The 69,939-nt window shown below is 40.1% G+C and overlaps 5 protein-coding genes across 16 annotated transcripts; all 5 read left to right on the top strand.

Moving 5' to 3' along the window:
* The first annotated feature begins 613 nt into the window (after window positions 1-613).
* LOC120574434 (hemicentin-1-like) lies at window positions 614-24,285 on the top strand. The gene is made up of 18 exons (XM_039824693.1): window positions 614-744; window positions 1,408-1,636; window positions 1,732-1,995; window positions 3,844-4,095; window positions 4,194-4,355; window positions 5,032-5,250; window positions 5,400-5,642; window positions 14,871-15,071; window positions 17,229-17,240; window positions 17,903-18,181; window positions 18,301-18,627; window positions 18,793-19,056; window positions 19,157-19,313; window positions 21,955-22,112; window positions 22,706-22,972; window positions 23,063-23,395; window positions 23,487-23,741; window positions 23,820-24,285. The coding sequence occupies exons 2-18, from the start codon at window positions 1,408-1,410 to the stop codon at window positions 23,825-23,827; spliced, it is 3,630 nt and encodes a 1,209-aa protein (XP_039680627.1). The 5' UTR covers window positions 614-744; the 3' UTR covers window positions 23,828-24,285.
* A 319-nt stretch (window positions 24,286-24,604) lies between these two features.
* Window positions 24,605-25,493, top strand: cmc4 (C-x(9)-C motif containing 4 homolog (S. cerevisiae)). The gene is made up of 3 exons (XM_039825312.1): window positions 24,605-24,700; window positions 24,783-24,842; window positions 24,932-25,493. The coding sequence occupies exons 2-3, from the start codon at window positions 24,785-24,787 to the stop codon at window positions 25,066-25,068; spliced, it is 195 nt and encodes a 64-aa protein (XP_039681246.1). The 5' UTR covers window positions 24,605-24,700; window positions 24,783-24,784; the 3' UTR covers window positions 25,069-25,493.
* A 2,766-nt stretch (window positions 25,494-28,259) lies between these two features.
* LOC120575185 (hsp90 co-chaperone Cdc37) lies at window positions 28,260-33,816 on the top strand. Its single transcript, XM_039825842.1, has 8 exons — window positions 28,260-28,671; window positions 29,179-29,460; window positions 30,438-30,543; window positions 30,639-30,754; window positions 30,927-31,049; window positions 32,244-32,426; window positions 32,516-32,587; window positions 32,784-33,816. The coding sequence occupies exons 1-8, from the start codon at window positions 28,564-28,566 to the stop codon at window positions 32,922-32,924; spliced, it is 1,131 nt and encodes a 376-aa protein (XP_039681776.1). The 5' UTR covers window positions 28,260-28,563; the 3' UTR covers window positions 32,925-33,816.
* Window positions 33,817-35,353: 1,537 nt separating this feature from the next.
* tyk2 (tyrosine kinase 2) lies at window positions 35,354-47,192 on the top strand. 2 transcript variants are annotated; one of them, XM_039825181.1, is made up of 24 exons: window positions 35,355-35,507; window positions 36,677-36,879; window positions 36,962-37,082; window positions 37,169-37,301; window positions 37,408-37,571; window positions 38,119-38,497; window positions 38,599-38,784; window positions 39,110-39,267; window positions 39,361-39,478; window positions 39,564-39,747; window positions 39,869-39,975; window positions 40,078-40,248; window positions 40,359-40,446; window positions 40,706-40,833; window positions 41,229-41,364; window positions 42,441-42,592; window positions 42,692-42,842; window positions 42,933-43,024; window positions 43,107-43,296; window positions 43,629-43,747; window positions 45,868-46,040; window positions 46,127-46,244; window positions 46,364-46,474; window positions 46,558-47,192. In XM_039825181.1, exons 2-24 carry the CDS (start codon window positions 36,696-36,698, stop codon window positions 46,699-46,701), a joined length of 3,507 nt encoding a protein of 1,168 aa, XP_039681115.1. In that variant the 5' UTR covers window positions 35,355-35,507; window positions 36,677-36,695; the 3' UTR covers window positions 46,702-47,192. The 2 variants fall into 2 exon arrangements, with proteins under 2 accessions (XP_039681114.1, XP_039681115.1); XM_039825180.1 differs by having other exon boundaries at window positions 35,354-35,507; window positions 42,692-43,024.
* A 1,601-nt stretch (window positions 47,193-48,793) lies between these two features.
* raver1 (ribonucleoprotein, PTB-binding 1) lies at window positions 48,794-60,390 on the top strand. 11 transcript variants are annotated; one of them, XM_039824349.1, is made up of 15 exons: window positions 48,794-49,193; window positions 50,195-50,261; window positions 52,019-52,488; window positions 53,774-53,965; window positions 54,058-54,178; window positions 54,262-54,362; window positions 54,491-54,562; window positions 55,416-55,497; window positions 55,779-55,987; window positions 56,092-56,173; window positions 56,986-57,128; window positions 57,342-57,419; window positions 57,506-57,643; window positions 57,829-57,894; window positions 58,574-60,390. In XM_039824349.1, the coding sequence occupies exons 1-15, from the start codon at window positions 48,867-48,869 to the stop codon at window positions 58,718-58,720; spliced, it is 2,295 nt and encodes a 764-aa protein (XP_039680283.1). In that variant the 5' UTR covers window positions 48,794-48,866; the 3' UTR covers window positions 58,721-60,390. The 11 variants fall into 11 exon arrangements, 10 of the variants coding, with proteins under 10 accessions (XP_039680283.1, XP_039680287.1, XP_039680285.1 ...); XM_039824353.1 differs by having other exon boundaries at window positions 55,785-55,987; XM_039824351.1 differs by having other exon boundaries at window positions 55,419-55,497.
* The last annotated feature ends 9,549 nt before the right edge of the window (window positions 60,391-69,939 follow it).

Consider the following 69,939-nt stretch of genomic DNA (forward strand, 5'->3'; position numbering starts at 1 on the left):
TCGACAGAAAACTTATCAGCAACAATTTTGATAATCAACTAAAAATGTAAGTCATTTGTCAAGACGAAATGCCAAAACATTTGAAAGTTTGAGCTATTAAATTGTGATGATTTGCTGCTTTTTCTTCTCTTACTAAATAAACTGAATATGTTTGGGTGTTGGACAGTTTGTGGACAAAACAAGATATTTGATGATGTCACCTTGAGCTCTAGAAAATTGTGACATGCATTTTTGTTTACGGTTAAAAAAAAGTATTATAGACAAAACGAATAATTGATGAGGAAAATAATCGTTAGTTGCAGCTCTAATTTTCACTATACTATAATGAATTCTACAAATGTTTCAGGTGCAGCTGTAAATTAAGTTGGCATAACAAGACCATACATGTGTTAAAGAAGAAAGCACCAATATTTCAGTCCGTTCTCGTGCCTCATTTGTGTCTCAGCTGCTTTGCATCTGCTAAATAACAGTAAAATATAAATGGTTGCTGTGTTTGCTTCTGTTTAGTTGGACCAGATGTACATTGTTCTTCTATTTTACTGGACAAACTGGAGTTACTGGAAGGAGAAACATTGGAGAGGCAATGCAATGTGACAGGACATCCCACCCCCAATGTCACTTGGCTGAAAGATGGACAGCCCACGGACCCGACCGTTCCTCTGAGCAGAAAGGATACAGGCCTGTACACCATTGTAGCTGAAGGCGCTAGGTCAAGCCAAAAGGAACTCCGGGTTCTTGTATTGTGTAAGTGTCACATATTTTACACAGAGACTTTCACTTTTGTCATATCGTCAGGATTTCTGTTCTGCAAATTGCTTGATGCACAAATAAAGCTTGAGTCTAGCTGCTGAGGATGCTCCAGTAGACGTTCTGGTGAAAGAAGTTCTCATCTTTTACTTAAGTAAAAAAAACAATACTTAAAAATAAAATTACTTCATTAAGAGTAAACATCCTGGGTTTGGAATGTCACTTAATTAACAGCACAGAAGTATTGTCAGCAAAATATACTTAAAGTAAAGCTCCTTGTGTACAACGCCCAAAGTGGATTATTATTACTTATCCATTATATATGTTAGCAGAATTTTGCTGTTGTAGTTGGTTGAGGTGGAGCTAATTTTAGCAATTTTATATAATGTTAGGTGGTTTAATCTATACATCATTTTATATAAATTGATCATATGTTTTATATGTAAAATCTTAAAGTAACAGCTGCCTGATGAATCTAGTAAAGTAAACAAATTACAATATTTGCCTCTAAAATGCACAGGAGTTGAAATTTAAAATAGAAATATTCAAGTAAAGTATAAATATCTCAATATTGTACTTAAGTACAGTAGTTGAGTTATTCTACTTTGTTACAATCCACCACTGGCTAGTGGATGAACTGTCAAGTGTTTCTGCTTTCAGATGGACCGCGAGTTAATGTGTCCAAACAATTACACTGCAGTGGAGGGAGCTCCTTACAACCTAACCTGCATTGTTGAGGGCTATCCTAAACCTGAGATCATCTGGTCCAAAGATGGAGAGGAGGTGGAACTTCCAGAGAACCTAACAAGAAGTGATTCAGGGCAGTACTTGATCACAGCTTCAAGCAATCTGTCAAGTGTCAACCACACAGTCGAGATTAATGTCATATGTAAGTTAATCTTAATATCTACTATTAGCATGAGTCATGATTCAAGATGTCACCTGCTTTTTCCCTTACTTATATTGTTTTGATTTTGTCTCTAGACCCACCATCACAGATAGTTGAGCTCGAAGACTCTGAAGTTGACGTTGGTTCCGCTGTGTGGCTGAAGTGCGTCTCCGTGGGCAACCCACGACCAAAATATTTCTGGAATTATTACCGGACTGCCAATGTGATAGAGGAAAATGAAGATGGAGTGTCCCGTCTGCACATCCACAATGCTACTATATACAACATGGGCTCCTACACATGTCATGCCTCGAATGACAGAGGAAATGTCTCTAAAACAGCCAGAGTTACTGTAAAAGGTAAGGTCAACAAATGTATTTACCACTTTAAAGTAATCAGTGGCATAATGCAATCATTTAAAGAAAATGTCTATCATTGGTAATCTCTCTCTAATCTAATCAGACAGATACAGTGCTGTGGTTTGTTATGTGCAATATAGTATGTGTGATGTAAGTACTCACTCCTGATACTCACTTGTATTACTTTTATGATAAAATGTATGCTGTTAAATAGGCAAATATTTCAATAGTTTGCACACAGCACCAGGAATTTTGTAAATCAAGACATGCTTCCCTTTTATCCTCCTATTCCCATTACTTGGCAATTGCAAGAATGATCTGTTGCCTATCCTGCTGCTCAAGGGGCTGTGTGGCGCTCAGCATGCTGCGTGTTAAAAACTCAAAAACATTGACAATCAAGGGAAATAGTGTTGCACTTCTCCCCTTATTTACAGAGGAACAACAAGAACCAAAAATCCATTCCCTGAATTATCCAGAGCACTGCAAGCTAAAAGAGAGTAGCATCCTCCTGTGAACATCCTCACAGAGCCACTATAGACTCTTATTTTGTCATATTTACAGTCGTTTTGAAAGCTACGGTTATTAATCTTTGTGCTACAATTACCAAAGTACTATTCTCTTTTTCTCTGAAGTGTGCATTTAGAGACATAGCCTAACTATCTGTATGTCTGTCTGTCTGTCTGTCTGTCTGTCTGTCTGTCTGTCAACGTCAGGCAAACAATTTAAATTAATCAAAATACCAAATTTCTATAACCGTCTCTGCCGCAACCAAGTCATTAGTGCCATGGATAACGTCATAACGTCTGTAGCCAACTGGCTCAGCTAGATAGTTACATTAATAGACACAGTGGGTGTGAGGGCTTGCAGTGCCTGTGCCCATGTGTTGGGGGGAGGGCTGTTTCCCAGGCAGTTTCCTCTCCGGGTGATGTAGAGTCAGAGCTGGGAGCTGTGCAGTGCATGCAGACATAGCTTAGCTTAGCTTTCTCCAAAAAAAGTCAACAAGTAGCTAAGGGGAAGTAGGAGAAAGAAACCTCAGAGGCGCTCAGTCAGTGTAACAGAAGAAGGTCGATAAGTTGGAGACACTTCATTCCAATGGATGATTTAAATTATCTTCGTATCCTTTCAGTCCTTTTGACTTTAGAGCTGCTGTTGCTTTCAAACGGGACAGGACCGAGTAAGTTGAGAGCGAAGTTATAGGTCTCATGTTTTCTTTTGTGTCGATTGAAATGGCTTGTTTTTAAGCTAATAATAGACGTATATGGAACAAAACGCAGGGATTGTTTTGGTCTATTTATGTAGCGTGCTGAGTGATGAGGAGCTAACTTAAAACACTGAAATTTAAAAAAAACAAGTTAAGAGACTGTGAATAACTCTTTGAATGGCGACAAATGATAATTGTGTGTTGGAGACTGAGTAAAACTTTGGTGGTTGATTGTGTGTCTGATTATTAGTAACGTTAGGCATTATGACATTTTGTCTATCTAATCTAATGTTTTACGCATCCGCTCACATCATGCAGTCTATTATAGTTTTCTGTTAAAATATTATATTTCTAAATAAGGATTACTGTTATAATAGTTGAAAATGGGCTGGGTGGAATGTGACGCATTTAACTGGGATATTGATATTTGGTTAAGTCCAGCACAAAGAATGTTGGGCAGCAAGTGCAGACTTTCCTAAGGGAGGGGTATATCCTTCCTGAGCCTTTTCCTGTTGCCTCCCAAGACACAGCTTTTGTTCTACAGACTTGTCCATACCATTTCAAATGGAAAGGTTGCGTTAATATAACGTATTTGTATAGATTTGGACTTGGAATAACATTCCTTGCCCCCACTCTATGTTCCACAGGTGCCGGGCAAGAATGCCCCATCGAAATAACTCCAGAAAGGATGGTGGTACAATACCAAAGCAGAGGCCAGAACGCGACATGCAAATCAACCAACAGTCATGTCAAAGAAATATACTGGCAGGGTGTCCAAAATAAGGGCACAAGTTGGTGGTCTGTTGACACCTATGAAGACTGGGACCTAAGGCCCGTTTGTAACGCAATGCTTAAATCAACAGAATCATGCCAGAAACATTTAAACTTCACCCTCTACAGTATGTATTTCTAACTTTTGTACTCTCACTGTCATCAACTTTAAACTTGTTTCTCAAATTTTGGAACTATCCTGAATATTTTGTATTGATATCTACAGAAACACCAGACAGCGTTTCCATCGGACCTGTAAATAACTTGAGCTCAGTGGTGGAGGAGAGAGAGTTGCGGCTGCAGTGTGACATTACCAACGTTGCTCCTGCAGGAAACCTCGTCGTGCGGTGGTATCGAGGGAATGAAACCTTCGAACCACTTATCAAAGGTGGGGAGTCTTTCTTAACACTAAATTCCCCTCCTTTTCTGCGAGGCCAAGTAAATCTATCAGTGCTAGTGTAGCTCAAAGCAATACAGCAGCATCAACCGACTTGTGCCAACATTAAATAATGATTCATTCAGCATTCATTCATTATTCAGCATTCATTAGGAGGAAAAATTATGCACAGCCCCAAAGTGCATTAATTGAGATGATAAACTGTAGGTTAAGATGAAGGGCAAACATTTGAAGTCAGCATTTATATTCATTCATTAGTTATCGTAATGTTGCAGCGCTTAATTTCCTTTTGAATCAGGTATTGCTCACCAAACAAGCAGCATGATTACTAGACAATGGTTTTCATAAGTCCTGTGTACTGTGAGGGAAGTTTGTTGAAGTGATAATGTTTTCGTCACAGACATGATGCGACATCCAAAAGATTGACCGTACTGAGTTCTCGCCAGCGTATCTCTTGTTTTTATCACCGTGTTTGACTCATTTCAAGATACTCTAAAAATCAGCAAATCAGTTTTTGTAAATTATTAAGGACAATAAATGCATTGCGTGATGTAAACAGGTTTTTAGTGTTTAGTCCACCAGTGTGTAGTTGTAAAATCAAACATCAGGCATTATGAATTAAACAAAATCTCCATTTGTCTTTTTCCTACTTATATTTTTCCCTCAGGCTCAATGCGAGTGACTGGCTGCCTGCCTCAGAGCAACACAAACTGTGACATCAGTGTTGTCCGATCCCCGCTGAACGTGTCGTCTACCATCAGCATCATTCTGACCAGAAACCACAACGGAGCAGAGTTCAGATGTGACGCTCAGTTGGATCTTGGACCTGAGGGACCGCAGCCTCCTCCAAACATGATGTCCAGTCCTCTTAACATCACTGTCTACTGTGAGATCACACTTACATTTGCTGCTCAGTTATCATTAAAACAACACTCTATTGATGGACATTTTATGCAGAGCTTGTGGTTTTCCTTACAGTAAGAAATTGTAAACGTGCATATTCTTACTGTTTTATTGGCCTTTATTTCTCAACAGATAAGCCCAGCATTAATACCACAAAGCTTCCAAAGACGATCCCAGTGTTCAGAGGTTATCCTGAGGAGCTTGTTTGTGAAGCTGACGGCCACCCACCTCCGGAAATCCAGTGGCTCTACAGCTCAGACTTAGTGCCCCATGTGTCTGGAAACACACTCACTGTGTTTGAAGCAGGCATCTACAATTGCAGCGCCACCAATGAAGTTGATTCCATCTCTCATGAGGTCAAAGTGATTTTAAAAGGTAACCACACTCTTAATCTAAACGACATTGTATAATTTTTAGAAGAAAATATGTATGTCTTTCTGTAAAGTGTAGTAAGTAAAAACAAATCTCTTGCAAGGGGATTTAAGCCAGTAAGCCATAAGCCATAAACAAACTATACAATCATTTTTCATGGGTTTCTGTTGTTCAATACTGTAATTGGCTTTGCATCAGCAAATTATAGATATAAGCATGCTTTGGAGAGCCTAAATATATGCAATGTATATTGTGTAACTAGAAATAACCTTAAAGGGATATTTCACCATTGGAAAGACGAATATATCTTTAAATTGGGTCACTTATGTAGTAGAAATGTGAATTTTTTTTTTTGAAATTGGTGCCTTCTAGGCTGAGATAAGCCAGAAAATGTGTATTTGGCTCAAATGGATGAAAGACACCAAATCCCAGAATGCACTTGCTTCGATGCTTTATGGTGCATTCTTTTTGTCCACCGAAGTCGATTTACGAGTCGTTTTGCGGAGTTACGAACCGGAAGTTGCAAAAAGAACGCCTCCGAGGTCGTATTTACGACTCGTCAAGTTGTCTGAACTCAGAGGACCCCGAGTTCACTTTCAAAGATGGCTACGTCGTGCATCACACGTAGTAAACATTGTGGTTTTCTACAATTTTAAGCACTTTTGTCGTTGTTGTAACCAAATGAAGAAGTCATACACATAGCGCTGTATACTGCTACCTATAGGCATGTTGCTACAGTCTTATTATTAATTAGTTAAATACTGCCTAATTAGTTATTTTGTAGCTTGTGCAGCTGAAATTGGCTAGAGACGCTCGGCTGCTATATGACAACAATGGCTTTAAGCTGAGTCTTGAGCAGAAAGCAGAGCAGTAGCCTAACGTTAACGTTAATCAAAACGTAATTTTCATGTATCAAACTGTGAAATATATTTGTGTAATATGTCAATAACTGGGTGAATAGAATCCTAAATGTTTACTAAAAATGTTACAAAAATCCATCTTTTCTCCGACTCGTAGTATTGTGTGACAAAAAGAATGCAACAACCCGCGGTTATTCGTTTTTCGACACGGATGTGACGTCACGCTCAAGCTACTAGTCGCGATTACAAGACAAAAAGAACGCACCATTAGATTCCACTCCCAAGCCACGCCTACTGTTTACAGACAGACAAAGAGGCAGCATTCACACTCAAGTGTGTTTTTATTGTCATTTCAACCATATACACAAAATGTTTCACCGTGGCTCAAGTGGTGTTATACATTTAAAATGTATAAAAACGACATTATATAAAAACGACATACAAAATGGGCTACATTTAGTGCATACACATTATATGCTCCGTAAAGTTAAGCTAACGCATACTAGCATTAGCGCTCGGTGGGCTGTAAACGCAGAGTATAAGCACAGCCGTAAATTTGCGTGGAATGTAGAATGGTCGGCATTTAACAGTCACAAACTCCACTATCAGTTAGTTGGATTCAAATCACCCCATTTCCGCACCAGTCCGTGTTAACACAGCCCACCTCCACTAGTCTTATCCGGCGACAGAGCAGCAGGCCTGGTAGTTGGATAGTCCGGTACACTGTTGTTCAGCCATGTTTCCACATCAACAAAAACACAGCAGTCTCTGAACTCGCGTTGGGAGTTTCGTTGAAGTTGGATGTAGTCCAGTTTGTTGTCTAATGAGCAGACACTTGCAAGCAGGATTGATGGAACAGGTGGGCGGCTAGCGTTAGCTTTCCACCTAGCTAGGTTATACTCCAGCCCTCGTTCGCGTTTCACCGGTGAGGATGTCCCCTTACCGGCTAGTGGCATCGGGCGACACCGCAGGCTGAGGTGCTGGTCTCCGTAGCAGGCGAAGCTCGCGTAGTGTGTCGAGTATTCCGTCTGTAATAAAGTTTCCTGCATATTCTCCGATCTGTACAAACGTATCCCAGTGGTACACATGTGCGGTAATGTGAATGCACATAATTGTTGTAAAAGTTTGCTGATGAAAAGAGAGCCTGTTTAGTGAAGCTTCAAGATGGCTGACACTCTGTTTTCTTCGGTAAGCTTTGTGTAAAGACCAGTCCAAACCCCTATGGGCGGGTTGAAAACATGCGGAAGTAGCTCCTGCTACTCATAGATAGTATATAAAATGGACCAACAGATCCCGTTGCTCTGGATGGAGACCAGTGAAGGATATTAGAAGTACTTTTCCGGTGATGGCTGAGCGTTACTGCGCAGCCTCCAACTGAGAGAGACGACGTAAATGTGACGAGAGCAACCTGTCTGAAAGTTGGAAGTCTTCTGGTAGCTGTGCCAAGAGAAATCTCAATCATTCCCAATCTTGCAGAGACGGAGAGCGTAGGTATATGTAAGGAGATAACATGGGCACAGGCTAATTATTGCTAACTAAAATGCTAGTTAACATTAGTAATTAAACTTAAACAGCTAATGTAAGTCGAAACTGCCTGCAAGCTTCTCCTGTACTATATGGTAATTCCTCTACTATGTGACAGCATGGTTATGACACAATCGTTAGCCTATTTTTACAAAAATGTCTGCTACGGAGCCATAACGTGAGACACAAGGTAATGGAGCCTTTTATACATTGTCGTGTTTCTTTAGAAATAAACAATGGACAAATAGTCTTTAAATGCTTCAGATGTAAAGTTATTCGTTGTCAAAGTGACATCAAAATGAATGACAGTCAATGGAATGCTAACGGCGGGTGGGCATTTGGTAGTATCAAAATGGTGCCATCGGAGGTTCGAGTTCTGAAGAGAGGCTTACCCCCGTGACTGTAGTCCATTGCCTCTGGGCAAAAAATCTTCCGATGACGCAAAAATCGTTGTTTTCTGTCATGGGAAGATTTTTTTTCCAGACCCACAATACAGAGATCACCAGAGGTGTCAAACGTATTCACATTCATAACTCAAGTAGAAGTATAGATACTAGGGTTTGAAAAGACTTCTGTAGAAGTTGAAGTATCAACTCAAGCTTTTTACTCAAGTAAAAGTGTAAAAGTACTGGTTTCAAAACTACTTAAACTATAAAAGTAAAAGTAATGTAAGGGGGAAAAAATGCCATTATGGACAAAAGCTTAGTCCCCACAGAGGCCTATAGTGCACTAACCCACCTCCACAAAAAAGGAAGCACCTTGTTCAATTGTATGTTCAAAAATATAAAAAAATAAAAAGTTGATCTTAGAAAAAAAAAAAAGGAGCACAGGGCGACATTAAATAACTGCTTGTGTATTGCTAAGGCCACAGGGTCAAATTTAAATGATTTATTAAAAATGTAATAACTAACTTAGAACAATAACTTATTTCAGGCTGAGTCTGTTTTTCAGACAACGGCAGCTACAGCCTGGTGTTACAATCCTCTCCAGTGAAATACAGACACACTTTTACACCGTTTAGCTGTCAGCATTTTAACCGTGTTTAATCCAGCTACTAGCTAACGGTAGGCTAACGTTACCTGTTGCCTAGTTGTGGGGGGGGTAAAAAAGCAGGGGGGGGGGGGGTTTTGGTTTTTCCCACGGGTTTTTTTTGAGACATCAAAGAGAAGCGCTGGCATTTAAGTGGCACCTAATTAGGCACCAAAATCTGCGTTGCTATTTGGTCCGGTAGATAACGGTCGTTGGTGATATCGGGTGATGACTCAGAAATGACGTAGGGAGACCTCAGAGATGACGACCAGTCCGAAGAGTACAAATCAAGTGCCGCTTTATTCACACAGTAAACAAACTTTCATGACACTGGAACAACCATGAGCATACAGACACGTCTGCCCAAGGATGACCCACATGTACATCATAGTGAATACCTTTTAAACTCTTTTTGTGCTTACACAGCATGAGACATCTATTTCAGCACACAAGTTTTACCCTTAAACTACACCTTTTATGGCCGATGCTCCTAATAGATTCCCACATTCCTGGCTCCGATTCCTCTGTGTGAAAGTTGTACCCAAACTCATAATAGATTCTACACATTCTTGTGTGTGAAGGTTGTCCCCAGACTAACCTTCTTGTGTGGTAAACTACATACAAGATATAAAATACATTTGAAACATGTAGGCTGAAATATCCAACCTATCAATCCTCCCTTTTTTATCCTAGTTGAGGTACAGTACTACAATGTGATATGCAACAATATGAACCTCTGGAATACATTTTGAATGATGATTATAGCAAATACATCACTTACATGAAACATTAACAATGCTAATCATGGCAGAGGCGAAAACCTGGTGGCTGTTTCTTTACCAGGACAAAATTCCTCTGCGATCCCCTCATCGAATTGCTGCCAGCCGAATCTTTGGGGCGACCACATTATTCTTTGTCATGATAGCATGGTTCCTCCATCTTTTCCTACATGTTCTTAACCTTGTTACATTTAATTTTATTCACATCATTTAATGCACTTGTCCCATGTGACCTTCATCATCACTTGATGTGGAAGTATCATACAATGAAGTGTAAGTTGTTTTACCTTCTAACAGTTACAGTAACACCACTTTTCAGCTTATGCAGAATAGTGACCTTCACGTCAGATTTCTAAACCTCAATGTATGTTACAAAATATACTAATTTTGATACTCAATGGGCTGAGATGAACTGATTTCCATTTAACATATGTAGCACTAATCCTGGACGAAGCTATCACCGGAAAATTCAATACAAATTTGACAGAATGTATATCACCAGGTACAGACAAAATGTCATTTTTCTTCTACCAAGTTGCTTGATATCGAGACATCTCTTAACCCTTCATATAGGTGAGTTTACCTATGTAATAACCTTATTTCAAAATAATTACTTCTTTAGAGTATGTGTGTTTCCAAAATATGTACTTGTCAGTGCAGTACCTCCTCAGCGTCGCTGGGTCAGAGCAAAATCCAGTCTCTCACTCCCCCCCTCCTTTTCTCAGTCCGTCTGCAGGCTGGTCATCTGTTCTTCCTTTAGACAGAGTCTATTGATACGTAATGGAGACCTCAGAGTCATCTCCACCCTGGCCTCTTGCATTGTCACATTCTTGCTTTTCAGTCTCGGCACTGAACTGCAACTCCAGTTCATCTGTTGAATATTTCACCAAAGTACTTTTCGAACATGAGTGACATTATTTCCTTAATGTCAGTCGCTGATCATACCTCGAAAACCATCTGGGTGTCCATTTCCACCATGGGCAGTTGAAAATCTGCGGCCTCTCCCTCTCAGCTCGTTTTGTAACACCAGATGTGTTTCTGGTGCAGGTGTCTAATGGAGGGGGCCCATGTTGCCCACAGAATGGAATAGAATACTGAGCCCAGGATTCGTGGTCCCGGTTCAGCTTTTTACTGGTCCTGCAGCTTGGGGAAGTGAGACGGCCCGCTCTGACACATCGAGGCCCTGAATAAACACAAAACACAACTCCTCCAGAAGCATTATTTGTACTTTACTCATCTTAGTTCTCTTGATTCTCTTTCTACGTTGTAACCTATGACATTGATTCAAAATGTTGCAACAAAAATATCACCTACGTAAAAAAAAAAAAAAACATAATAAAAAAATATGTACTTAAAGTATCAAAAGTAACAATGCAGAAAAGTCAACCAACTAAGTAATTAAGCAGCTAATCATTTCAACTGGACTTGTAAGCCTATATACTAACTAAAACCCAATTTTTATTATTTGTTTTACACAATCCTTAATTTGTCTTAACGATGATATGTCAGATCACAATAACCTCGGAAAGCATTTGACAAAACTCTGATACTGTCTTTTTTAGTTTTTTGCGTATACTTCAAAAGCAAGTATAGTGAAGGCTTCCAAATTGGAAGGAAATTTTGAATTTTTATGCCATTTCTCTAGGTGTTTTATGACATTTTTCTCTTTTTTTTTTTTTTTATTTGTCAACATAACTTTAATTTATACATTTAATAGATCTCAATCACATAGTTTCATAGTCGAGCAACCGCCACTTTTACAAACAGAACACTTTATTTGAGCTGCACTCAAGTCTCCCCCTTTCTCAGTGCAGGCTACAGCACCCATGTGAAGATAGGGAGTGTCATAGACGTCTGTGGACCCTAAAAGTCCTGACATTCAACATTTGCGCATTCACCAGTGCGACTTTGCCAAAGCAAAGCCATTACAGCACTCCCCTTTCACTCATTTTAACAGATTGCGAAACCTCCTCTCAAACGGAGCTCATACGTTCTCGTTTTTTTTTTTTTTTTTTTTTAACAGATTTGAACAGAAAAGTTCACAGTAACATTACAACACAAAGTCGACATCATTCCAGCTTGAAACACTAAATTCTCTTCATTCATTCATTCAGTTCCTAGAAGCATGCTTTTCCGCCGTTTCCTTTTTCTTATATTACTTTTTCCTAAATTTTTGCAACCTTTAAGGTGTAGATTTCAATGAGAGGTTACTTCGGACATAGATTTGTCAACCTATGAATCGATTGGTAACTTACCATTGAATTTTATTCTACAAACTCCCAGCTCCCTGGAACGTCTCAGTTCCTGGTGCGGACCCGAAAATTCACCTAGTGACTTTCCGGGATTTTGCGGCCCATTCTAAAAATCGCCTCCTTGAGGGCTTTAATTCCCCATTAACGGCGTCCTAATCCTTATTTCCTTATTCCCTCTTGTTTCATTTATTTCCTTTTTTTCATGTATTTATTTATTTTTCATTTCTTTGTAATGTTAACGCTTGACAAGATAATTTACTATGATTTTGACCCATGAATTAAAAAAATTAAATTGCAGATACACAAAACATATAAAGCAAAACAGGACCAAAACACATAAAGCAAAACAAGACAGAAACACATCAAATACGCAGCACTTGATCCGAAACTGGAATGGATAATGGTTAATTTTGAATTGTTTACCAGCTATGTCCCTAATCAAATTCAACTCCTAACTCCCTCTTTTACTCCTGTGTAACTAAACTAAACATGCACCCGAACCCCCTGTCTTCGTCTCCAACTGTCTACAGGGCACTCCAAAATAATCAGCTTTGAACCCATCAAAAACTTCACTTACGCCTTATGCGTCACAATAACTCATCACATTCATTTCGACTCTGTGTACTGAACCTCATCCAAAACAAAGCACCAATCACACAGAGAAGTCCGCACCAAAATCACGCATTAATCAATGTCACCCACCATGGGACATCGGTAATATTTGGGCCACAAACACACCAGGGCTTCTTTCATCCCTATATGAATCACAAGAAAATAACAGATACGTTTCTGTCCCTCAACGCTTCACCATACGTTGGTCTTACCACTGTCAGCTAAAAGCGACCCGAATCTTCAAATAACCTCACACACAATCTATCTAATCGTGTTGCGCAACACTTTGTCACAGGTTAGATTTGATTATGGCAACAGCTTCAACAATTCAAACACCATTTAAACATTTTAGAATGTCACTCATTAATTTTAGCGTAACCCAATTAATAATTCCACAGCCAAATCATGTCTCCCTCATTTCAATTCCCACACCCGGTTCTTTAACAGATATGCAACAAAAGGGAGCAAATTCCATTCAACAAGAATAGACATTTACTCACCTTTCGCTAAATCTGCACATGTTCGTGACGCCAAATGATATCGGGTGATGACTCAGAAATGACGTAGGGAGACCTCAGAGATGACGACCAGTCCGAAGAGTACAAATCAAGTGCCGCTTTATTCACACAGTAAACAAACTTTCATGACACTGGAACAACCATGAGCATACAGACACGTCTGCCCAAGGATGACCCACATGTACATCATAGTGAATACCTTTTAAACTCTTTTTGTGCTTACACAGCATGAGACATCTATTTCAGCACACAAGTTTTACCCTTAAACTACACCTTTTATGGCCGATGCTCCTAATAGATTCCCACATTCCTGGCTCCGATTCCTCTGTGTGAAAGTTGTACCCAAACTCATAATAGATTCTACACATTCTTGTGTGTGAAGGTTGTCCCCAGACTAACCTTCTTGTGTGGTAAACTACATACAAGATATAAAATACATTTGAAACATGTAGGCTGAAATATCCAACCTATCAGTTGGCACCGGGCTGTGCAGGTGCGATGGGTCGTGTACAAACCAATAGGGTGTCGGAATGGTATATGTTTATACTTCTAATCCAACCACAAACTCACTCATTTTAAAATGGCACAAATTTCTTTGGGCGGTTTGCGTACAATGACAAACAAAAAGGCAGTAGGCCGGTGGAGTGGTTGGAGGTTAAGGTAAGTTTTGTTGAAAATGTTAAGCTTTTTAAACAATGGCTTGTTTTTTGTTGTCAGATGTTCTCATCAGAAGGGCGTCCATGTTTTCTTTATACAAATACAATTAGCCTACTGTATCTTCCTGTCTAAGCCTAAGTCATGTTAAATTGTTAAAGGAGAATTCCGGTCGATTTCAACACGTAGCTCTGTTGTTTGTAAATTTGGAGTTTGATGATGTTTAGTTCCGGTGTTGAGACGGCAAGACGAGTGCTTCAGGACAGTCTACAAACTACAACACCGAAAAGAGATACAAAAATTTTAAAAGTGTTGTAGTACAACTAGCAGGAGACAATTTATAATTGCGATTGATTTGGAGACACTACCTTATTTAATCATTAAATTAATCAATATTTTTGTTGTATCTCTTTTCGGTGTTGTAGTTTGTAGACTGTCCTGAAGCACTGCCGTCTCAACACTGGAACTAAACCGAGCTGAATTATCACAACTTTCATGCATTTATTTCACATCTACTGCAGTCCGATTCACTGTGTTTCCTCGGAAGGAATCACTTCACCTGGGTAGGCACTTTAATGACATTTCAAACATGTTAAGACGCTAAAAGCACGTTTTTAAAATTTGCCCTGTTTCAGCCGCCTGGGTGCAAACTGTAGCAGGAGGATAACACGGTGTAGGCAGCTCCGATTGTCTTTGTTTTTCTCGCTACTGACAGCACTCCAAATTTACAAACAGAGCTACGTGTTGAAATTGACCAGAATTCTCCTTTTTAAGTAGAGAATTGGCAACCTTTTCATGATTTTCATTTGTGCATCTGCATCCAAATAGTGATGTGCATCTTTATTGATAATGAAGTACAAAATAAAAAACTAATAGAATTTTAAGGAATAAAGGTTCACATAAATGTAGTGAAGCATGGTAGAAATGGAGACACTTGTCTTTATAAACAGTTTATTTGGAAATTCGTAAACATTAATATGTTATCTGGTTGATTTCATTACAGAGGACTACCTTCCCCTAATAGCTGGATTTGTGGCTGTCACAGTAGTTGCCATCTCCATCTTCTTCCTCTTCATCTACTCAATCTACTACAAGAACACCAGGATGCGCCGCTACAGTCTTAAAAACCCCAAACTCGACACCCACAGTGGCAATGTAGCCCACAACGGCTGGGACATGCAGTTTCCTATGACCAAACTGTCTTAACAGTACATTTGTGGATAGCACAGAATGGATAGCTGACCACTCTGAATGAGCTGCATCTCTCTGCCACCAGAAACTACAGTGTTTGAAAGCCTGAATACCACTCAGCCAGCAGGCTCACACTGGACTGTTCACACCATAGAAACAATGTGGTTCAATGTGTCATCCTTACATCCATTTTCGCACATAAAATAGTATTTTACCCTTCAAGGGAAAATCTAATTATAAAAATTAGCAACCTTTGCTTGAAATGTTGGATTTTATATTAACTACTGGATTTTACCTGTTTTCACTGGACAGAATAAAGAAGAGGAGGAGCAAGGACTCAAATGTTTGGCACAGACTTGCCAGAAAAACTGTTTTTCATGAGCACAAAGGGAATTTTGATATGATACTGAATGTTTTTATTTTGTTGACTTCGGTTTCATTAATTCTTTTTTACTATATATATATATATATATATATATCCTTATGCCTTCAAACTCAGATCTCTGTATGTAATTATCTTTACAAATCAAATGGGGTTTTAGCATGCATATAAGAAGTGATGACCCTGAAACTGCTGTGGTTTTAACAGTAACACTAACAGTAGTGCGATTCTTCCGGACTCTCTGAAGATGTGACATTGAAACTGTGAAAAAGGAGACCAGCTCTGCTCAGTTTGTGGACACTGTTGTTTGTGCATACTTGTCATTGAGCCCATTTGTCCCTTCACTATTCTTTGTAAGCCACTCTGCACTTCTTTCTGAGTTTGAAGCACTTTCTGTGCCTTAAGCTTTGTTGTGCCAAACTTTGTCAGGCCTTATGGGACAAATTGTCTTGTTCCACAGTTGTATGCTTTTGTATAAATGACTGCAGACATTATAGCCTAATGCCTATCAGAAATGTATATCAGGATAATATTTTATGTAAATGAAAAACCTATTTATTTACGAGAAACCACAAAGATATAGAACAATCTAGTATTGAAAATAACTGCAGAACGTTGCAAATGTCCTATCTGCGATGTTAAGGACAATTAAGACGTAATACATTTGTGAACAGGGCTGTAAATATTTGTTACTGATGTCAATTTTTATTTTATATTAAAAAATGTGGCTTTTCAAACCGATTGATTGACATTGAAACCTTACATGCCTGAATGTATCTGACATGCAAAATGTATGATTCAAAACCAAAGTCTAATTTTGTTGTGTTTTCAAACAATAATAATATTGTATTTTATAAGGCTGCTACTTTCTTCAAGTCTGGTAAATCCACCTCAGAGCACAGGCCTATGACACAAAGCCCAAACTTAGAATTTCTGTTTTTGAAGGAGAAACAAGGGATGCAGGGGTAGTACCAGCCCTATCCAGCAGACGGGTTGGATTTTTCAGAAACAAATATGTAGAAATCCTAAAAACTATGGGTCTGTTTGGCAATTGGGCAACATAGACAAAGTCACCATAATCCTTACGTTTTGCGCATATACAGTATAATATATGTTTTAAGCAGGTTTTGAGGGTGCTGCAACTTGCCCATCCTGCAGGTTTTACGAGCTGAACTGAATATATGCTGCCTTCAGGTGCTGTCGGAAATAGTCGGAAAGAAATACTTCCTACCGCCTACTTGGGTATAGGGGGGTTTCTTATACCTGAATTGTTGGATGTGCCATTTGGGCGTGGGGGTATGGTAATATTGTTGATGGAAAATTAATGCAATTGCTAAACAGTAAAAACGTTCAACAGTTCTCCAGTTAGGGAAATAGGCTATCTGAATTCGCTATTGTACCCCCTGGTTGCTCGGCAACTGCCCCCTCGCGCACCACTTTTCCAGTGTGTATGCTAACTAGCTAAGCTAATCGACTAGCCTTCTGGCTCCAGCTAACGTTACTTTACCATCCAAAGATGAGTGTCATAAATATTCTCATCTAACTCTTGACAAGAAAGCAATTTCCCAGAGTGTTGAACTATTTCTTCAAGCCACCCTTGCTCAAGTTCAGTCAAGTTCTCTTAATACATCCATGGTTCAGACACGCTACTTTCCAACATTGTTTACTTCCGACCAGCGCTGTGAAGTGTGGTCTGGCAAAAACTTCCGATCGAGGAGCACGTTAATGCATCACAGACAGGGGTAGTGTTCATACTCTCTATGGTAGTGTTTCGCGACATGATCCCAGGTGAAAGGGAAAGTACGAAAGCTGAGGGATTCACGGATTTGGAAATAAGTCTGTCAACTGGACCATTTCATTTAGTCGTTAAAGTGTTTCTGGTTAGCACACCGGCGAAACCATGAAGTGGTTCTTCATATTAAGCGGCTTAATAGCGTGTACAGGTAAATATATTTTCTGTCGAGTTTGTTTTGTATTCATTAACGTTACCATTATATCGTAACTCAGTAGTCTAAACATTATCTACAGCGTCGACTCTTCCGGCTAGCCTACGCCCATGTTTGATTCATGTTCCAATAAACTGCTTAAGCCTGATTCTCACAAGACATGGATTTTGTAGTAACAAGAACAATATTTTTGGATTGTTGTGAATATCATTACTGTATTTATTGTAATCACTTGGAATTGATTTTCAAACTTTTTCAAGCACCAGAAAGAGCAGGGTCCCACATACTGTTAGTGTAAGCAGTTTATACATGCACACTGTTCCCAAGGTTAGTTATAATCTATCATTTGGGAGATGATTGAAGTGTTACGGTATGTAGGCTGCTTTTGTGTCCCATACCATGAGCCTTTGCTGGATCAAAAGTCAGACTTTGAAAAACAATGTTTTAATGCTACTTAAAAACACTGTTGTACATGGCTGCGTAATGTAAGCTATAATACATACTGTGTACTTGTAGGAAAGCCAGTGAGGTCCTCCTGTCCAGTTAAGATGAGCCCTTCTAGAGTTGTGGTGAGATTTGGAGATCCCTTCTCGGTCAACTGCAGCTCACCATCCAACCAGATACAGTCAATGGGCTGGGAGTCTCCATATGGCACAGGCATAGGACGTCAAGATGGAGTCTCGTCTGTTTCCTTAAAAATAGACTCTGTGACAGACTGGGACCTTCGACCACTCTGCTTCATCAATCTCCTTGACAACAATCAGTGTTCAGAAATCCTATCAGTCACTGTTTACAGTAAGTAACTTTATCTGAAGTTGCCAAGCAGGCCCCTTATAGTTTTTGATCATTAGATTCTTCCGATTTTGGATAGTTTTTGATAAACATTTTGACACGTTTCATTTTTCTTAATACAGAAATGCCGGACAGTGTGTCCATGTCTCAGCCAAGTCAAATGGGCCCCATGGTAGAGGGTGAAAAGTATCGCATGCAGTGTGACATTGTTAATGTTGCACCTGTAAGAAACCTCTCTGTGTCCTGGCACAAAGGAAATAAGATGATCTATACTGAGGCATTTGACGAGACCAGTCCATCTCCAGTCAATACGTCATCCATCTTCAATCTGACTGCCCAAAGAAGTGATAATGGCACTCAGATCTGGTGTGAAGCACAGCTGGAGTTTTCGCCACCAGTACCAAATCTACACACAATCCCATCAAAGTTCCATGAAGTGGTTGTACTGTGTACGTTTTTAATGCCAATGTAATTTAACCATCACTTTCAGTTCACACATCAGTTTTGGGTTTTGTAAGATAATATTGGGTATGTTTAGCTTTTTGCTGATTGTGTATTAATTTCTCTTTGTTGTTCTCTTTCTGTCTGGATTCTAATTTCATGTATTTCTTTAGACTCACCAACCTTCACCATGCCCGAAAATGAGACACTGGAACTTAAAGCTAGTAGTAAAATCATTTTAGATTGCACTGCTACAGGAAATCCAATGCCGGTATACAGCTGGCATTTGCCAAACACAATACAACAGACGAAGAAGAATAAAAAAGAGAATCAGCCCATTTTGGCCCCGTCCATTCAGCTTCCAGGGACCTATACCTGCACAGCGTCTAATACCCAGGGCACCAAGACCAAAATTTTTACTGTCGTCGAAGTTACAAGTAAGATATGGTTACAAACGTCATGACCTTTTTCAGCTTGTTCCACTCTGAACAGATGAGCTAAGAGAGATAATGTAACAAAAACTCCCATCTCCTACAGGAAATCGCACAACCTTTGCAGCCTTGGTTGGAGTATTTTTGTGTGTGGCAGCCCTGCTCTTCATCAGCGGCTTTTTTTTTGTGACACCTGAAGGCACATTTTCTTTCAGCAAAGGCAGCTATCTCAGAGGACGGCCCACCTCATCAGGACCCGTATGAGACACACTTTTTTTAAATTTAATTTTGCATGGCTTTGCAATGAAAATGGCACATTTTAAATGTTTTTATTTCTGTGCTTAGATAAACATATCAGTAGCATGTCTCTTAAAGGGCATAGGTCTGTTCTGCATGGTTAGTTGATGCACTTTTGCTCTTGCTTGGACGTTGTACACTCAAGAAATCAGGTTACTACTTAGAGAAGGCAAGGTACGCAGGTAATCGGAGAACACGTTTCCATGCAATGTGGTGGCCTGGTTACTGTAAATCTGTGTATACTGTACATGCAGCAGCTCTCTCCTTTCATCCTTCTGCTCTGCTGTCACAGCAGCACCTTCCCTGTCTGAAGTCTGTGTCCTGCACATGTGCACATGTAATAGGTGATTGTAATCCGGTACTTAGATAAACGCAAACACACCGACTAAATCAAATTACTGTTGAACCCAGGCGCATTAACACCAACTGGGCTGCACATTTGCTGTATGGTTCAGTCTGAGCCGCTCTCATCAACCTTGTATCAGCAGGAAGTTGTTTGCAGCAACAGTTCTGATAAACCTACATTCTCCATTTATAAGGTCATAGTAAGTCAGGGCTGGGGGTTTGTTGTAGAGTTCTTCTGCCTCCAAGTGGCCAAAAAGTTTATCCTTTCAGTGTGCCTTTGGTCACTCAGTAGCTGCAATCCTCTGGAAAAGGTCTATTTATTTATTACAAACATTCTCATAATATGTCATAGGAGATGTAGGAATGTGTAATACTTAACTGTACTGATTCAACAGCAAATGTTGCCTTATTGATTGTATTATATTGCCTTGCTACTTATCCCTATTTCATTCTACAAGCCACACAAGACCACATTTTAAGGCAAAACTTGAGTTGCTCAACATATTTTTTTTACAGTAATTACTTGAGAGTGCTTTAAACACTACAATGGTGCACAATGTTGAAAGGGATAGTTTTTTTTATTATTATTGTATAAATAAATTGTACTTATTTCATGTATGCAACATTTTCTTTTCTTTTTCTTTTTTTCTTTACATATGCACTGGTACAGCTCTGGAATGTTTAATTATTTTTGTACTGAAAAATCTGACCATGCCATTTCTATGATGTACCTACAATTTCATATAAGACAATCAGTTGCTTTATTAAAATGATCTGAATATGAGCCAATAAATCATGTGTTAGACATACAATTTGTAGTCTATGTACAAGTAAAGAAAAGGTAAAAAATGATTTCCATTTTGTTATTATAAAGGTTGAATTTACTAAAAAAAGGAAAGTTAGAGTGAGGGAAGGTATTTTAAAGTAAATATAACTTGACATGTTAATGTATTGTGTGCATAAGCAATCTGTGTAAATTGTTAAATTAAGTCAACTTTTCTCTCAGTGACATCCTTAGGCAGAATACTGATTGAAAAGTCAAAACCAGTGTATTTTTTTGTTTCACTGCCTCTCTCTCCCTCTCTCTCTCTCTCATTCAATCTCTCTCATGCCCATACTAATTTGTCCTGCACAAAGTGAATGTAAAGGAAAGCATTTGTTATTCTGCCTACTGTTGCCAATATAAACCTCTTTTTGTCTGAAACCATGTTCTGTATGTCCAGTCCCTGTCATTCCCATTAAAGGGTGTATGCTCTGACTGTGTTGCTATAACAACCTGGCCAAGTATTCCTCAATTTGTCACAGAGTTAAAGAAAAAAAGTTTTATTATAGACACACAAGCTTAACATATTTCCCTAGAGAACTTGAAGAGAGAGAGAGCAGCACATTCAAAGTAAAGCAAGCATGAAGTGTAACTGTACATTGAGATTCCCAGCTGGCCTCTCCATGAATACACCCAAAAGCATCTGATTACTTGCTCACTTGCACTGCAGTTGCGCTCAGAGCGGATATGCTGTGTAGCATTCTGGTCACAGTGTGAGACTTACAAGCTACATGCTGCACTAATACTTCTGCCTGCTGGGATTTCACAAAGCATGGAGTTCAGAAGCAATAGAAAACAAGTATGCAAGCAAAACCGAAAACAGGCTTTTGTTCACAGGCAGTCATGATCAGATAATGACACAGCAGATTACATCGTTGGTTTGAAAGCATAACATGGTCACACCTAAGGCTGAAATGTAGAGAGAGAAAAAAAACTAAAAAAATCATTGACTCAGTATAATAAAGTTCAGATGTATGTCTATATCTACATGGGTCAAATGTTATTCTTTCAGTTTAGAGAAGAAAGGAAAGTTTGGGCTACAGAAGGCATATCATTTGAACTTGATTATGCACACATTGTTAGGCATCTCAAATGTATTGGTATACTTGTAAAATGATTTTGTCAACTACATTAGACATTACACATATACATTACACATTATAATAAGTTAGATATTATAAATGAAAAAGGGATGTATTAATCTCATATTATTTCCACACTGTAGTACCGTGCCCCTACATTATTCCTGGTGGGAAAGTTGCTGTGGTGTTTGTAGGTCTGTAATGTCCTGCCTGCTAAAATGCTTTAGAGATCAGTGCAGTGAAAAGGATTGGCCTATGCTTTTTTCAGAGTTCTGCCACCTGTTAAATTTCCCTCTTTCCCTTTAACCCCCCCTGCCTCCCCCCACCCACCCACCCCCAAAGTCAGCTGGGATGAAGGGGGCCCTTTTGTTCCAACATAGTTCCCTGCAGAGTTGCCAAGCTTGTTCAAGTTGGAATTTGTTCTCACTCGTCCCTTAATCGACGGCTCAGTGCAGAAAATAACATGGGAAACAACTTTCTTAAATGGATTCTGACGCTTTGCATGTTTTATTCAGGTAAGGTGTTGTTGGCAACGAGTTTTTTCCCCTCTCACTTGTTGGGGTTATGTTTGGTGCGGTAATTGTCTTAAAAATAATATGCAAACTATGACCTTTCGTCGGCGATAATATGAATATGAGAACGACCGACAGTGCAACAAGACGTCAAAGCATTTTTCCTTTAAAGGACAGTTCTCGCGGAATCAGAGCCTCCTAATATCCTAATGATCTTGTAACCTTTTTTTGTTTGGATGACTACACAACCGCAACTAAAATAACGGGCTATAACAACTGGTGTAATTCTGTAGCCTACACATTGGGCCTGCAAAGTAGGCTACACATTTTGTTGCTACAGCATATAAAATAAATTATAAGCAAGATACATTAATCATTATAGCATACACAGGCATATTTTAAAGAAATATTAGCCAATCTCCGATGTGTTGCTTGTGATTTCTCTGTGTTTTGTAACAGGGTTACATAATAGTTACAGCCTGCTGGTAGCCTATATACTAAACATGAAGTCCTACTATACACTGAAGTGCTAAGTGGAAGAAGGTGGTGGTAATGGCACTGGCTGTAATGATGATGACTGCTACTGTGTGTCTCAGTGTCAGGTGAAGGTTGCTCCCTAATCCTCAAGCCCTCCCGGGTCGTGGTGGGTTTTGGGGAGCCGGTGTCAGTCAGCTGTGAGGCCACTCGCCCGGTACGTGTCCTGGGCTGGGAATCGGTCATCAGTGCTGCACACACTCAACGGGACCTTTCTGTTCGGTGGAAGGTGGACAGTCTCATCGATTGGATAGAGGAGCCTATCTGTTATGGTGTGTTCTTCACAGCTCCCAGACAGTGTGAGGAGAAGCTCAACCTTGTCCTCTACAGTGAGTTAACTCCTGTTCTAATACACAGTGGAGAAGTGGATGACTCACATAAATCTGTTTGACATTAACTTTGTCTTATTATTCATTTAGAAACCCCAGATAGCGTCTCCATCAGGCCTATGAACCACACTGGCCCCATGGTGGAAGGAAAAGAGTACCAGCTGCTCTGCGAGGTTCAGAATATTGCTCCTGTTCAGTACCTCACCCTGAGGTGGTACAAGGGGCAGACTGAGGTTTATAACCACTCCTTCTCTGACCTCACATCGTCCTCGCCTGTCCAAGTGTCCTCTATCCTCATGGTCACGCCAACTAAAGCCGAGAATGGAGCACAGTACAGGTGCGTCGCAGAGCTGGAGCTCGGACCAGAGGGTCCACAACCACCTCCTACTGTGACCTCTGAGCCTCTTAATGCCTCTGTGTACTGTAAGTCACGAAGCTAATCTTTGAAAAGACTTCTCTATATGTTTTAATACATTGAAGACGGTGCATCTAATCCCTGTGATCTTTGCTCTAGTCCCCCCAATGTTCCTCAGTCCCGAACCAGAGGTTTTGGACCTTATAGTGGGTGCTGAGATTACCTTGAACTGCACTGCCACAGGAAACCCCACACCTGTGTACAGCTGGCAATCCTCCAGTCCTATTCAGGAGAGGATGGAGGATGAAGCAGCTCTTACCTCCCCCTCACTGCTCCCAGGGACCTACACCTGCACTGCCTCCAATACACTGGAGAAGAAGAGCAAGCAGTTCATCGTCAAGGCCAAAACCAAAGGTATGAGGGGACTCTGAAGTGCACATGTTGTCTTTATACACTGCATCCTAATCAGCATCCTCTTCTGCTTTTACTTAGGTGTTTGAAACAAGAAATCTTGAGATGGGATCAGATGACTACATTGGACATGCTAGGAGATTCCAACTAAGGGCATTTGACTGCTGCTGCTTTGGAGATGGAAACGACAATGCATTACAAATATTTATGAGGATCTTACTATCAAGCAGAATTAGATCATAAAACATTTTTGAATATATTATGTTTGGTAACTGTCATTTATTTTTGTCAGTATTTTAACAAAAAAGTGTTTTCTGTAAAATAGATTGGTGGATTAGGATATTGTATGCTTTCCATGTGATATCCTGTGTGTAATTTATATTTTTGCTAGACTTGTTTTCATATTAATGAAATTATCTTGTAACATTACACGTGTCGCTACTCTTGATATAGCAATGATGACTACATAATCAATTATGTATGCTGGGAATTTACTACAGAATGTTAAAGATCAGCAGGCCATTAACTGTAAATATGATTTCTTTTTCTTAATTTTCTTATCTTTCTGAATAAAAGTAAAATGAAAAAACATAGTTTTTCACTTATTTATATCATACCTATTATAGTTAGGATATGTTTTAGTGTAGTATGTTACTGCTGGGTGTGAGGGCTACACCAAACTTATTTTATAAGAGCACTGCAATTGTGTACTCTTTAACAAATCCTGTTCAAAGCAACTTTTTATCTCTTTAGTGGAATTTGTCATTTGACCGTCTGCGGTGCACTCACCTTTGACCACCAGGTGTCGCTGCTGCACTTTTAAAGAGATGATTCCATTGGCTAGCAACACGTCACGCGATCAAAACATAGCCTGGCGGTACGAGTCGCACAAGGAAGTGACATTACCTTAGCGGTTAACAGTAGCGAGCGACGTCCTTGCCAACTATCCTGCTTGAAAAAAGGTGGGAGTCAGTACTTTGTGATGCAGTGCCTGATATAACGTTATATTAACAACCTCTAAAAACATTCCCTGTTCCGTTTTAGGTATGCCGCAGAAAGATCCGTGTCAAAAGCAAGCATGTGCAATTCAACATTGTTTACAAGGTACATTCAAAACACTTGAATGGCATTAGGCTTTGTTATTAAAGCAAATCCCCCATTATCGTCTATCTGACCTAATCTCCCTCCTGCAGCTAACAAATACGCGGAGAGCATGTGTCAGGATGTGATAAGGGAGATGCGGCGGTGCTGTGAGGCTCAGACTAGAAACTCCGTCTGCTGCTCCGGGTTCAAGGACGCCAAACCCACGCAGAACAAAAGGAATGCATAGTTCCTGTGGGATGCTTTTGATGGGAATTATGGTGGAAAGGAACATTGTATCAATGTTTTATTGCCTAACAGTGCAATAGACTGAGTTAATTTAGCTGTGTTATCTAAAATTGAATACGATCTTTTTTATAGCAAACAATTTGACATATTGCAGAAAGACACATGTGTAGGCTGGTACACATACATGGAGTGGAGTGTATAACCCTTATTCATGTTATTAAGTCAGGTCAAAATGCCACACCTCTCTAACACAACAAAAAGTTGAACATTATAATGTAAGCTGGCACATATTGTATTTATTAAAGGGAATTGTTTTCTCTGGCTTTTCACGTCATTGTATGCACACCCTGATCAAAATATGAGGCACAATCATATTGCAGATGTGACTTGTTAATAAAGATCATGCACACCCATGGCAAATCCACACAGGGGATTCAAATTATTTCTGGCTGATTACTGTAGACCCATAGACTGTAAATGAAGAGATACCTCTTCCCAGTGTGATTGTGTAGGCCTACAGACTGTGTTTGGTTGACACCTTGCTGACTCTCCTGTTAGTTTTGTACACAGTAGACTACTTAAGTCTATTGACCTCACATCATTTCCTGTGTAGCTCAGCACATCTTAAACTTTGGCAGTGGTCTTATCATCTACAATTATTCAAAACATAGTTGGGCCTTTGATAACAAATGTACAAATGTTGATTTGCGCTACATGATCAACTAATTAATAAAATAAATGTGATGTTTGGTCAGGAAAGTTGCAAACAATTTTGTTTGCAGACCTCAAACATGTACAGTGCCTTGCGAAAGTATTCGGCCCCCTTGAACTTTTCGACCTTTTGCCACATTTCATGCCTCAAACATAAAGATATAAAACTGTAATTTTTTGTGAAGAATCAACAACAAGTGGGACACAATTATGAAGTGGAACGAAATTTATTGGATATTTCAAACCTTTTAAACAAATAAAAACTGAAATATTGGGCGTGCAAAATTATTCAGCCCCCTTAAGTTAATACTTTGTAGCGCCCACCTTTTTCTGCGATTACAGCTGTAAGTCGCTTGGGGTATGTCTCTATCAGTTTTGCACATCGAGACTGACATTTTTGCCCATTCCTCTGCGCAAAACAGCTCGGAGCTCAGTGAGGTTGGATGGAGAGCGTTTGTGAACAGCAGTTTTCAGTTCTTTCCACAGATTCTCGAATTGGATTCAGGTCTGGACTTTGACTTGGCCATTCTAACACCTGGATATGTTTATTTGTGAACCATTCCATTGTAGATTTTGCTTTATGTTTTGGATCATTGTCTTGTTGGAAGACAAATCTCCGTCCCAGTCTCAGGTCTTTTGCAGACTCCATCAGGTTTTCTTCCAGAATGGTCCTGTATTTGGCTCCATCCATCTTCCCATCAATTTTAACCATCTTCCCTGTCCCTGCTGAAGAAAAGCAGGCCCAAACCATGATGCTGCCACCACCATGTTTGACAGTGGGGATGGTGTGTTCAGGGTGATGAGCTGTGTTGCTTTTCCGCCAAACATAACGTTTTGCATTGTTGCCAAAAGTTCGATTTTGGTTTCATCTGACCACAGCACCTTCTTCCACATGTTTGGTGTGTCTCCCAGGTGGCTTTTGGCAAACTTTGCGACACTTTTATGGATATCTTTAAGAAATGGCTTTCTTCTTGCCACTCTTCCATAAAGGCCAGATTTGTGCAGTATACGACTGATTGTTGTCCTATGGACAGAGTCTCCCAGCTCAGCTGTAGATCTCTGCAGTTCATCCAGAGTGATCATGGGCCTCTTGGCTGCATCTCTGATCAGTCTTCTCATTGTATGAGCTGAAAGTTTAGAGGGACGGCCGGGTCTTCGCAGATTTGTAGTGGTCTGATACTCCTTCCATTTCAATATTATCGCTTGCACAGTGCTCCTTGGGTTGTTTAAAGCTTGGGAAATCTTTTTGTATCCAAATCCGGCTTTAAACTTCTCCCAACACGTATCTCGGACCTGCCTGGTGTGTTCCTTGTTCTTCAGGATGCTCTCTGCGCTTTACACGGACCTCTGAGACTATCACAGAGCAGGTGCATTTATACGGAGACTTGATTACACACAGCTGGATTCTATTTATCATCATTAGTCATTTAGGTCAACATTGGATCATTCAGAGATCCTCACTGAACTTCTGGAGAGAGTTTGCTGCATTGAAAGTAAAGGGGCTGAATAATTTTGCACCTCTACTCACTTTTTCTGTTTTTATTTGTTAATAATTTGTAATTTAGCCAATGAATTTCGTTCCACTTCATAATTGTGTCCCACTTGTTGTTGATTCTTCACAAAAAATTACAGTTTTATATCTTTATGTTTGAGGCCTGAAATGTGGCAAAAGGTCGAAACGTTCAAGGGGGCCGAATACTTTCGCAAGGCACTGTATATGACAAATGTGGAGGAGGTAAATCCCACTTTAACATTTGCGAGGATAGAAGAAACTTCGCCATATTCATCAAGGTTATATTAGGCATAATCTATGAAAAGTATATGCAAAACAAAACACTGGATCGTAGGGCTCAGACATGTGCATTTAAAGAGGGGATACATTTGGTGGCAGACAGAAAAAAACAGCCTAAAGAATGTGAATCCCCCTATAAGTTAAACTAGGAATGATACACTTCTTCATATACAACAAGGTGATGATGTGTTATATGAAAAGCGCTATATAAATCCAATGTATTATTATCATGATGATTATTACGGTTATTATTATAGGCCTACTCTTTAAGGAAGGGGAATTCAGAAACATTAACAATACCCAAAGGTAGTCAATGGAACTGTGGATTACATGAACAAAATATTGTTTACAATACTGCCTGTACATTTCAAATCAAATAAATTGAGTCGAGTAATGTGTTAAACTGATTACATCTTGATTTAACAGTAGGCTAGGCCTATAGCTTATTTGTAGGGTAGGCTATACAGTAGGCTGTTTGAATGAACACATTCCTTACAAAAGGTTGAATTACAGCAAGTTCGGATCAAGCTTCCAAACAGTAACATATGATGACTAAGTAATCGAATCCATGGACAATTTTAACGAAGCTAGTAATGTATGTCCACTTTGACTGAATGCATGCAATGCGCGCCCCCGCAAGCAAGCCAAGGCACGACAGGGCACGACAACGGCGTCGTACGTCCGTATGACGCAATGACGTGCTGACGCCAAACGGAAATTTGCAGCAGCAATTCTTTCTAGAAATCTGTAGCAGTTTCTCGCTAACCCTCGCTAGGTAGGTCTGTCTAAGTTTATCTTGGCTAAACACAGCCAGCCGCTGCATTGAATACTAATACACATTTCTAAAAAGTGCTGTTTTTAAGCGTTATCTGCTTTCTTGATTGGAGATTCGGGTTAGCTTCGTTCAGCCCACTAACTTAACGTTAACGTTAGCTAACTTAGCCGAGTCATATCCAAAGCTAACGCTGTTTACGTTAGGTTCTTATCGGCATAATGTCTCGGATAGACTACAGCGTGTGGGACCACATTGAGGTGTCGGACGATGAAGATGACACCCACCCGAACATCGACACACCCAGTCTCTTCAGATGGAGACACCAGGTAACGTTACATATTTAAAAAGGTGTAATTGCTGGACATTATACTGTAAGAATTGAAATGGAATAGTAGTATTTTCTATGACTGTATGAACCGTGAGTTGTTAACGTTAACCGTTAAATGTTTCCTGTGCTCACGTTGGTGCTGTAATGTAATAGAATTGCAAATTATTATCTATATTCGAGTAGGTAATAACTTAGAAATGTTATCCTTGTATCTGTACATAGTCAAATGTTTATATTTACCTTCAGATTTGTTGTCCTGTGTGTGTATTTTGAGAGCAACAAAAAGCTGGAATCAAATTCCTTGTATGTGTTTACACTTATCCATTAAAACTAATTCTGATTTTGTAATTAAATCCATTGTGGAATAAGGAAGTGGTAGCGGGTGGAGGTCCATCATAGCCTTCTGTTATGGTGGACCTCCATCTTCTACTACTTGCTTCAGCCAGTTCCCTGAAGAGAACATACTGTACATATAACCCTTGTATCTGTGGTTTTTGTACTTCAGGCACGTGTGGAACGAATGGAGGATTTTAAGAAAAAAGGTGAAGACTTGAACAAGGCACTCAGTGAATGCCGGCGTAAGCTGGCCGAGGCACAGAAGAAAGTAAAAGAGCTGACCATTTCATCAACGGATGATGCCAAAGCAGAGCTGAGCAAAGCCCAGGCTGAGGAGAAGAAACTGAAAAAAGAGGAGCGGGATTGGGAGAAGAAGGTCGCGGAACATGTACGGGAAGAGAAGAAGATGCCATGGAACGTTGATACACTCAGCAAGGAGGGTTTCAGCAAGGTGAGGCAGTAAAATGGGGGGGGGGGCTCAATAGTTGACACACCTAACAAAACATGACTTAGAGCCTGTTTTTGAATTGGTATGGCATGGTCATATTTTTCACCTACATTTTTTACCAGCCCCTATTTTAACAAAAAGTGGTTAAGAAGATTGTAATTATACAATAGTAACAGGCACATCAGTGTTAAAGAATAACACTTTTATCTTTTTATTGTTAGCCAATTCCCCTAAAGAGAACAAAACCAAAAATGAATCTATCCTGGTAACAAACAAGTATCACCAGTGTAGGTCATTTTTGCCTAAAACACATCAATGAGACACACTGTTGAATTGAGCAACATATTTTTTCATTACCATGAACTTGGTCCCTTTACATCATTGCATTTACAATCTCTGGAGAGTAGCCTTTTGTAGGGCAGACATCACTTAGCATGCTCAGGGATGCAGTTTTGTGTTTACACTACTGATAATAATAATAAACTACACTGGCTGTGTTCAGTGTAAGGAAGGAATATGCCACCCAGAAGAAAGAGTATGGCTCCATTTTTTCAGTAGTTTTTGGATAACAATGGAGTTTGATGGCACAGAGAAATAAACTATTTCATAAGTGATGTCTTGCAAGGTACACATTCTAAATAGCAGAATAATAATACATTGAGTGTGCTACAAAAACAATAGACACATTTGCAACAATCTGAAACACTGCAATTCAAAGTTAATTTTCATTTTTTTTTACTTTGATTCCAGCTCTGTCATCCATCCAAATCTTTTTACTTAAAACCCTCGTCCTTAAACCATTTATTGCGTCAGTTGTTGCCTCTGTGGCTTGGTAACGTACACATATCCCAGATTCTTCTTGCAATTTTCTAATACACATTAGTGCATCTTTACACGCCTAGTTTCCAGTGATTTTCTTTTCAAGGAATCAGCGACATAGTCTATAATAATGATTCTCTGCCACTGTTTGTCGTCCATAGAGCATTGTCAATGCTAAACCCGAATCTACTGATGAGACAGAAGAAGAGAAGGAGCAAAAGCATAAAACCTTTGTGGAAAAAAACGAGAAGCAGATCAAACATTTTGGTATGAATTACTAATATCCATTCATCCATGCATGTTACAGGGGATTGGCATTATAAGAAAGTAGAGATGGTCCTTCATTGCTGTCTTTATTACAGGCATGTTGCGACGTTGGGATGACAGCCAGAAGTACCTCTCTGACAACCCTCATCTAGTGTGTGAAGAGACTGCCAACTACCTGGTCATCATGTGCATTGACCTCGAGGTTGAGGAGGTAAACGCTACGAAACAGAATGTGTTTTTCAACATTTTGTTCTGAGGGAACTCTTATTATGTTTAATGGCCAGTAATCCTCTTTATTTTCTACAGCTTTTTTTTTTTTACAAAGCTATTGTGATCTTTTAAATATGTGCATTATTCTGCTTCCTTTTTTTGTTTGTTTGTAGAAACACGCATTGATGGAGCAAGTGGCTCATCAGACCATCGTCATGCAGTTCATTCTAGAGTTGGCCAAAAGCCTGAAGGTGGACCCCCGTGGCTGCTTTCGGCAATTTTTTGCCAAGATTAAGGTGACTGTGTTTGGATGCTACAAAATATAATTAAATAACTTATAGCTCTTTTTGACCAAAAGTTCCAGGAACTATTTAGGAAACAGAGGACATCTGATCTCATCTGAAGAACCGTGAATAATAGGCAAATTAGTTCTGTGATGGTTTAAAAACAACAGCGTTTGAAAGGAAATTTTTCATCTTCATCTTGCTGTTCTTTTTATATAAAAAAATATGTTTTAAGTTGAATGGAATGATTTCATTTCATCTTGAGAATGTCACTGTCATCATTGCATCTGGTTGAAAAGCAGGCAATAAGCCCTCTATGGTTGAAAATGTCAAGCTTGTTTCACCTCAGACCACACCCAGCAGTGATGTCAAGGGGTACTGGAGTACACCTGTACATCACTGCAACAAGGTGAGACATTAAACCGCTGGTGTAACAAGCTTGGTGACCACGCTCTCACTCTCACACACGGGCCATTTAGCTAGCAGGAAGAGGGGAGTTGCAGGCCCTGGAGCTCTGTCAGGGCAGCGGTGTTTGGTAGTCCATTAGCCCAAAAAACGGTGACTTTGCGCGGGTATGGAGTGCTGTGGGCTGCCAGCCGTGACGGAGCTCTATCTACCTCACAGCAGGCCGGGGTCTGTGAAGGAAGGCAGGCGAGGCAGCAACACAGGCAGCACCGGCAGCTGAACTCCGACACACAGTCTTACCAAATTTGCAATTGGCCATCAATTTTCGTAAAATGGCCCATATTTGAGCTGATTTCTCGCATAAAAAAGTCTCAGAAGTGAATTTAATAACGGAATAGCCCGACAAACAATGTATAACTTTGCAATGAGACCTGCTGTTGAGTCTCCCATGTGTTTCTATGTAGTTTGCTCAAACCAATCAGCGCGCAGCTCATTCTAAATATTCATGAGCATACCATATTAGGAAGAAAAGCTCTTGTTCCAAATAGAGCCATATTTACTGAGTAGTTAAGGGCCTAATAAAATAGCATTCGGGCAATTTTCAGCCCAACCAATGTTACATACCCTATTAGGAGACTTTAAGGAACAGTGTAAAATACCCTATATAATCATTCTATCACCCCTTTAAAATATTCCTGTGTTGGAGACGACATAATAGATGCAAATACTGTGAAAGTGAAATGTTAAATTAAATGCTGATTTTTATGGCCACTAACACACCGATGATTTGTCCCGTCACAGACAGCAGATCAGCAGTACCAGGATGCTTTCAATGATGAGCTGGAGTCATTTAAGGAGCGGGTTCGGGGCAGAGCGAAGATCCGCATTGAAAAGGCCATGAAGGAATATGAGGAAGAGGAGCGACAAAAGCGCCTGGGACCTGGAGGCCTAGATCCTGTTGAAGTGTACGAGTCTCTGCCAGCTGTAAGTTCTTTAGTTTTCAAGAAGCCTCACTCTCCTTTATCTTCTCTTGCTAGTTTAAAATGCCTTACAAAATGTGTTCTTAATTGCAGGAGATGCAGAAATGCTTTGATGATAAGGACATCCAAATGTTACAAGATGCTATTAGCAAAATGGACCCAACGGTAAGTTTCTTTGTTAAAGCCTACAGTTTTGTTTTTATAATAAACAACAGAGTAATACAGTGTTTTGGCCAGTAAAGTCTGCTAGGAGTCATATTTCAGTTATGTAAATGTATAGTTCTATAGTATCTGATTTACATGTGTATTTTTGTACCTACTTTGGGTCACTTTAAAAATGTGGTTGTTTTACACAATTTAGGAGGCGAAGGCTCACATGAAGAGGTGCATAGACTCGGGGCTCTGGGTCCCCAACTCCAAGACAGATGATGGGGATGAAAAAGAGGAAGATGCTACCTATGAGGAGGTGAAACAAGAGCAGGGAGAAACTAAGACGGAATGACCAACTTTGATCCTATGATTTGTTTCTGCAAATGTACTTACCCACTGTATTGCGACTCCACTATGTGTATGACTAGTTTGCCAATCATGGAACAATGAAATGACTTCTCTAAATATTTAGCTGAGACTTATGGGATTAGCGTTCACCTATCTGCACAACTATGTTGCATCAGTAACTCCTGCTTGGAAAAGAAAGTGCTGCTCGTGTTAGTTATCAGCTACATGTATTTGTATACACCTGGCAACTTGTGTGGGAGTGCCTACCTGCTTAATTTGTGCTGTTGTATAGTTAAACAATGTTCTATACATTCAGGTTGTGCATAAAATTTCCAAATTTAAGACGTATTGTTAGACTTAGGTCTTGCAACCAATGTATTTCCCCAAAGTGACATTTTCTACAAACTTGCTTAACTAAAGGTTGAATTATATCCAACTACTAAGACCAATGTGTTGTGGTTGTCTCTAAAAACTTAATGTGTGGGTGGCATGCTTTTCAAATCATAAAGTTTGAGGTAAAAAAAATGTGAGTCATAAGAGAATCACAAGAAAATGATCCATCCGTAAGACCTGAAGTTGTGGTAACCAATGCTTTTTACTGTAGAGCGACTGCATCTGTGCATGGGTTTTCAAATGAAGCATTTGGTATTTACAATGACATTTAGTGGTACAGTAGATACATAGGTATATATGCTATGGCCTTCAGTACATCACGATATATACTAGACATTAAAAGACAACAACCATTATTAAATGCAGTCCCAAAAGTGCTAGATAGGTGTGGTTGGATTCTATAGTCACTTTCAATGCTTTTATTTTGAAAGTGAGCGTGGTTGGTTTGAATTTTGCTTGATGTCAGAGCTGATTTTATGAAAATAAACAATTATTAAGTGAAACAGCTTAAACAAAGGCATCATTTGACTATTGGGTATCACTAAATAAAACCGATCAATGTACTGTATGCTGCCAGAAGCTATTGTAGGGAAAAATAGCCTGTTTTCCCTCCAAGCTTTTGTGTGAAATGACTGTATGTGATACAGGACTGGAGGCACCGGATTGTGTATTGAACTACCTTATATTGCAAACAAACTAAATGATGGTCAGCTGCAACAAACAAACAAGGTACCATCTGAATTTGACATGACTGACAATGGTGGCTACGAAAGTCCTGAAATGACTACTGTATTGAGGTGCCAGTGAAACTTATAAATGGCAGGTGCACGCGCAATATTAGACAACACATGACATCAAACAAATGCACATGAAGAAAACTCGCTAGTTGAAATGATAAAATCATGATATCTAGTGATCAACAGAAGGCCCACACCATGACATAAAAATGTAATAAACCGGTTCACTATATGCATGTTTTTGGAGGGTTTATTATTTGACCTTTGTTATTTGATGGTGGAGGGATTATATCTCCACCCTGGCCTGGGAATGCTTTGGGATCCCCCAGTCAGAGCTGGTTAATGTGGGGAAAGGGAAGTTTGGGGTCCCCTGCTGGAGCTGCTGCTGTATAACATAAAATATTTGCCTCAAAAAATAAGTACGGTATTTGAGTCATGTACTTAGTTAGGCTACTTTCCACCACTGTAAAAGGGTGTGTGTTTGTAAATGTCAGAGTTAATAGTGATGTCTTCTTTATTTTATATTAGGCCTAATAGTACTTATTGTTTTTCTACATTCAAAAATTAAAAACACTAAAAAATATCGGAATAGAAGCTAAACACTCTATAGTCTCTTTAGTCTGCAGTCCACACTAATGATGCGTGAAATTGATGCAGTGATGGAAAGTAACTAAATGCATTTATTTAAAGTACTGTACAATTTTCAGGTACTTGTACTTTCCTTATTTCTGCTATGTAGTACTCCATTCAGAGGAAAATATTGTACTTTTTACCCGAACACATTTATTTGACAAGAAGATTTAGATTAAAATATAAGACTTTTTTGATCCGAGGGTAAGTTCTCAAGCTACCTAGAAGCATATAAAATATAAAAATGTGCCCCACCTTTACCAGTTGTAAATTGATGCACACATTAATGCATCAATAATTAATAATAAGAGGCATTATTCTGAAATGGGCCATTCTGCATTATGAGTACTTTTGGTACCAAGTATATTTTGATGTAAATACCTTTTTACTTTTACAATTTAATTAAAATTTTAAATTCAGGACTTTTACTTGCAACAGAATATTGAATATTGGATTTGCTACTTTTAATTATGTAAAACGTCTGAGTAGGCTACTTATTCCACCACTTGCATTAAGTTAGTTGCATAATTCGGTTTTTGGTATACCAAACATGAGACATCAGTGTATCACTATCACTAAACTTTTAGTCCAGACGTTTATTTTGAAAGGTCAGTCTATGTGAACGTGCGTGTACGCGCATGCCTGATGGAGGGAGGAACCATGTTAGTTTCAGGAACCAGCGGTCTGTTGACTCGCAGTTCATGAGAACCTGAGAGTAGGCGAAGGGGGAAATACGCTTTCACAAGAGAATGAATCCTGACTGTTAGCTAGTTAATCTCACTGTATTAGGTTTTAATGTAACACCGTCAAAAGCTCGCCGTTAAATGGTAAGATAACGTTACTTATTTGTCACACACGTTACGTTTTTACGTAGCTATATGCCTAATAATGTTAACATATTTCTTGTCATGTCATGGATACACAGTATGATCAGTATGATGATGGGTGTTCATGGGTAATTCGGTGACGCAGTCGGTGTGTGATTTATAAAAAAAAGAAAGAAAAAACATATAACGTTAGACCTGTTCTGATGTGGTGTATTGTGTAGCCTAATGTAACGTTAAACAGGTTAGACGAATAATAATCACCGGAAGAACAAATTGATCTGATTACCCCGACGTCATAAGTTTTTAAAGATTTTTTTTTTGAAGTTATTAACCTACCAATTTCGTTCTCTAAACTAATCATCGTGTAAAACAAGAAATATCGAATAGGTTATTACAGAAAAGCGCAAGGTGTCGCTTTAAAATTGTTCTTACTTTTGTATTCACGTAGACTTTAAAGGGTAATTTCGGGTTTTTTTCAACATGGACCCTATTTTCCTATGTTTTTTTGGAGGAGCCAACATATTTTCACATGCAAATCGGTAAACTATGTGTTTACTTCAACCGAAACTAGAGTTGTAATTGTTGGTAAACGACCCAAAACTACTTTTCATAGTTTTATTTGGTTTCTGTCAACTTTGAATGAAGTGTATTTTACGATGCTAAAAATACTGTTCATTTACATTCTTTAGCACACGCAATTTCGTGGATGTTTTTATGTTTAAAAAAAGGATATTGCTCTTTAACAGAAAGGTCAACCTCCTTAGAAATAATTTCCATAATGTTGTCAGACACTTAGAATAATAATATGTGCCTGACAATGGCAAAACAAGCACTTTTGTGAACGTAAATAGAAGGTGCACAATTGCCCTATAACTTACATTGTAGCTTGTTTCACTGACTGCCTGAGCGTTCTTGCTTAACCCTGGACCAAGAGTCGAGGAAGTTACCCTTTGATGCGTAAGCCCTGATTCCATCCAATGCAACAGCTAATTAACAGTCAAATATGGTTAACGTGTGTGTGTGTGTGTGTGTGTGTGTGTGTGTGTGTGTGTGTGTGTGTGTGTGTGTGTGTGTGTGTGTGTGTGTGTGTGTGTGTGTGTGTGTGTGTGTGTGTGTGTGTGTGTGTGTGTGTGTGTGTGTGTGTGTGTGTGTGTGTGTGTGTGTGTTAGTGATTTGGCTGTCCTCACCATGTCCAGAAGTCGGTGGTCCAGGCGTTCAAAGCCAGGGGCATTCCCGGGCCTGTGTGACCCCCCCAAGGGTCAGGGCATCCATGTTTACCTGTTCTGGTCAAAGGAAGGGGAACAATATTTGTCCCACACAAGTGGAAGAGTCACAGCAGAGGAGCTGTGCATCTCAGCTGCAGAGGCTGTAGGTGAGAGTGACCAAAAAGACCCACACAGACCCTGATGAAAGTATTGAGTTTGTGTGTGTAACATTTGTGTGTAATTCTCCAGGGATAATTCCTCTGTGCCATGTGTTGTTTGCTCTGTACAATCCACAATCACGTTGCTGGTACAGTCCAAACCATGATTTCAGCCCAGAAAACTCCACCCTCGTACTTTACTACTGTATGAGGTTAGTCTGTGTTTTCTAATACTGTAGTAGGAAGGCAGATGAAACACACTGGGCATATTCACATTGTCTGGTTTCCTTGTATCTAGGTTTTACTTTCGGAATTGGCACGGACTTAATGAGAAGGAACCAACTGTATCCCGTTATGCTCTAAGATCTGGGACAAGTCAGGGCGGTTACCCTTTGCTTGACTTCACATCCTTGGAATACTTATTCTCCCAGGTGTTTATAATGATTTCAGTGGTTTACTGTCTATTAATTGAGCACACATTTTTTATGTGTTCACAATAATTAAGTACCTAACCTCTTTCCTGATTGTGTCTCTAAGGCAAAATTTGAATTTGTGAACGAAGTAGTACAGATGGAAGACATTGAGTCTGAGGAGGAGATAAGCCGCTTCAAAAATGAGAGCTTGGGGATGGCTGTGCTTCAACTCTCACACCAGGCAATCCAAACAGACTGTACCTTACAAGATGTTGCAGAAAAAGTCAGGTAATTACTTTGGAAGGAGTGAATATGATACATGAAATAGCAACGGTGACTTTGTACTTTAAGGTCCCATATTGTGAAAAGTGATATTTCCATGTCTTAATTATAAAGCAGGTGGAGGTGCTATATAAATATCAATCTATCAATCAATCAATTTTTATTTGTCACATGAAATTGTACAAGGTACAATTCCAGTGAAATGGGTAGATGCGAGATCGGACCCCCAGACGTGTCGACGCCAAAGGACGTGCCTTTTTTTTTTTAAACCATCAAAGCATGTAAACATGTTCTAGTAGAACCCCAAAATACAATTATGAACCTGAAAATTAGCATATTATGGGGCCTTTAAAGTACAACAAATATGGTAAATGGTCTATATACATTTAAATATGTTCTGATGAAAGATAAGTATTTTTCTCATTATAATTGGGTTGTTTGTTGTACTGTTATTTCTATCCTATGTTTTGCTACTGTGACAATCCAGTTTCTCCTCTGGATCATCAAAGCTTCTAATCTAATGTAATCATCAAAACATCTGTTTTTCTTTCAGCTTCCTGCACTGCATTCCAAGGTCTTTCGCCAAACTCATTTCCAAAGACAACTTCCTGACAAAAATCAGGATCCGGCGGGTGTTTGCAGAGTTTGTGCGGACCTTCCAGCAGCACACTGTGGATAAGGGGCGACTAGGCGCCCACGAGATCATGTATAAGTACATCTCTACTCTCGAACACTTGGCACCACGTTTTGGAACAGAGACTTTCCCTGTATCCCACCTGGAACTGAGAAAGGACGGGGATGGAAGCAGCTCTTACTCTAACACCACCCATGCGCAGGGTGCCTCGAAAGACGACTTCATTGTTCCCGCCACACATGAGATGATGGTGTCTGGCACCAAGGGGATTCAATGGAGGAAGGTGTCCGGTCAGAAGGTTTGTCAAAACACAATTTCAAGCTTCTGATGGTCTAATTCTGTGGCATGTTTTCTATTCTGCTAGTGCGGCCATTGTGTTCATCCAGTCTCTTTACCTAGGCGCAGGCAAACACTTACTTCAGGAATGACTACATGAACTACATGAAGAAAACAAAACAACAGTCCAGCCAACCAAATGCAGACACTCCCAATAAATGGACCTCCTTCTGTGATTTCCCTGAAATAACTCACATAGCCATCACTGGAGATAATGTGTGCATTAGCACTCAGGACAACCACTGCATGGTGAGAGTACTTGTTTACCCTTTTATGTAAAAGCTGCAATACATTCATTTAATTGGTAAATGTGCTTGTGATGCATTAGTCCAATTGCTATGTTGCATATTAGTCAGCCTACTGATCAGATTGTTCAGCCTTTAAAGAGTGAATATACAGTACAGTATGCATGTATGACTAGATTCTGAAATATTCTCCAATGCTATATGTTTATGACTATAAAAGCTTTGGGTTTTGGTACACTTTGGGCATTTTATTACGTTTTTTAATTTGTATGTGTCTGTAGGTGGGAGCTCTGATTGTAAGCTAGTGGTGTTTCTGTATGTGTATGTAGGAGGTTCAGATGAACTCCAGCCAGCAGGCCCGTTCCTTCATCTCCCTCCTAGATGGATACAACCGGCTGACTGCATTCGCCCACCACTATCTTTGTCATGATGTGGCTCCCCCAAGGGTAGTGCTGAGTTTAGCAAATGGACTGCATGGACCTATGCAGTGAGTTTTCTCCTCTTACACATGCACATACAGACACAAGCAGGTTAATAGAGAAACACAGTGCGTTATATCACAACTCTGGTGTATTTCCAGTGATGATTTTGTGCTGCTGAAGCTGAAAAAGGAGGCAGCAGAGGAGGGAGCTTTCCTCGTACGTTGGAGTGCGCTTGACTATCGGCGCATCATACTAGCTGTCCTGAACAAAAATGAGGTAAGTCAACACCCACGCCGCTCTCTGGAAATGTGTGTTGTGCAGTGATCGTGAAAATGTGTTTACATGTGCTTGTTGCTTGTAGAACGGATCGAAGCCAAGCCATAAGCAGTTTCGGATTCAGCTCAAGGGTTCCATGTTCTGTCTGGAGGGCTGGGATCGAGAATTCTCCAGTGTGAAGGAGCTCACAGAAAGCCTCAAGACCTTTGTACTCAAGTCTGGTTCGGACAGCTTTACTGTAAAAAAATGCTGTTTGCCAAAACAAGCAGGTTTGTGTTTATTGGGCATTTCAATTTTTGTTTTGCTGCTTCATGCCAAAATCCTCCTGTGTCTTTTGGGATATTTAAGTCTTAACATAAGTTTATCTATGTGTGTGTTTGTGTCATGTAGAGCTATCCAACCTTCTAGTGATAAGGCAAGGTGTTCACATTGACTCCTTGTCCCTGAACATGACCCAGCTACGCTTCCACCAGATCAAGGACAAAGAGATCATACAGGTGGCAGAGAGACCCACTTTCTACCTTCATATCTGTTTCTGCTGACTAGCTTTGTTGTTCTCAGCTCTGTGACTGACCAGTGGGTGTTGTGTTTTTGAGCAGGGACAACATTTGGGCCGTGGGACCAGAACTAACATCTACTCAGGACGTCTGCTGGTGCGAGGTGGAGGCGAAAACGATGAAGACGAAGAGTGCAACAACAACTTTGCTGACCGCAAAGGGATCCACGTGGTTCTCAAGATTCTAGACCAAAGCGATAAAGATATTGATATAGTAGGTCTAATGCTAACCAACACTCAAAAGAATAACAGTGGTAGCATGTACACATTAACATGTCTAATCTAGTATCTAGTTTCTAAACTCTTACTCTCGTCTTTTTATAGGGCTTTTTGGAAACCGCAAGTCTCATGAGCCAGGTATCCCACAGCCACCTGGTGTTTGTACATGGTGTGTCAGTCAAAGGATCTGAAAGTAAGAGCAATAACACCGTTCACTTACACAAACTCACTTGTTGTCACTTTTTGGTGCATGACTTTCGTTTGCTACTTCCCCATCACGCACATGATCTGCTTTTATAGTCAAATTTATGATTCCAGGACTTAATTGAGTCATGACGCAAATGCAAAACCATACTCGCCCTGTTCTATTTTAAAGAGGATGCTACTTGTTTACATTTTGCTTTTGGCTACACTAGAGACCGGACCTCTCAGACTTGTTTCTACCTTTACAGACATCATAGTGGAAGAATTTGTGGAGTTTGGGCCTTTGGATGTTTTCCTTCGCAAAGAAAAGGCATCCGTGACTCCTCAGTGGAAATTCATTGTTGCAAGACAACTTGCCAGTGCCCTCAATTATCTTGTGAGTTCAAACACTACTTTGTTTTTGTATGCCACAGATTATTATTATTATATTTTATATATATTATATTCAATACAATTCACTTACATGACTACACAGCTAAGTGAACATTAAAAGTGAATTGAGAGTGAAGTAATGCAAGTGTTGTATAATTCATCTCCAGAGAGTCTTACACTTTACAATCAGCTGCTAAAATATTTTTAATAACGCCATGTTCTGACTCTGAGCTGCAGGCAGGAAATGAAATAATCTTATTATCAGGCCAAACTTTGCGATAAGTGCTGCAAGTGAAGTTCATTTTTTCCTTATGACTTACAGCAGTTTGTGTTTCACTTATTTTAATGACACTCATGCATCCCAAAAAGTTAATAGCAGCACCTTTTTCATCATTGTAGGAGACCAAACAGCTGGTTCATGGAAACGTCTGTGCCAAGAACATTCTGGTGGCAAGGCGTGGTCTGGAGCATGGCACTACTCCTTTTGTCAAGCTGAGTGACCCAGGAATTGCCCTGAGTGTCCTTTCACGGGAAGGTCAGTACCAGAAACTCTCTTTACACAAACTCTTAATTAACCTCACTTTATTACAGACTCTCAGTCTGTATTTTCTGTACTGTTCCTCCTTATTTTAATCAGATTTAGGAAACAAGAAACTCCAACCAGACCATTTCCTGTGACTTATTTCCTGTTGCAGTTTTATCTTACAATGTTGCATGTTTTATCTTTTTTACTTTTAGTATGTACTGCAGCTGCCCTTACAAAGTATGTACTGTTGCATGCAGTATGCATACAATTAGGACATACAACTTCTTCATTACTTTGCACCTTAAACTTTGACCCTCTTGCTTATATATGCTGCTCAAAGAATTGTGGGTCAGATCAACCAAAAAAGCATCCTGGCTTGCATACTGCAATATCTGACCAGATGCAGTAGGACATCTTGGTATTACAATATAAAACAGAAAAAGACAGTTGGCAATTTAACATCATCTCAACATGATCACCAGCAGTGCTCAGTAACAGCACATGTGTATTTAGTACTCAAATAGTCCTTTATCCTTATATTGTTTGTAGGTAGTCTAATTTACTTCATTTGACATACTATATATTGGGTCATCCTAAATAGCATACTAAATAGTATGGGTATTGGAACGCAGCACATGTGTCATTTAAGGTTATCCAAAATAAAGGAATCCCTCTCAAACTGCTCAGAAGTGTTTTTTTTCTCCAACCTCCCTGGTTAGTTTTGTATGTGCCTATGAACAAGGTACTCCCAAAGCAAAGAAGAAGAAGTAGACATACTTTAATGAATGGGAAATTACATTTTTTACACTGTGTCATTACACGTTACACACAAGGCTGAAAAAACAAAGACCTGATATCATAAAGTAGCAGTTTATTTTTGTAGCTGCTATCACGTAGAAAACTAACTTTACAGGTTCCATATGTACTTCTATTGAATGGTCATTTCATATACAAGTACAGAAACCATTTGCAACAAGTGAAGTTCTTCTTTAAAGAAGTTTAACCAGGGCACCTGGAGATTGAAATCACCTTAACATGACACATGTCACATCTGTTATTTTAATTATCACTATTCTGCACTGCAGAGCGTCTTGAGCGTATCCCATGGATTGCCCCTGAGTGTGTTGACAGCGGTGCACCCATTTTCAGTGCTTCTGACCAGTGGAGCTTTGGCATCACGCTGCTCGAAATCTGCAACAATGGCGACCTTCCAATGAGTGGCAGCACATTGTCTGAGGTAGGACCTTTATTTCTCTTCCAACAGCCACAAGCTTCGCCTGCCCATTTTATCCTTCTGACTTCTAATTGTAACATGGTAACCTGCCCCTCCAAACAGAAAGAGCGCTTTTATCAGCAAAAGGGTCGTTTAGCTGAACCATCCTCCCAGGAACTGGCCAGCTTCATCAGCATGTGTTTGACCTACGAGCCTGTGGAGAGGCCTTCCTTCCGCACTGTGCTCAGAGAGCTCACAGAAATCATGATCAAAAGTGGGTCTTTACTTGCTCAGCTTTCTTTTTGTTTTTCTTTCAACCTACTTGGGGCATTTGATAATGTGTTTTTTGTTTTTCGGCACACAGATCCTGATATCTCCCCCAGTGAAACTCTCCCTGACACAGACCCTAGCGTGTTCCATAAACGCTACCTGAAAAAAATGCGGGATTTAGGAGAGGTGAGTGCTAATATCACATTGCCTGTAGTTTCTTCTTCCTGTATGTTAGAGAGTAATCCACTGCTCATTGTTCTGTCTCCAGGGTCACTTTGGAAAAGTCACTCTCTACTTGTATGACCCGGCCAACGATGGGACAGGAGAGCTAGTGGCAGTGAAGGCTTTGAAACAGGACAACGGTCATGTGCCTGAGGGTTGGATAAAGGAGATTGAGATCCTCAAGTCCCTTTATCACAGCAACATTGTCAAGTACAAGGGCTGTTGCACTGAACTGGGTGAGTCCTCAGCTGTCGTCTGTCTGCCTCAAAAACGGTTCTTGAAATATACGGCAACATACAGTGTCTGCATGTGCAAAGGAGTGCTTGCTCAGTACTCGCTTTTAGCTTGCGGTGCTCAGTAGATGATTCAGGGAATTGATTTTTGGTTCCTGCTGTTCCTCTGTAAATATTGAAAATCTATTCAAAGTGCAACACTGTTTCCCTTGTATGTCAATATTTTGAGCTTTCAACACACAGCATGCTGAGTGAGCATCACACAGCAGGATATTCTTGCCTTTGAAAAATATTGGAAATAGGAGGTTAAGCACGGTTGCATTGTCCATTGACAGGAGGACAAGTGGTGCAGCTGATAATGGAGTACCTTCCTCTGGGGAGTCTGCAAAAGTACCTTCCCACACATAAACTGGGAATGTCCCGGTGCCTCATGTTTGCTCAGCAGATCTGTCAGGTGAGTTTAGGTGGTTTTGTAGTTTGTGCTACGTTTCCACTTGATTTTACAATATTCCTCGTGCTGTGTGCAAACTGTAGAGATGTCTGATTATGTTCTGTATTCAGAAGAAGCTGTGTACAATATGAAATGTTCCATACACTAGGAATTGCCCAAAGGTTTCCACTGGAGCTGTCCCCGGTTTTCACTGTGACTGACAGACCCGAAATTGGAATGAAAGAAAGAAAACATTGACCAAATGTATAGCCAGAGCAAGTGCTGCTCAGAGCTCAGACTGAGATGTTCTAGAATGTCCATATCTTACGATGCTAAAATGACTGTTTATTTACATGGAGTCTGGTGGGTTTAGAGAACGCAATTTCTAGGACTTTTTATGTTTAAAAAAAGAAAAGATCTTGCTCTAACAGAAAGATCAACCTCCTTAGAAATCCTTTCCATAATGTTGTCAGACACTTAGAATATTAATCTGAGACTGTCAGTGGCAAAACGAGCACTTTTTGAACGTAAATACAAGCTGGACAGTTGACGTCCTATTAACTTACAGCTTGTCTTGCCGCTGCCGACTGCAGCGATGTCGTTTAATACTGGACCAATGTCAAAGGAAAATATTTCCTCAATAGTTTTAATTGTATCAGATACTCAATGAGCTGTTGCAGAAACAAGCCCTGCGTGAAGCAATAAAAATTAACATTGAACTTACATGAATTGTTATCATATTTGCATTCTGCATAAATCTCTGCACACCCATTACTCTCTGTGAAATATCTCACAAACTCTTCACTCAACACATGCATCGGTACAACAAGCGGTTCCCGGGTAATCCGGTTTCTACATGGTCTCCAACAAAATTATAATGTATTCTCATGTAAACTATTTGTCAGCACAGACATTTTTGTAAATTGCTTAGCCAGTGTATCCCACCATAATGGTTATTATATTGCCAGATTCCAGACAATCCCACTTACTTATATTTATCCCACTTACAAATATGAATATATATTTCTACTGGTATGCTTCCTACTGACATTAATGCAAAAATATGAAGAAAAAACTATTCAACCTGTGTGTGTGTGTGCATGGTTAAAATTCTGAAGTGCAAAATAGTTCAGGCTACAGCACAAATATTGCCATCCATAAATAAGAATAATCAAGTCTAACCTCTGAATTTCTTTTCAAAGTGCACCAGATTGATGCATTTAAACATTAAAATAGACAACATTTTCTTACAGGGGAGCATACCCATGGACCCCCCCCCTCCCCCCTTCCCTAGAGGGGGCTTGTGCCCCAGTGCAGCTCTAGGTGTAGTGACGCCCCTGGGTCAGTGTCCCTGTATTAAGTTTTACAAAGATAAAAACATTACCTGTTTTGGATGTATTTACGCTTCTGAGATGAAAATGTCCCTGGGTTTTGTCTCAGAAATCTGGTCACCTTAGCCTAAAGTAGATAACCCATCACATTAAGGTTTAATGTCATTAATTAATTCCATTTAGGGTGAGTAGTTAAATTGAACCTGCATTATTTTACACTGTTTTCTCTCAGTAACCAGGAAACAATCACTCAGCATGATGTTGATTGTCACATCATTTGCATCTTTGTCAGCCAGTCAGTACATTTCAAGCCAGCCCTGGCATTGTACATTTGTAATTTTATAAATTGTAATACACTTTGTGGTTTAAAGTTTGATTAAAAAAAAGTGGAAATTGTTAAAGAAGACTAAGAGTATACAGCTACATTGGCTGCTCTGTGTGGCTCTACTGTAAATGCTAATGTCGGCATGCTAATATGCCGATGTTTTGAAGGTATAATGTAAACCATGTTCACCATCGTAGTGTAGCGTGTTAAATGAAAAGTCAGGGGATCACCAAAGTCGGCAAGATTCGTCATCTGGGGAACATGAATGTCTGTACAAGATTTCATGGTAATCTGTCCAATAGTTGTTGAGATGTTTTAGTCTGGACAGGCCGACAGACAAACTCTGACATCCCTAGAGCCATATATGCCGCTAGCATGGCTAAAAACTACATACTAAAGGACACTTTAACAGACAACCATTTCCTTTTCAAAAACATTGTACTCTGCTGTATCTTTTGAGGCTCTTTTATTTCTGTTCTCTTTTAAAGGGTATGGAGTACTTGCACTCTAAGCGATACATCCATCGAGACCTTGCTGCCCGTAATGTCTTAGTGGAAAATGAGAGTTTGGTGAAGATTGGAGACTTTGGCCTGACAAAGTACATCCCAGAGGGCGAGATCTACTACCGTGTCCGTGAGGATGGGGACAGTCCAGTGTTCTGGTGAGTTCATGAAGCACCTTTACAGTGTTATTCAATGTTTTGTTCCATCATTTTGACCACTAAACTGTATTTTTCGTACTGTATAGGTATGCCATTGAGTGCTTGAAGGAGAGTAAATTTTCCTTTTCCTCTGACATTTGGTCCTTTGGCGTTACGTTGTACGAGATCCTGACCCGCTGTGACCATCGCCAAAGCCCTCCAGTAGTACGTCATCACTGGCCTTTTTTCACAAGCTTAAACCTGCATATATTTTCATGTGAGCCTAATAAAGTCAATTTTGAATCCCTGTGTTAAATGCGCAATGTACTCTTTTGTGTTTGTAGAAGTTCTTTGAAATGATGGACGGAGCCCAGGGACAGATGACTGTGATGGTACTCATTAAACAGTTGGAGAAACAGCAGCGATTGCCTCGTCCCAAAGACTGCCCGCATGAGGTAACATGCCCATTAAATACAACTGATATGTTATTGGCATTATGAGTAGCTCGATATTTTCACAATGCCTTTTTTACCAACAGCTGAAGATGTTAATGGAGCAGTGTTGGGCTGCAGACCCTGCACAACGGCCATCATTCAGATCCCTCATCGAAAAGTTTGAGGCTATTCGCCAAACATACGACTGGCAGTCTCATATAAACTTTTCCTCGGCTCAGATTTGCTGATCAGGACTCTGAAGATCTAATTGTCTACATGTCATCACTTTGCCACCATGGCCACCATATATTACAGGGTAGCCAGTGATGTGTTTCTCGCTGGGAAATGCCTGCTGTCCATATTTACATAATTTCTTTATACTGTAGGTTTCATTTTCATAAAAGCACACTGCTATCCTCTCATGTCTGATGTTAACACAATGATAAACTCAATAAGTGTTTTTTTATTGTTGACTGATGAGTTGAACTTAAAGAGAAAGGGCGATGCCTTGGGAAGAATGTCAGGTTTTGTCTTTTTAAAAGTAATAGGTCTGCATATATCACAGTAAGTATTAAGAATGCCTGTAAGGTTGGGAGAATACTATCTTTTAATTTGTGTTTAATGTTTGTACATTTTTTTGAGTGTTAACTTTGTGTTTAATTTTGTATAAACCAAAAGAACAAATTCAAAATATAACGCATTTTCACATGCTATTTTATTAAAAACTGAAACCGATTAATGCATGTGTCCTAAAGTGTATAAAATGTTTTACAGAATGTGCCATTTAGATCTGTTACCAGATTTTCTAAAGTATAGATACGTATATTTTACATAAGAACTCACTGATCTCAAGCTAAGGGATGTACTATAACAAACTTCTACACTAAAAATGTTCAGACAGGTCACAGACCCAGGGAATAGTCTTTCCTAATACCCTGTGTTGTCTTGGCCATTAAGATGCCTGTTCATGTGCTAATAGGTAGGAAAGGAAATCTGTTCAACTTGTGAAAAATAAAAACAGCATTACCCCTTTCTGCACAACACCAGTCCAGCTGTTTGCAATATAGCACTTATGATCTTGCTGCTCAGCAAGAAAAAAACAAGAATGCTGCTGCTTTTACTAATTTATACTAACGTTAACCACATACAATTGTGTGGTTATGAGACAGGCCATATTACCCAGATTCCTCACAGACCAGTAAAGAGTCATCTGACACCCCCTATGCTGGCACGCAGGAAATATTCATATTCAACAGGTGTTTTAATCAGTGTTCTGCATACACCTTTAGACCAAGTCTCCTATAACAGGTAGAACCTGATACATGGACAGAGCCTCAACACTAATGCAGGCATTTGTTCCACATATTCCACTGTACAAAGCTGCCTGGGCAGCCACAGTCTTGGACAATGCAAATTAACAACTACAATAGAAGGGCATCTGTTTAGCCAGGGGCTTTCCAGCCACTGTAAACACAACAGACCTGTTGCAAGTGTCTCACCATGTGTTTGAAGGAAAGTGCCTAAAGGACCAAAGGCTAGTATGAGGAATGTAACACTGTTTATCACGTCCGGTATACAAGAATAGTCTAGAGTATTGCAACCATCAGCTGAGACTCTTGTGTGCATACTATGGTGCATTGTGGGAACATAAGACTGCCTGTCTCCTTACCAGCCAACCAACACACTTAACCAACGGGCATTAAGAAGTAAAAAAAAAAAAAGATTATGCAGGAAAAACATGAAAATATACGTATATGTATACTACATACATAAACCAATATCTTAAATGTATAATTGAAAAAAAACAGTAACTGCATTAACATGATTAAGAAACTGATGCGCAGCATATGGCTGGATGCATTTATTAAAGTATTTTTTTTATATAATGCCCTGACACACTAAGATGTTGCCATAGTCCTATATCAGAATCAGAAATACTTAATTGATTACTTAATTTACTTTATTCGATATAGGCTATTATGTTCTTTAACATGTCGTTTTCCCTGTGTTGACCCTATTAATTTATTAGTCATGATTATCGTGATGTTATCCAAGATTGTTAAACAATGATTTAAAAATCTTTATAGAGCAAACATTTACATCTGATCCTGCCAAGAAATACAAGACTGTAGCATTGACTATGGAGACAAATTAAAACTGATTATAAATGTGTGTTTTTACTGGGCAGAAATCGGTATTTGGAATTAAAGGCACAAAAATAATCCTCTAGTTTTGAACCGAAAACAAGGAGCAAATGTGGGCCCGCCCCCGCTTACGTCGTAGTCATGGAGAATGCGTCCCCTATCGTCCAATGAGAAGCGGCGCTGGGGCCATGTGTGTATTGTTTAAACTGCTCAAATCGGGGACCTCGGGGTGAGTTTTCAGACCGATAAAACTTCCACCAAACTGAGCGATGGCGGCCGTCGTGTCTGTTAGCACAGCTGCCAGGGATGAAAGCACAGACACAGGGCTCAGTTTCGCCCCTCGTCCACATCACGAAAATGACGACCTCGCCGCGGATCACGAAAACTGGATGTCCGGAGAACCGGGTCGGTATCCCGAACTCGAACGCGACGAAGAGGACTCAACGTCGGAACGCGAGTGTCAGCGGAGGGTCGACGAGGACTTGACATCACTGAGCCCCGAAGAGATTGAGAGCCGCTTAGAGAGAACTCGTCGGGAGTTTTACAACCGTAGGAAAATCATCATAAAAAATCTACCCTCAGACGTTAGCAATCAGGTATGAATACAAATTACAAACAAACTGGAGGTTGAAACTATTGGATGATTGATTAATTGACGGGGTCGTTTGGCTAACTTTAGCTTAGCTCCAATATGCTTTGCCATGCTACCTATGTTAGCCTGCTAGCCATTTAACTCGTTAGCTGTCTTTTAAGTTTGATTGATGCGATATTTTGCTTTATTGAATCTGCAACTGGTTTATTTAAAAGGGAACACAGAGTTAATTGGCAGCCACCGAATACCATTAGTATTGTTTTTAATTCGTTTGGCGTTGTTGGGACAACTGCCAGGTGGTCAGATAACTGTCAATAATTGTCATCTGTGGCCTGTATGACCTGCCATGCATTCCGGCCTCGTAACTACTTGAACATTTTTGATATTCCAGAATTTTTTTTTTCTTTTCTCACTATTCAAGCTTTCAACTTAAAGCCACATTTTCGGTGATTATATTGCCCTTTATGGGAGTTACAGGTGCGCTGGGTCTTTTTCATCAGCCCATCTGTTGTTAAAGCAGGCGTTTGGTTGCATCGACCAGCCAGTGATTTACTCATGATGCCACTTTTTTTTTTTTTTTTTTTGGAACGTGCCTGACTCGTGGGGAGCGGTGGGCCTGCAGGCGGTACCATTGTTCACAGAGGGTGGGGTGGGTGGGGGCGAGTTCGAGATGTGAGTTGCAATATAACAAAAGGTGGAAGGTGTGGAGACAAAACGTTTCAGAAAATGCTAGACAGCATCGCCATTCGTTTGTGAATGGTCAAAAGCAGCGCAGAACGGTTTCTCCTATAACAATGAGTCAGGTTATTAACCTATCACCTCTTCACAGGTGCAACTTGTTACTAGTTTACCAGAGGACATGAATGAGTTAATTATGTGATGACCAAAATCTACACTACTATATGATGGCCAATATATATCAAACATGTTATGTGTGAGAACCTATTAAAATTGTTGTAGTCATGTAAATGTCTGGATGTAATGATTGTCTTTTCTTATTTACAGGAGGTTCATGAGCTGTTGGGCAACTATGACTTGAAGTACTGCTTTGTTGACAAATACAAGGGCACAGGTTGGTCTATCTGCTTGTCCATGTTAGGCATTGCATGTTCAGTTTACAGGAGTAAATGTAAATCTAAAAAAAGTTAATGATAAAAGAACAGCAGACAACTTTATAATTGTCGCATAAACAAGGGTTGTCTGCATTTAGAGCAGTTCACGGTTTGCTACAATCTTTATCACGACACATTTCTTAACTTTAAGGAAAATATTGAATAAAAGGAACGAAAAAGCTTCTTTCACTAAAGCCCCGTTTACATGAAGGGAAGACGCAGATATTTTCCTGCGGTTTGGCCTCTCATTTACACGAAAACCCCCGTTTCTATCACAGAAAACTATTATTTCTAAAAACTCTGGCCAAAGTGGAGATTTTGGAAAACCTCGTTTGCATGTAAATTGAGACAAACGGAGGTTTAGGCAGCCGAGAGAGAGAGAAAGAGGTAGTGATTGGTTGCGGTTGTTGCTATTGTCGGGATTCTGATTGGCTAACGTGGGCTTGAGCTTCTCGTTACACTGCCACCTACAGGTCTGGGGTGCTCTTAACTGCATTGACGGCATATATACACTGGTACATATAAACAAACAATTTTCTGAAAACTGAGAGGTTGAAATGTCCATTTATGAAAATAGCCGGCCCACATGTAAACGTAGCATAAATTACACTACTGATTGTACCCCAGTTGTGCTGGTATGTATTTGAGGTGTGACTGTAGTCTGTATAGTACACAACAGTGAGCTAACTCTTGGCAGCACTAGCAGAGATGGCAAGCTACAAGTTTAGTTTGCTAGCAAGAAAGGTCATCTGGCTAGCTAACATTTTTCCAGTGAGTCTTTTCCCCCTGTAGCAAGTTCTGTAGCAGCTATTTTGGAAATGAATCTACTGTGGACAAAATTGGAAATTGAAGAAATAATGCCAACATGTTTAAAAATGGAGATGGCAACCATGCATGCAAAGCTTCATTTACATAGCACATGTAATTCATATACTTGTGCTGTTATGACGGTCATGCATGTTGTTGTGAGTTACCGATCTATTTTGTTGACAAACTGTAGAACTTGCTTGTCACAATGTCCCAACACAGTCATCCATTTGTATGCATCAAGACAAACAGTTTCTGCAATTAAAACACACAAATAATCTGTGTTAAATAATCCTTGGTGGGGCGAATCAACCTTGTATGTCCCAAAATGTTACCTGCGTCTCAAATCGGGGGAATTGCTATTTTTTTTGATTGTCTAAGTGCATGAAAGATCAGCTCACAATTAGAAGTATCAAAGTTGATTTGTCAGCAAGAACGGACTAAAATAGAAACCGCAGCTTAGTGGCTGATAATGGCCAGAAAATTGCATCAGCCAGAGGGTAAATTCAGGGTATGTCTGGCATCTACCAAACTGTGGCAGATGAGTAACATTAAGAATAGTTTTTATACATAATCTATTTGGCTGGTACAAAGGATAGATAGATAGATAGATAGATAGATAGATAGATAGATAGATAGTGTGTTGCAGTTATGAATAACTCCAATCTTTTATGCTCCCCTTCTGCTGCTTTTTCAAAATATGGGTAACAGGAGGTTTGTGGTGATATTGTGCCACCAGTTGCCTTTTATCAGACCTGCTAAAAGAGAAATGGTGTCCCTAACCAGTTTTTCCCCTTCTCTGTATAACAAAAAAAATATCTTTCTCTTAATGCTAACTGAGCAAATGTCACTCACTTGACACCAAATTGTGTTTGTCTCCTGTCCTCTCTTTGTCCCCCATCACCCTCAGCATTTGTGACACTGCTGAATGGGGAACAGGCGCAGTGTGCCATCAAAGACTTCCACCAGCATGTGCTACGGGACAGGGAGATCTCGGTGCAGCTGCAGCCAACAGACTCTCTGCTGTGCATCGCCAACTTGCCCCGCGCTTTTACCCAGCAGCAGTTTGAGGAGTTGGTGCGACCCTTTGGTAACTTGGAGCGCTGCTTTCTGGTGTACAGCGCAGTGACGGGGCATTCCAAGGGCTATGGCTTTGTGGAGTACATGAAGAAGGACTCGGCTGCCAGGGCCAAGTCCGAGCTATTAGGCAAGCAGCTGGGCTCCCGCATGCTATATGTCCACTGGACTGAAGTGGGCTCCCTCACGTATCCACTCCTGCACTCTAAATGCCTGTGCGTGGACCGCCTGCCCCCAAACCTGCTGACAGCCCAAGACCTCCGCAACGCCCTGACTGACACCCATGCGCCAGTCTTCTGCCAGGTCAAATTCACCACACACAAACCCACTGCTACTTGTGCTGCACACTGCTACAAATCAATGATTTCAGAAGTATAAATTAGCCAGATTGTATTTTACGCCAAGAATAACTAATGTAATGCCAGCTTAGAGCTGCAACGTTTAGTCCATTAATTGACTAGTCGATGTGCGTGTACCTTTTTTAACCTTTACCCCAGTTTTCCAGTGGCCACTCAAAGTTTCTATAGCAATGAACATTGCTGGTTTCTATGGCGATGACCACCTGACTCCCCCAGGTGGTGTCATTCAGCAGGCTTTTCTGGAACGAGAGAGGGGGTGTCCTTTTTAGAACGGCGCGCATAGTTGTACTTTTCTGCTGGTTCCAGGGTTTTTTAGGATTGTAGCAAGTGTAGTGATGATTAAGGATCATGGGATCAGTTTAGTTTTCCAGTAGTGTTTTATATTTTTTTTTTTTATAAATGAGATTACGACTGGCCTGGTGGTATTAATTCATGAGGCCACATCAAACTTTTCTCACAGGAAATAAAATGGTGGATGGTTTAAAGACTCATCCACTGCAAATTAGTCGCAATTAAGAATTATGTTCTAATATCTTAATCATTATTTATGGTCCTTTTTCTTGCTGCATCTAACAGATTAAGTTTTTTTTTGACTTGGAGGAACACTAAATCAGCTAAGGCTTAAATGAGAGGCTGTTATGGGAGTCACACAATTATCAATTAACCTAACCCAGAATTTTTTTTTTTACCAGTGATTCTGGTAGGGCTGTGCAGTTAATCGAAATGTAATCGTGATTATGATTTCGGCTCCCAGTGATCACAAAAACGGAATAATCGAGAAAAACAATTATTCATCTCATTACGTTTTGCAAGTAAACTCTTATTTCAATAGGAAAAGTATTATGGCAAATTTCACAGCTGTGTTTTTTTACTGTTGATTTATTTAACTTTTTCCACTGTTTAAGTTCAATATCTACATCTTTCCAGAAGTCAACGAATAATCGTGTTAAATTATCGTGATTTCAATATTGACCGAAATATCGTGATTATATTTTTTTCCATCATCGAGCAGCCCTAGATTCTGGTACATTTCATTGGTTTTACAGGACATTTTCAAAATAAGTGTGCTTTTAGATAGATGTTACGCTTGTATCTGCTGAACGTGCAGTATGTAAGTAAAAAAAAAAGCCTGTCAGCTCATACCTTGTTAGTGTATTTATTAGCAGCAGAACTTGGACCAATTGTGTGTCTGTGAAATTAGAACGACTGTTCCCGCCCCCTCTCTACAGTTGGCTCAGGGACAAGATGGAAGTTTCCGGCGGTTTGCAATGTTAGAGTTTGCCTCAGCTGAGATGTCCGAGGAGGCACAGCGACTCACTGATGGCAGGCTGCTGGGCGGGACACACATCAGGGTGTCCTTTTGTGCCCCTGGCCCTCCTGGAAGAAGCATGTTGGCTGCTCTGATTGCTGCCCAAACCATGGTATTTAAGTCAGATTGATGCACTGTATTTACATGTCGATTTTGGCTTTGCTTTTGTGCTGACTGCCTGACTTTGTGGCCCCTCCCTTCAAGGCTGTGAATAGGGGTAAAGGTCTCCTCCCTGATCCCACAGCCATGCAGATACTTACAGGCCTCAATAACCCCACCACCCTGAAGATGCTGCTCAACCCACTGTCGCAGGGACCCAAGCAAGGTGAGGAGTTCTCACTAGCTCTTAATCAATGCCTTAATTCTTAGTTTTGGTGCTGTGGATCCTGATGTCTTCTTTGTGTGCAGGCCTCCTCGGGGCAGCCCCTACAATGCCCCTGCTGGCCAACCCCGCCCTCTCTGCCGCTCTGCTCCAGCTGCTCCTTCAGAACCAGGCCAAGGCGCAGCAGGTACTGCTGCCGTTCTGCCATTTCTCTGACATGTACCTCCTTGCCGCTCAGCCTGTTTTGATTCATCCTCTCCTACTGATACACCCTTTTTCCCCCCCACTCTCTGCTCTTTCCCTCTTTACTATTAGCAAGCCTTTCTGGGAAATCATCTTCTCTGGGCTCAGGTGCTGCACAATAAAGAAAACCCTCTAGTGCCTTGTGTGAGTGATAATGGTGTTTGTTTGGCTATCTGTGTGTGAGGTGGTGGTGAAGCTAGATGGATTCTGTTTTTTTTTTTTTTTTTTTTTTTTGGGCAATAGAAACTTGCTAGGAAACTGGTTTGTTTTTTCTGTGTGGGGTGTACTTTTGAGTGGTGCTGAGTGATGTGGTAGGTGTGCTCCATTGTGTACTAAAAGTGTAAATACCCACTCTGCAAGGACATAATTTCATGTGTGGTGAGTAAGCCTCGTTGCAGATTAAAGGCCTTTTTATAGTTGTGCGTCGAATTGACGGCGCAGGGTCCGGCGTAGACGCAGACCCCTCTGCGCCTACGCCGGATCCTACGCCGGATCCTGACGCGCACCTCTTGAAAAATGCAACTACGCGTCGCGGCGACGCACGTCGCTCGGCCGTGGCTTGGTAACGTTGCATTTCCCCCGTCTCATTTCCTGGTTCTCCTTCTCCATAAACAACGTGAAATCAAGGTGAGGGTTAACTTCTACGGCTCCAGATTTCCCACCCTGGTCAGAAAACACAGGGGAGACACTTTGTTTCTCTCACTATGACTCTAGAGTCGCTACTCGCTCCGAAAGCTAATCGCCGGCACTCTCTCACTTCTCCCTCTACCACACACTCCCCAAACACACACGCGCGGCTCGACGCACACACCAGCGCACAAGTATAAACATCAGGCAACTTACACAGGCTACGGCGAGAGCTCTGTGTGGAGCCTCAGCACAACTGTAAAACGGCCTCAAGTTTGCTTGTGTAGTGCAGCAGTTTTTCACCGCCCAAGTGTTGCAGCCAGGCTGTGTGACCCTCTAATGACACTGAACTCTGCTCTCATTTGGCCAGCAGGCAGGACTCATTGGGGAGAATCCTCTGGCTTCTTTGCCCGTCCAGCAGGGAGTCCATCTGCTCGGAGACCTGCCCCAAGGTTTGGCATCCGCCGACTCCAGCCATAGCTCCTTGAACCACAAACTGCATATTTTTTTATTTTTTTTTCTTTGCTTATGATGTTAAACGTCTGTATTCTTTGCCTGTTAATCATGGTTGTTCTGCTTTACCTTGGCCATGATATTGTTGTCCCAAAGCAACTTAAGTCTTAATGTTATGTAGTAGAATCCTATAGCTTTAAAATATTCAATGTATGTTTACATTCATTGAAGATTACAGTCATTGTAATTTACAACCATTCCTCTTATTTAATTCCCCTAGGTGGTGGTGGTGGTGTCCCAGGCCTTGGTCTACAGATGGATCCTCTGGCCCCCCTAAAGCCAATGCCACTTGGCAGAGCCCTAGCAAGAGAGCAGGAGTCTCCCACAGCAGTGTGTACCTTCCCCCAGACTTCCTCTCCCACTCTGCAGGGCATCTCCATGTCCCTGATGAGTGGCATGATGGGGGCAGATGGTCTCACAGCTCAAGGGGTGAGGTCCTGAGTAATTTCAATGATGTGTTCTGCCTCTTGTATTCTTGTCCAGCTTTCTATCAAAGTGTAAATGGTAAAAATTACCTCCTACCCTCCTGTCAGTTATCCATACTAGGAGATCCTCCCAAAGATGTGAACCATCCCCAGAGTGCCTTCCTTGGTGTCAACAATGTTTTCCCCTCAGGTGAGGTGCTTTTTATTTTTTTCAGGTGCACTGTGGGGTTCTGATTTTCCTGCTTTGCATTCTGTTCTTGTTTGCTGCATCAACTTGGGTAAATACCCACAGGATCTTACAAGTATTAATGCATTGAATTTAATATTCTCAATAAGGCCTTATTAAAAACGGATAAAATTAATTTTGTTTTTTTCTTCCTGGTCCTTTCATTAAAGGACAAAAACAAATTGTATTAAATACCATAACGTCATAACTATATACAATGTTTTGTGTGTTGCGTTACAATTCACTCTGTTGGGTGGTGTGGCGTTAGCTCATTGCCTCAGGGTAAAAAACCTACATATGCCCATTTTAAGTGGCAGCAGAATCCAAAATATGACGAAATATTCCAGGCAATGACCGTGAGGCCCAATGCCATTTGTGTCAGATCTTTTTCACGATGGGACTTATGTCTTTGGACTCGTGTATGAAGAGCGACAAACAGCCTGCCAGCAGCAGGCGCCTATAGCACAGTTCTGTTCACAGCATAGCTCTTAAACCGCAATGCGTAAAACCGCCACTGTGGTTACTTCTAGCAATACTGAAGAAATGTCATCGTCTAGTGCAGCCTGTGAACCTGCGAGGGTAAATTATGTTTTTCTAGGGGCTTACAATCCATACTGATTTTCCATTATATCCTTCTTACTTTTGCCAGTATGGCTGTGATTTGGCGTTGCCGTTCATTCTAAGTGGTATTAAAAAGGTCTTAAATTTAACTTTGAGAACCCTGATGCTAAAATATATTCCAGCATGTAATGTCTGTCAATCCTCCCCTACTCCAGGAGGAAGCTGCAGACCTCACCCCTATAGGAAGAGGCCTACACTAAGTAATGTGTCCAACCAGCACACACACCAGAACATTCAGCCAAATTACAACCTGCGCTACCAGGATTCCTACAGCCCAGAATATCCTCCTCTACACCAGGTAACCACCAGGTTTCCACTGCTTTAATGAAAAAGCATATTTCAATTTTTTTTTTTTTTTTTTTTTTTTTTGGGAAGTTTGACACAAATGCATGTAGCTTTCCTAGATATCATGGTGACCTGATGACATTTACAGTGTAGCAGCTGATTGCTGCTCTTTTAGTAGCATATATGATGTGATCTAGTCCGATGCCCATCTGGTGTTTCTCCTCAGGATCCTCTGGCCCACTTGTATGAACAGCAGGAGAACCTTGATACTGGAGCTTTGGCAGGATTTGGTCAGCAGCAGCAGGTAGTGTACAGTCAACCGTTTCAAGACTGCATGAGCATGGTTTCAGTGTTAGATTACTATATTACTATACTAACAGTTTGTTTCTGCAGCTCTCTCGTCACCCCGACTACAGTGAGCGTTTTTCACACTACGGTTATCCTCCCAGCGAACCCATGTCCTCATACTTCAGCTCAGGGCCTGAGGCCCCCAGTAACGGTAGCCTCCCTACCACCCTTCTCAACAGGGTAAGCCTCACTCTTTTAGAAACCTTTTTTTTTTTTCTTTTTTTTTTTTTTAAGTAAGCTTTGGTTTGGTTTCAAACTGTTAGATTAGGTTCCAAGAATAATCTCATGTGCAGTAATTCATGTTGGGCTGTGTGTGCATGAGCCTCAGAAGTCCAGGTCACTGAAAGTTGGTTGTTTATCCTCAGGCTGTTGGAATGCCTCCTGTGAGCCACACCACCAACTACCCCCCAGGCCTGGGGAATGCTGTAAAGGTAATTTAGACCCTTTCTTGTCTTTGCCTCCTTTTTTATTAGATTACTATTTAAGCAATATTACATGAGCGGGTTTGATTTAACATTCATATTGTGGGGCAATTCGCTGTCAAAATAAAGAAAAGACAACTGCCAATTTTCTAGTCTCTCCCTGTTAAACGTCTACTGAAGCGAACATTAGTTTTGTAACCATAGAGATCGTGGAATTTTCCAAATTAATCAAATCAATTAATCAAAATTAACAAAACGATCCGTTGTATCAATATTGTAGGCTAACATTACGTGTTTGTTTTTTATTATTTTTATTTTTTTTATTCAGCCCTGGAAGTTACAATGTTGCCATGGAAATGGTGAAGTAATATTTGATGTGATGCGCCAGATGTTCTCAAATGGCTCTGGGTGTGCTGTCATGCTGATTTGAGCCCGTTTTTTAAATGTCTAGTTGACTAGATTGTCCAGTCGGATCTACTTGTTGTATAATTTTACTAGACCAGGGGTCTTCAACGTTTAAGCCAAGGACCCCTAACTGAGAGTGCGATAGAGCAGGGACCCCTACTACATATATTGTAAAAAATTAAGTTGCATTAGAGGGGGCTGGACCACCTGTTGAAGATCTGATATAAGACAAAGCTGCTGTTTTTTGACTTTTGGTTTGTTTGTTTTTTTTAACCAATTGTAGACTCCCATTGGTAGCCACAAGCGTGTGTTCTCCCGGTTGATCCCATCTCCAGAGCCGAGCCCTGAGGGCAGCTACGTGGGCCAGCACTCCCAGGGCCTTGGTGGCCATTATGCAGACTCCTACCTTAAGCGAAAGCGTATATTCTAACTACAGCTGAATGGCTTCTTGCTGTAGGAGTAGCCATTTAACAGCCAGGACACAATGGCATCTCCTCTGGGTCTCTTCCAATGAACTTTTATGGCGTGGTGGTCCTTGGATTTGTCTCCTGTGTACTCCTGTGAGTGACCCCTGGAGGGCACCGGGGAGTGCAGCCTGTTGCTATCTGGACAGTTGTGTCACTCCATGGGAATTCTTGGTGGTATTTTTTTGTTTGTGTGTGTGTATATATTATATATGATTTTAGTGTGTTGGTAATTTAAGTTTTTACTTTTTCCTCCTTTTTTAATTTTGACTTTTTATTTCCCGTTGAAAAACTTGTACAGTGAGAAAAAAATGGTTAATTAGCAAATGGAAGTACTTTCTTTTAAACTTTTTTTTTTTTTTTTTTTTTAATTCCTGTGTTGAGTGTGGTGTATCAGCAGAGCTGCAGATAGTTTGGCCAGTTTTCAATGGCAGCAATGGGCTGCTTTTTATGTTTGACATCCCGCTAAAGTGATGCTGTCCACAATTTCAGGCAAAGGGACTTGCATAGTATTAAGACAAGACAAGCTTTACTTGAAAGGCTCTACTTTTTAAATAGCCTTCCTAAATTCCATGTAAAAAGTTCAGTAGTTTGTGTAATGAGATGGGTGTTTATGTTTCCACAGGGTTGTATATTTTGCTGTATGACTATTTCCACATTCAGGCCTCTCCTCACTGGTTAACATGCAGCCTTCCATCCACCAATGACGGCTGTATGTACCTGCCTGTGTATTTTGACGGTGAAGCTTTTTACCATTCTGGCATATTTTCTTGAGCCTTTAACTTTTCCACGTTGTTTGTCTGTTGATTCACACCCTCCAACTTGTTTACGGAGTCTGTTCTCTACACTGGTTGAGTGATGCACTTGGGAGGTCACGATCCAAATCTGTTCTCACCTCCGAATAAGATGCCATTTTCAAGTCTACTCTCACATACATGTCCAGGAGTTGAATATGTTCTGTGTTTATGTGAGTTATGTTTTGCTAAGTTTAAAATGTCTTAAGACCAAACACCACACCTTGATGGTTGAGTTGGGTGGGTGTATGGGGCGGTGGACATGAGATGTGTGCCTTCTCTCGAGTCTGGGGAGGTACTAATGGAAGCTAGTGGCAGGTGATTGGTCAGTGACATGACTGTCCTTGTTTTTCTTTTTCTTTTTTTATAATTATCTGGTTGACAGTTTGATTGTGAAAACCCATTACCTCTGACTTCTGCTAGGAAATGCAGCTACACTTGAGCCTTAACAGTGTTTTTCTGTGACATCATCCTGCCCTGTGCTGGCTTCCATCTAAAATTTACCATTTCTGTGTTATTTGCTGTGTAAATAGTTAAGCTTGATAATTTTCCTGAGTCCAATTTTTTGTTTTCTTTTCTTTAATCAAACCTGCCTCTGGTCTGGTGTTTTGAATGAATTTGCTGCTCCTTGTGTTTTTGTTGTTTGCCTGTATGCTTGACAGCTGGTGTGACCAAGAGTGGTGCCACAGCGGTCCGCTCATGTTGTGTATGGACCAAGAGATGCAGCTGTACTGTATGATTATCATTTCATTTTGATCGATTTGATTCTAACTGCCATCTTCTCATCTGTACCGCCATGGTTGTCTCTGTGTGATGTGAGCAAGTAAATGTTATTTAACACATGTTGTTGTTGTTGTTGTTGTTAACTCGTCCTTTAAAGAAACTCTAGCTTTAGACTTTAGCTCTGATATCTATATATTTGACATTTTTGGGGGGTTAACATGGAAATATTTCTGTATTTTACCCAAATCTTTGTTTCTTGAGTTAAGTGGCCCTGTTAACCTATCTGCATATATGTATTTGACTTGAAACCCAGGATGCAAAAAGACTTAAATTGTCTGTGCTAAATTCAGAGATCCTTCTCAAAACTTAATGTAAAATTACAATCGATGGTAAAAAGCAAAATCAGCATGTGGTTGAGAGCAGGAGGATTTAAATTACCTGGTTTCGTGTAATCTCTTAATAATGTAATCTTTCAATAGGGAAAAATTTAACCTGCTGCTGGCATAAAAGTAACAAGCATTTCAGTTGTAATGCAAAAAAAAAATGTTATAGGCCAACTAATGAGGTCTGCAGTAGTGATCATAATTTTAGCCTGATTATGTAAGTGATGACGGCACGCCCAGCCAGCTGATGTTTTGCTTTATTGGCTCGGCAACCAACCGTAAAACTAATGCTTCTGAGCACTTGCGGAAGGATCTTGAGGAATGGGTGCAGCAGAAAGAAAGCATGAAGTAAATGAGGGAGGATGCATCAAAAAAAAAATCTGCTAATAAAAATCCTGCTTGTAAACTTCTGTGAGACTTTTTCTTTCGTTCCCAATATGGAGGGAAAAAAAGGTTGCTAATAACTTTGTGTCACAAAAGCCTAATTAATAACCTACTAGTCTTGACTTTTCCTGTATACTTTGTTTAAACAATGTTACCGTTCAGACACCATGGGTGGTTCTAGGCTATGTGAGAGTGGTATTCTTGTGCATGTGACCTGGATGAATGTTAAACAAGTTATCGCTGAGTGGATGTATTGTGCTGCTTGAATGAATAATTTAATAACAATCTCAGTCAGTAGCTATAAAGACTGATAACAGGCTGCTCAAGAAATAAAAACAACTCAAGGAGTGTGTCAAACTGAGAAGTGAGTGAAATAATGTTTCACTCTGATAAGACTATATAGACTGTTGACATTCAGATTTAATTAAAATACAAACTAAAGAATAAACTGAAATGTCAGCTATGCTCTTATTTTTTTGTTGGGCAGACCCTGAAGGTAATGGCAGGTCAAACTGAGCTTAAAGTCATCTGGCCAGGTGATTGACTGTGTGGCAATACTAAGCCCTTTACATTACTGTGCCACACCATTCATACTGAGGTGCTAGGGGCAGGCAAGAGGTGGTGAAGAGAGCTCCTCTTCCTCTCAGGGGCCATCAGCATGAAAGGTTTTGATTAGCTGTTTATTCATGTGGACCTGCTGAGCCTTAAGCTGATGGTGCTTTCCCCTAATGGGCAAGAAACTGCCATAGCCTACATTTGTCATAAAACTCGTATGTTTGGTCTGTCATAGAATTTCACTTATAAGAAATAAGTCTAACAGAGAAATTCTCCTGTTTGATCATCAATCTGTAAAGGACAATGGAAATGAGAACATGGAGAAGAAATGATGGGGCTGCTTTTTAAATCTACTGGCATTATATTAATGTGTTTTTTCCCACCCGCTGGATTTATTTCTGTGATATTTGTCTGTAATGCTTCAGGCACCCTCAAATTATGTTCTCATACCTGCAGCCAGTCTACCTAGAGTTCTCAGAGGGATCCACCGAGGCTCGGTGGACGCTGTGTCAGACACATTTAGATTTCTGCCTTTCATATTTCCACCCACACAGTCGCCCTGCTCAGTTGTTGGTGCATGCTGCTGAAGCCTGCGATTTTTCCCAAATACAGAGAGGAAAGAGGAAGAGCTCTGAAGGCAGATCACTGCACCATCATTTATCACCAATTACAAACACACAAAATGAAGGGAAAGTTAAATTTCTTGTGCCTGTATGTGTGCTTAAAATGTACCTGCTCCCGATCACTATATCGTCCATGTGTGTTGAATAGGAATGCATTTAAATATACAGATTCACTGTACGGATCTACGTGCACAACACTAAATTTACATGTGCCATGATTTATTACAGCTTTGTTTCAGTATACGAGCAACAAAGAGTAACCAAATAGGGTATGTCACAAGAGCTGTTTATAGCAGGATTAGTCATAGAAAACAGCCCACTCCCCCCGACAGTCTATAAAACAGTAGCACATAGAACATCTTGATAGTCCAGGAGAAAGATACAAGTCTGCCTTTTGCTTAATTCAGGAGAGGGTGAAACCACTCAGAACGCTGCTCCTGTTTATACACCCAAACAAGATTATATTATAGTAGGGATTTAAAATCTAAACCACAACACGTACCCTTATCCCCCCCTGAACTAAGCTTTAGTATTGTTACACTCTTCATTTTCATCCTTTCCAGTCGATCCTCTGTGTAATTGTAGGCTATATCACCTTAGCGCGACAAAATAAGATAACAATTTCTGGTTATGGGGAAATAAAAGCAGTGTTTCTGAGCACAGTCTTATTGCTCCTATGCGCTGAAACAATACAACTGGTTTCTAAAATGAAAAACTAAATGTGTGTCTGTTTCTTGGAAGCGTTATACAGTCTTTATTGTCTAAAGATGCTTGCATTCAATTTTGAATATTTATTAAACCCCCAGCACGTAAATGTAATCCAGACATGGACTGTAGCAGTGAGATGAACCTGGTTTCAACTGTCAGGCTGAGAGTTTAATTTAAAGCAAAGCACCAGCAAAGTAATATAGAGTGTGTTGAAATCTTTCCACCAAACACCCAAAAAACTTTTCAAGAAGCATCACTTTTATGAGTGCAGCACTCATCCCTCTTATTTCCTTTGCTGCCACTTGTCTCTTGCATGATCACCATTGAATTATGAGATATTGTGAGAACACTATCTCTGATCAGTGCTTTCTCTATTTTGGATCTATGAATTGAAAGTTGTTGTTTTTTTTTCTCCATTGGACTCTGTATATTTCTTAAAACACATATGATGTGAATGTAAAAATTGTGCAACAACATACATTTTTATCCTTTCAAAAACAGCATGTCTTTAAAGGCACAATCTGCCATCACTCCCAAACTGATTGACAGGTCGGTTAATACAACTGACACAAGATAATTACTAAATGTAAGTTGTGACATGACTGATGGGTCTTTTAAGGTCTGTAATTAGTTTTGCCTGGTCATCTGTAAAGTTCCACTGTGCCCCTGGTTTCACCATTAATATATCTTCTCACACCACCAGTGACCATGAAAGTACATTGCAGGAGCACATATGGAGGAAAAAAAACAACCTTTCGCTTAGTCTGACACTTGATTCTCATCTCAAGTTGCCATTATAGCTTCACAACATCATTAGTAGAAGTTTGTAGAAGCTTTCAAATCCAGTTATCATGTCATTTGTGGTCTCACTGGTCCTCAGCTTGTCCCCAAAGTGAAACCTTGCCTTCCTGTTGCAACATTTCCCATCTTCCCTTTGCCTTCTACCGAACTCAGCGAGATCTGATTGGTTTGGAGGAAAAACGCCGTTAGTTACGTTAGTGAAAAAGAGGTGAAAGTGATGGCTCACTCTTGTTTCTTGTGAGCACATCCCAGAATCACTCCTGAACGATCGTGTTGTTCAACGTGTGGAGGATTTATGTAGCTTTGAATCAGCATGCGTGTGCGAGTGTTTGTTTACACACACATGCACACGGCATGGACAGGAGGACAGTCCGCCCCCACCACTGCACCTCCACAGAAAAAGAAAAAGACAACCTGAAGTTATTTCAGGAATCCTTTTTAACACTTTAATATAAATGACTTAATAGCTTGCTGAAACACTGTTTTATTTTACTGCAACCACATCTAAACATGCCTATATTTTACCCTCTCTTACTCACACAAACCCACATACAGTAAGTGCTTTCCATTTACTTTCTCTTGTCCTACATACGTGTAAACGCACACATGCAGACACACACACGGCCATTAGCTGCCAGACTATTGCTCACTGTCAGGAAAGAGGTGTGAATTAATATTTCATGGCCCTCCACTGGCAGAAAGGGGATCCATTTCCCAGCATTCCCTGATGCCCGATGTGTAGACTTAGTGTGGGCCAGAGGCCGAACAGGCTGTTCATGGTCTTTCTGCTGCACATGCAGGGGTCACTGCCTTCTGTGATTGGCTGTAAGCTTTTCACAAGATCAGCTGAAGCTAAATTGCTTTCTTTCCACCAATATTCAAATCAAAATGGCAAGAATGCATTTCACACAGTTTACACACTTTACCGTGGCCTGCACAACCCTCTCATCCACATACAGTGTGTTAGTAAGACTGCTTGGCATTTCAATTATTCCTCACAATATGAATGTATAACGTGGACAGCCATTTGGCGAGGTTGAACACATAAATCAGATGCTAGCTAAATGAAGTGTGCAGCTGACTCAAGCAAGAGGAAAGATTTTTTTTTCCCACCACAATGGAGTTCTCCAGTCCTTACTGTGCTTTGTGGTCATTTCCTCATCTGTGGTATCCTCCATATCATTACTTTCTTTATCTGGAATATATATATATATATATATATATATATATATATATATATATATATTATATTTCCCTTTCAATGTCATTCTATGTTCAAATATTAGATCAGTTACATACTGCTAATGTTACGGCAATATTTTAAATTTTTAAACTTGCATTTCACAGAAGAATATTACCCATGTTGCATTCCAATGGTCTGCATGTTTTTGTTTTCCTTCGTATTTGGTCAAGTTTATTTTGTTAGCATGCAAGAGTTAAAACTCCTGGAGTCTTTTTGTGCTCATTCACACAAATATGTCTTCTTTTCTCATTTGAAGCTGAGCGCAATACAACACAGGTGGCAAATGACAGTAAGTCTTAATACTGTGGTATAGTCAGTCAGTCAGTCAGCTGTCTTAAAGGAACATGCCACCTTTTTGGGGAAATTACCCTATTTGCAGTGTGCCCCAGTGTTATTTAAATTCGTCTACCTCCTAGCCAATTTCCCAAAAGGTGGAATGTTCCTTTTAATTGAATATGCTTCATTAAGATAGTATTTACAGAAGATGTACACAAGTTCTTTATTTCTTTATAAAATTGTGATACATTCCTTATTTGTTTAGACTTTCAGATGAAAGTTTTAATGAAATTGGACCAAATCAAATTATTGAACAACAGCAACAAATTCTAAATTACCAAAAACAAAATCTCCCATCTGTGAATGAGTCAGAGGACATCATTGACCGTCCCTGCCAACCACCTGGAGGACCTGGAGATATTGGAGGAGCTTGAGGACAAGTCAAAAAAACAAAAAATGGTGACCAATTCAATTTCATAAATGCACACATATTGGACTATAGGCCTGGGAAATATAAAATGTATATTGTATAAAAGGTATACTTTTCTCCAAAGGTATGCATTTTGACTATATACATAGCGCAATATAGTCATCTTCATCATTGTGCCCACAACTGGGCTGATGATGGCGTACAACAGGGCGGTGGCAGCTAACAATGATCTCTTCATGTCTTTCAGACTATGTACCTGCGCTCACTCGTTGGAGCAAAATTCCTGAATCGACTGAATCGTGTTTAATTGTGCTGAAATTGTTCTCACTGTTCTTCAGAGAGGAATTCCTTAGAGAGAAATCCAACGCAATTGAAAATTCATGTCTCTATTTTAAAGGCCCAAGTGTTTCCCAGATAAACAATACTCCAATCTGCCATTCTGATAAACAGCATGGAGTTGCTCATTTAGGGTTTTCTGAACCCATAACAGCCTTTTAATAAAACACTTTTGTTGTATTGTTTCATCATCTTCAAATAAGAAAATGCAGTTATTTCCACATATTCTTTTAACATCCAGTAACAGACAGCTCTGTCATTTCTTCCCTATTCATTTTCTAAGGACATGTACTAAACTGGCAATCTTATCTCAAGGAGACAGTATTGAATGTAATCTGCCCTGAGAGAAAAATAATCATTTAAAGTTGAAATTCAATTGCATATTTATTCTGTGTTAGCAAAGACGTAAAGTGAGAACAGACCCCCAGAGTCGTCATATTTTCAAGGGCAATATTCAATATACAGTATATTCTTTTCGTTGTTAAAGCAACTACAAGGAACTTTCTGTGTTGATGGGGGGGGGGGTAGGTAATATAGAGACATCAGCATTAGCCTACATTGCGACTCATGATTGAGTTTCATAACCAGTTAAAAACCACTTGTAACTGCTTTTAGCTAAATCGGTTGTACATTGTAATCCAATGTGACATTTGTGTGAATTCTGAAGGGACATTGGTTAGTGAAAGTGAAAGAGTGTATCATTTAATTTGACAAGTTTTTGTTGTAAAGAAACCCACAGTTAAGGTTTCTGAACGTGTTCAACCTTCACTTGTCTGGGTCCTCAGATATTTCTCAAAGCCATCAAAACAAGACATGGCTGGCTGTGTGTATTTCGCGGTACATCAGACATACAAATCAAGACTCTTCTGACTCTTCTGCAAGACCCCTCATCGACCTGACGTTTTCAGCTTGCCATGTTTAACCCTTTTTTTTTTTTAAATGCTATAAGCAAAAAAGCATGTTTAATTGTGCTTTTTTAATTCAGCTGAGAAAACACTTCTAAAATTAGACCCTGGCTTTTAAAGACAGACAAAATGATTAATGCTTATGTTGTGGCTGAACTACTGCAATGCTTCTGTACGTGCCTTCGCCAAGCTTCTGCAGCTTGACTCCAGTTAAAATGCTGCTGCTGCTTTTCTCTGAAGGTTACCACACAATTTCCAAATTAGTTTAAATCACTTTGAGTTTTGTGGAAAGCAATTCATGTTCAAGTACCACAGTATATGTGTGAATACTTTTAGGTCCATTAGGTCCGCAAGACAAGGGTTCTTGTTCATTATAGATGGCTGACGTGCATCGCTAGTGCTTAATTTATGATCCAGTGTCAGTGCTGATATATCCAGTGATGCTCACTCCAGATGCAGGTACTTAAGTCACTAGCTATTTAATGTATCGCTACAGTAAGCTTATCTGAACACATGTGGTTGAACACACAGAAAATCTATTTATGCTACATACATACAATATCACTCGAACCTGTGCACATTTTTCAGCCATTTCATCTAAAGCAGCTTAATATCTTTTATCAAAACCTTTGTATAATGCCTTATACTATACGCACTCTGTTGTAAAGTTGTAATTTAAATCAATATTTCTTTACATCTAAAAGAATGCAACAGTAGTGTATTTCTGTTTCTGTCCTGCTTGTTCTGAAATACAGACAGCTGGACATGAGCACAAAATAAAATAATGATTTAATTTAGGTTAAAAGGCAGAATAAAATAGAGCGACAAAGCATTTGGACAAGAGGAAAACAACTTTTAAGAGTGTCAGTCTGTTTCTAAAGCCAGTAATTACGGTATGGATAGAAACCAGACTAAAAATCTATAACCACTCTCACTGCTCTGTGAGGCTGTGAGACTCAACATGAATCAAAAGGGTTGGTTTTGTGGTTTTAGACCAAGCGTCTGTTTATGGTTATGTACTTGTTCTCCATAAATCCATAACATCTATGAGGGTTGGCAAGATAAAAATGTTGATTTATTGTCAGAATACAGGTAATATTTGGACATTTTCAAAAACGTTTTTTAGTGTTCATAGGAAGTCTCCAGATATGCCCTACATTTCTTTCTGGTCACGTTCTTCCCTTCTGTTTCAATCTATCAGAGAGCAGAGGCGCCACCACTGGGGATAAATGAAGTAAAGCTTTCAGGGGACCCCTGAGGGTAGAAAAAGAAAAAGAAAAAAAGTGGACTTTTAGTTAATTCTTAGTGGCACCACTCCTCCCCCAACACAGCTTTTCTCCTGCTGCAGCGTGCTACACACGGCGTTTGTCTCTGGCGGCCTCTGGCTAATGAGCTCCACTCGCCTGAGGTGTGAGGCCTGAGGTTGGAGCTGCCTGCGCTGTAGTTCAGCCAGCCAGCATTGGATGGAGCCAGTGGGTGGGATAGTAGCAGACCTCCACCAATACTCACCACAGCCCCTCATTATGGCTTTATCAAAGTACTACAGTCTGGAGTGCCATCATTTTTATATGTATTTGACACATTCTTGGTTTGATGTTATTCTTTTTGATATATGGCCCTAAGTGAAAACTTAATGTAAGTGTCTGTAAATTGTTTCTGAGCTTTAGTTCACACATTGGCACCCAAGACATTTAAACAATTTATAGCTGTCAGTGCCGCCATTCATGCTATTCAGAGCATTACTCATGAGAGCGTTCAGACTGCGCTGGCAGGGGAAGAAGAGCAGCAGCAACTTTAAAAGGTTTACAGTACATCCAAACATCCGTCATTTTTTAAGCTCCTTATCTGTGTCAGGGTCACGAGTGGCAACAAGCAGAACAGCCCAGATGTCCTGTTTCCCAGCAGCCTCAGCTCTTCTTAGGGAATCTGAAGGCGCTCCCAGGTCAGCTGAAACTGTCATGAGTCCAGCCTTGATGCTTCCTGGTGGGCAGGTCACCAATAACAACCTTCTCCTCTCAAAAGAAACTTTTTGATTACACTTTACTTGAAGGTATCTACATAAGAGTGACATTACACTGTCATGAATGTGTCAAACGTTTATAAACAAGTCATAAACGTTTATGACATAACGCTTAGCATGTGTCATTTGGTTTTTGTCATGACAAGTTATGGTTAGGGTTAGAGATAGGGTTCATGTGTCATGACAGTGTCATGTGTTCATGACACTGTCATGTCACTCTTATGTAGATACCTTCAAGTAAAGTGTTACCAACTTGTTTTTAGCCAGGTGCTTCACCCCGTTACAGAGCATGAGGCAAATGTGCTCTATCTTTAACTAAGGACAGATAATTTATTTTCCATTTAATGCACACGTGTATAAGACACAGGGAAAGCTGATCCCCTCCATTTGAAGAGCTATTACGTTCCATCTAAAAATGGCACAATGATTCAGCAGTGAACCATGGTCTCAGATGTGGGCACGCTCATACTGATCACAAGCTAGTCATGTTCAGCTACAAACCCCTCCAATGCAGTGAGGACAAAAGGTTAACACCTCTGCAGATGCACGCTAATGTCACTGAACCAAAGACTGTCAAGACTGCAGCTGCACATTGATCCCAGTTTGACATGTATAATCAAAAACAGGCTTGAATATCTCTGAGTGTTTGATTACAGTTCAATGCTGGCTTAATACTTTCAATCTAATGTACAAAAATAAAGAAGAAAAAAAATTAACTGTATAATTTATTAGCAATCAAAAGATCTAATTGGTCCATGTCACATTGCTGTTATGTGTATTCTAAGTCACTATCAGATTTCTATGCTACGTAAACACAAAACAATGGCTTTCTTTAAGACATGAGAATTTAAGGTAGGCTATACACAATGTACAGTGCAGTGCATAAAACACTGAAGACAACCAATGTGATCCTTTAAAATCTGTAGAAAATAATAGCATGTTCCCTATACTCCTACACAACCCAACTAGCACCTACAAAACTGAAATAGCCAGCACCGTCTGAT

Source organism: Perca fluviatilis, chromosome 15 (genome assembly GCF_010015445.1).
Source record: "Perca fluviatilis chromosome 15, GENO_Pfluv_1.0, whole genome shotgun sequence".
In the NCBI taxonomy this organism is placed as follows: domain Eukaryota; kingdom Metazoa; phylum Chordata; class Actinopteri; order Perciformes; family Percidae; genus Perca; species Perca fluviatilis.

Bases quoted from the DNA above. Each gene is read 5' to 3' on its own strand.
- cmc4 (XM_039825312.1), top strand. From the start codon at position 24,785: ATGCCGCAGAAAGATCCGTGTCAAAAGCAAGCATGTGCAATTCAACAT. The intron at 24,843-24,931 runs GTACATTCAAAA...TCCCTCCTGCAG, and splicing joins AATTCAACATTGTTTACAAG to CTAACAAATACGCGGAGAGC.
- LOC120574434 (XM_039824693.1), top strand. From the start codon at position 1,408: ATGGACCGCGAGTTAATGTGTCCAAACAATTACACTGCAGTGGAGGGA. The intron at 1,637-1,731 runs GTAAGTTAATCT...TTTTGTCTCTAG, and splicing joins AGTCGAGATTAATGTCATAT to ACCCACCATCACAGATAGTT. The intron at 18,628-18,792 runs GTACGTTTTTAA...GTATTTCTTTAG, and splicing joins CCATGAAGTGGTTGTACTGT to ACTCACCAACCTTCACCATG.
- LOC120575185 (XM_039825842.1), top strand. From the start codon at position 28,564: ATGTCTCGGATAGACTACAGCGTGTGGGACCACATTGAGGTGTCGGAC. The intron at 29,461-30,437 runs GTGAGGCAGTAA...TGTCGTCCATAG, and splicing joins GCAAGGAGGGTTTCAGCAAG to AGCATTGTCAATGCTAAACC. The intron at 30,755-30,926 runs GTAAACGCTACG...GTTTGTTTGTAG, and splicing joins TTGACCTCGAGGTTGAGGAG to AAACACGCATTGATGGAGCA.
- raver1 (XM_039824349.1), top strand. From the start codon at position 48,867: ATGGCGGCCGTCGTGTCTGTTAGCACAGCTGCCAGGGATGAAAGCACA. The intron at 55,988-56,091 runs GTGAGGTCCTGA...CCCTCCTGTCAG, and splicing joins ATGGTCTCACAGCTCAAGGG to TTATCCATACTAGGAGATCC. The intron at 57,420-57,505 runs GTAGTGTACAGT...AGTTTGTTTCTG, and splicing joins GATTTGGTCAGCAGCAGCAG to CAGCTCTCTCGTCACCCCGA.
- tyk2 (XM_039825180.1), top strand. From the start codon at position 36,696: ATGTCCAGAAGTCGGTGGTCCAGGCGTTCAAAGCCAGGGGCATTCCCG. The intron at 40,834-41,228 runs GTGAGTTCAAAC...TCATCATTGTAG, and splicing joins CCAGTGCCCTCAATTATCTT to GAGACCAAACAGCTGGTTCA. The intron at 46,245-46,363 runs GTACGTCATCAC...TTGTGTTTGTAG, and splicing joins ATCGCCAAAGCCCTCCAGTA to AAGTTCTTTGAAATGATGGA.